Genomic DNA, 72,089 nt, shown 5'->3' with positions numbered 1-72,089 from the left:
TTTGATGTTAATGTATCTCACACATTTTATAAGCACTGAAGAGAGTTCATGTCTTCTGCTATTATAGTCTCTAGTCACATACTTCAGAGCTGAGGAGGGAGATGTCTCAGTAATAGACCTATTGATGCACACTGCATTGAAATGTGGATGGAATATAGCAAAATCCAACAGAAAAGTCAGTTAATCTGTTTTTGTATAGCAGAATCCAGAAGATCATTGCAGAAAAGTCCATTAATCAATGACTTTATGTCCTCAGAGTTATGAACATCAATAAAAATGCTTTCACTTTAATGGGGCAACTTTCATCTGAACCTCTCAAAGTTCATTACAAATAATTAATTCCCACATAACACATTTTAGGTGGGAAACTATTTCATTACTGCTAAACAGATGGGGAAACTGATTTACAAGAGAAAGTTCTTACTTCCAGAGCAGTCCTCTGCTTTAACCACCAGACAGTGGCCCTGTTCTGAAGTGCAATTCAAAAGGCACAGCCTCTTCAGAAGTGTGGGGAAGGGGGCGCAAAAGTGACTTTAAGCCATCCAATTTACCCTCCAAATTCTGGGATCTGCCCAGTGCAACCTAGAATGGCCACTTATTGCTTGCTCCACCAGCCCAGAATAACCAGAGTGCAATGCACTGCAGCCATCTGCCCACCATCCCACCATGGTGCTTGCCATGGAAGGTTCTTCTGACCACCTATCAGTGGAGAATGCCCTTGTTATAGATGTCCTGGTTCTGTTTTATTTCCACATATGCCTGTATGAACTTTCTATAAATCTTCATAATAATTCTCAGTTGTATGTATATGATATAATAATAACAATCAACAGTACTGTAGGTTTGCATTAACACTCTGAACCTCCTTGTCAACTGTTTGAAATGGGCCACCCTGATTACCACTACAAAAGTGATTTTTCCTCCTGTTGATAATTTCCCTCTTCCACTTTAATTGAATTGTCTCATTAGAACTGACCCACGACTTGGTAAGGCAACTCCCATCTTTTCATATGCTGTATATTTATATCTGCCTGCTGTATTTTCCACTCCATGCATCTGCTGAAGTGGGTTTTAGCCCACGAAAGCTTATGCCCAAATAAATTTGTTAGTCTCTAAGGTGCCACAAGTATTCCTCTTCATTTTTGCTGATAACACGGCTACCACTCTGAAACTCTGAACCTTGTGATTATTTTGAAGGTGCTTGGTACCTTTGTAATTGATGATCATATGTACTATACTATATGTACTAAGCATGAAGTAATGTAAATTTCAAATGACAAAATCAAATTTCAAGATGTGCGACATCAAATTCAATAGTTATCAGGTCTCAGAGACTTGTGGATGTCAGTGCAGAAATCAACAGTATATTTTAAACTAATGTATGCCCACATTTGAAGGGCACAAAGAGGTCTAGTATCTCCACAAAGCAGATTATGTCAAGGCTGATGTTACTCTTTTTTGGCATTGATCCTTCAGACTCTTATGCACATGAGTATCTTGACTCACTTAGAAAATTTATGTGCATACTCATATTGAAATAATACATATTCACAGACAAAGACTCCTTTAGCAGTGTTTCTTACAGTGGCAATCTTTTCATTTTTTTTGTGCACATTCCTTTTCTGTGCAAATAACTAGTTTCAGTTTTATTGTTGTATCTAATTTTCAGTCACTGTACAGGAACTAAAAGTATAATTTTCCTTTGTACAGAACAGCTCTTGAATTTGGTTGGTTAGAACGATAAGGCATGAGAAAGCATTCAGCTAACAATGCATTTGTTTTTCCTACAGTGTAATAGTAACTGACTGCACGTGAACCAAAGTTAAAGTTTCTTTTTTCCCCATTATTTTTGCTTTGTGTATCAAAGACACTATTATTTAAAGCAAGACATTTGTATTGGTTTTTATGTTCATGAAAAAATGAAGAGCCCACTTCTCCTTTTAGTTTACTACAGGTTTACGCTGGTATAATGGCATGTCATCAGTGGAGGTACTCCTCCTGATTAACATCTGTGAGAGGAAGAAAAAAAAATCAGGTCCAAAATGTTTCTCGTTTCTGTCATACTCCTACAATATTAAAAAAAACATTAATATTGAGATAAGACAGATAGGTAGAGCTGAAAATGATAAATCCCACACTACTGGCTGGTCATGTTTATTTTGAATAATCAATAATATTTTTGCATGCTTCAGGCTGGTGCTCTTCTTTTGCAAACACAGTAACAAGATTTTATATTCAGACTCATTCTTCGGTGCCTGATGGCATTGTTTGAGGTTTTTTAAAGCCTAAGTTTTGGGCCTCACTGTCAGGTTACAGGGAGAAATTGCTTTAGTGTAGTGTATGGGTCTAACATAAATCTTGAAGAGGAAGGCATACATCATACCTTAATGTACCCTTGAGTTCAATCTACACTGAAGTTCTAATATACTGTGCTAGTGTTGTTTACTGAACATCTGTGCATATGATAAATATGATACCCTATGGCTACTGCAAGTTTATGCACAGGGTGAAAAAGACCTGATTGCAATATGGAAGACTTGTGGATCCTCTGAATTTTATATTCAGCTGTGTGCACTGAGGAGTGACTAGACTAAAAAATCACCTGTTATCATGCTTATTGGTTGATATAGGATTTTGCAATAGAGTAGACTGTCTTGTGCCCTGTTGTATTGCACAACCATGAGACTACAGCTAATATAAATGTTGTCAACTTAACTAGTTACCTGGGAATCTGAGGCAATGTAGCAAATTGTTTTTATTTGCAGCTCTGAGTGTGCACTGCTTTGTGAAAAAAGGGCTGTAAAAACAGGTGAAGACGACCATTATCATTATACCTATGCAACTGAGTGAGCAGAATCACTGGCGAAATGAAGTCCAGCAATATACTCCTCCACTTTCTTTGAAAATAATTCAATAGTCCCAGATAGTCGCTTGAGGGATGTGAGAATATGACATATGAGTGAGGAGGAAGGATAATCCAGTGTTTAGGGCACTAGACATGAGTTAAATTTCCTGCTCTGCCACAAACTTCCTGTTTGATTTGGGGCAAGTCATTTAATATCTCCATGCCCCATCTGTAAAATGGGGATAATAGCACTTCATCACCTCCCAAGGTGTTATGAGGGTAAATGCCATTGTGAGTTGAGTGAAACTTTGTTATGGATAGAGTTAAAACCTCTTTGAAGCTTATGTCCTTGTTCTAAGATGTAAGAGACAGGTCAGGGACCATATCTAAAACAAGGCTTTCATAGAGTCTGCCCAGAAATTAGCACCATGTGAGCAGAGATTTCAAGTGGGTATTGTGACCAGGAATATGTGAGAGACAGAAACTGAGAACAGACGAGAACAGAGAGGGGGGGGGGCAAGAAAGCCAAGAAGAAGCCTGTAAGCACAACATGACCCTGAAAAAAGCAAGAGCTTTTGGTTCTGGTGTTGGCTAAAGAGGCTTTGGGACTGCAGACTAAAAAACTGCTCCTTTTGTTCTTAGTTCCTTCTGCATTCAGATACACAGGACTTTGTACATTCCTTGGAAATAAACAAGATGGCATCAAAGAGAATACCAGACTCCATCCATTTCTACTTCCAAATGGAGCATCCCCAGGGCCCTAAACCTTGACTAGCAGTTCAGGTCAAAAAGGGGCAACATTACTTAAATATTGGGTAGTGGTTAGATACTATGGTAATGGGGGGAGGGGTGTATAAGTACCTAAGATAAATAGATAATGCGTGTGTTAGGTTGGACCCCTTTTTGGGATGCCCCCAGCTGTACTGGGGTCTCAATGAGCCCACCTGTCCCAACGGCCTGGGTTTCCCTTACTCTGTGTTGCTGTGACTGGCTCTCATGCCCCTTTCCAGCACACACACACAAAGGCAGGGACACACCCAGCTGTAGAATCACACAGAGCCTGCAATCAGCTCTCTGTGGGAGGATTCAGATAGGGGATTGCCCACCACTCACATGCTCACCTCCTTTGGGGTGTAAACCCAAAATAATATTGTCTTGTGCTGTATAGAGAGATCTGCACAGCACAAGCTCATAAAAATCTCCCCCTCCCTCAATGTCGAGGGAGATGTGCACAGCTTTTTGCCCCCACCCCCACCCCGATATGAACTGCACAAACTGGATTTTGAAATAAACAAGAAATAAGCTTATTAACTACAAAAGGTAAATTTTCAGTTATTATAAGGAATAGGAAACAGAACAAAGCAGATTACTGAGCAAATAAAACAAAACATGCAGCCTAAGCATAATTCACTAAAGAAACAGATTACAAACAGAAATTTCTCACCCTAAATGTTGTTTTAGGCAGGTTGCAAAGTTTCTGCAGCTCAGAGTTCCAGTTATTTCTCTTTACAGACTAGACCCCGGTCTCAGCCTGGACTCACCCTTGCCTTTCCGCAGCTTAGTTTCTTTGCTTCTTCAGGTGTTTTTAGCGGTCTTCCTTCTTGGGCAAGGAGGCTGTAGAGAAGAGCCCTGATTGACTCACTTCCCAGCCTTAAGTAGGATTTACGTATGGCGGGAATCCTTTGTTTCCAGTGGAAAAATACCAGCAGTGTCCAAAGTGGTGCTCTGTGCAGTGTTAAAGCAACATCCCAGGAAGCTCCTCAGAAAGGTGGGAGATTAGTATCTTAAAAGTTCTATTGTCCTTCTTAAATGACTCATTCAGGCTGATTGTCTACTGTCTGGTGGGCTTTCCCCCAAGCACACACATGGTTGTAATTGTTACATAGTCAATATTCCTAACTTCAGATACAGAAATGATACATGTATAAAAATTGGATAATCACATTCAACAAATGATAACCTTTCCAATGATACCTCACATGATCCATTTTGCATAAAATATATCTTAATCATGCCATATTCATATCATAATATTTCTGTGAAGCATATGGGGTATAGCGTCACAATGTGGTCCCATAATTAGTACTGCTCCTTAGTTATATTCCTGATATCCTTGCTGGTAGTGTAAATGTTGGAGGCCCAATAGTAAAAGTCTTCTATTTATTCACCTTGCAACTTTTGACACAAACCACCAATTCCCAGCACAAGGTGGAGAGGATACCAATTCTGTAGTCAAATATCTGTACAAACAACACATTCTCTGGTTGTCTGCAATGTGCCATAATGAGAGTAAAGGAAAAGTCTAGCCTTATCAAAATAATTGATGCTAGGTGGAAATGGAAAACGAAACACAACCTTTTCCTTTGTGCTTTCATTGGTTGTTTTCTCCTGTGTAATCTTATCAATGCTCCCCATCAACCAGAGCATCTCATTTGTTTAGAAAATCTAAGGATACAAGCAAGGACTTACTGACATAAGTTTCTCACACACAATTTAAAAATACCCTTGGAAAGTTTCATTGACATTTTCCTTTTTTTAAAGCAATCAGTTGTCTTCATTATACATTTTATCAAAATGATAAAATTATAAAAGTAACTGCAGAAAGTAAATAGTACATTTATATTGAGAGAGAGAGAGAATCTAATAGAAAAAAAACAGAGTAAATATACTATATAAAAGTCACTTGTTTGGGCCAGCATAGCTTTTCAGGAATTTGGCTGTCCCTGGTAAATAGCACAGTAGCTAGAAAAACTTTTTATTAGAATCTTCCGCTCAAGGCTCTGGAAAGTCTCATCTGTCTCCCACAAAGGACAGGTGTGAATTGTCATAAATACTATTATTATCCACTTTGTGGCAAATCCAGCTCACTTTTTGAAGTCAATGGGATTTCTCATGTGAATAAGGATCAGGTTTGTCCCTTTGGTATTATGTGCTATTTGTTAAGTGCTGCTGATGTGCTCAGCATTGTACAAGACACAAAAAAGAAAGTGCCTGACTTAAGGAACTTACAGTCTACAAAACAGACACAGGGGAGGCAAGAGACATTGGGAGGCTCCAAGTTATTGACTTAGAACCCTGAAAAGGCCTTAACTCCATGAACTCATTCTTAACCGTCTTCTTACCTTTTATGGCATTCCCCGTGTACTTGTACAGTGAATGCTCAGCACCAAAACTGTTTGACCTAACGTAATATAGTCCTATTTTAATAAATTGTTTTATTATTTATACAGAAAACTGGAAGGCTGATCTGCTGGTATCTCAGATTATATTAGACATTAACAGTCATATGTTCAGACTTACAATACAGGAGAGTGGCTACTTCTCAAATAAGATATCAGCATAACCAACAGCAGAGGAAAAAACTTGTATCCAACAGAGCCCCACATCGAGATCCCTGTGGATAAAAGAAACTTACATTTCTTCAGGCAGAGCCTTTCTTGGGGAGCTGATACACATCTTCTGCTCAGTTTACCAGTATTAATCCACCAACAAAGGGTTATTAAACTAAACTAACTCAGGGCTGCTCTGTGCAAAATCCATCTCTGAGTTCATCTGAACTGTATTGCTTGTCTATTTTGACTGTAAACTCCTTGGAGCAGAAATCATATCTCCCTTCCTCTGTGCTGTGAGTATTCAATAAATAAGTAATAAAACGTATAAAATAACTGTAACTAGAACAAAAGCAGGTGTGGAGTAAGATTATATTTCTCATTATATTTACAATTTAAGGTCCTGTAATTGCTCCCACTGAAGGCCATGGAAGTTTTCTATCGACTTTTATTTGGGGCTAGCTCCTGCTCCTGTAATAGACAGATATCTTTACCCTTAGAGTGTGGGCACTTATCAAAATGAGATGGTACCAGACATACAGCTGTAGATAGTTCACTGCTTCAACAATCATTGTACCAGTTTCTGCAGTACATAAAACAAATAAAAAAGAAAGAGTTCTAGTGGACATTAAAATCTGGTTACTCTTCATTGTCATTTAGCAAGTGTCAAGGTTCCTCCCCCACTCTGAACTCTAGGGTACAGATGTGGGGACCTGCATGAAAAACCTCCTAAGCTTATCTTTACCAGCTTAGGTCAAAACTTCCCCAAGGTACAAAATATTCCACCCGTTGTCCTTGGACTGGCTGCTACCACCACCAAACTAATACTAGTTACTGGGGAAGAGCTGTTTGTCCTTCCCCCCAAAATACTTCCCAAAACCTTGCACCCCACTTCCTGGACAAGGTTTGGTAAAAAGCCTCACCAATTTGCCTAGGTGACTACAGACCCAGACCCTTGGATCTTAAGAACAATGAACAATCCTCCCAACACTTGCACCCCCCCTTTCCTGGGAAATGTTGGATAAAAAGCCTCACCAATTTGCATAGGTGACCACAGACCCAAACCCTTGGATGTGAGAACAATGAAAAAGCATTCAGTTTTCTTACAAGAAGACTGTTAATAGAAATAGGAGTAAATAGAAGTAAAGAAATCCCCTCTGTAAAATCAGGATAGTAGATACCTTACAGGGTAATTAGATTCAAAACATAGAGAATCCCTCTAGGCAAAAACTTAAGTTACAAAAAAAGATACACAGACAGAAATAGTTGTTCTATTCAACACAATTCTTTTCTCAGCCATTTAAAGAAATCATAATCTAACACATACCTAGCTAGATTACTTACTAAAAGTTCTAAGACTCCATTCCTGGTCTATCCCCGGCAGAAACAGCATAAAGACAGACAGAGACCCTTTGTTTCTCTCCCTCCTCCCAGCTTTTGAAAGTATCTTGTCTCCTCATTGGTCATTTTGGTCAGGTGCCAGCGAGGTTACCTTTAGCTTCTTGACCCTTTACAGGTGAGAGGAGTTTTCCCCTGGCCAGGAGGAATTTCAAAGGGGTTTACCCTTCCCTTTATATTTATGACAGCAAGTTTTGCATTTCTTACATTTCTAAATCAAATGGTCATTTGGGGATGGGGGGGCACTGAAGAAATTGCTTGTTATCTGTCCACTTCTTACTGGAAAGCTGTGTACATCGCAAAAATCATCATTATTATTTGCCCACTTCTTGCCAATCAGCACTGAAGGGAGGGAGTAACTGGGTGTGAGGAATGATCTCTCCTCTCACACTAAGCTGTAGTCCCTCAGGAACAGGTTTGTGGGGTAGTGCTGAGAAGTTTACATGATCTCTGCCTGTGTACTTGTTTTGCTGGATAGAGAAAATCAGTCTCCAAGGCTGTCAAGTCACCATCTTTCATCGGCACAAAATTCACTTTAGAAAAAGAAAAAAAGTTTGTCAGATCTTTCCTTCGCTGGCCACAGTATCTCTGATGTGAAGGAAGGTCAGTAACCCTTAATTTCTCGAAGATGTTTACAAATCAAAAGTTTGTGTATTTCTGAGTGAGAAAAAGTGTGCATGAGCCAAGCTGCCAGTTTCTGGGAAATCAGAAATGAAACTCAAGACTTTACCTGAGTTTTTGGACACTGCAGAATCTGTCGTAGCAAAGACAGCAACTTTCATTTTGAACTGAACAGCATTTTTAAAGATATAATCAAGCAAATATAATAAATAAGCAGTTGTTGATGTGATTGCAAATGAGACTGGTAAGCGCAAGAGACTCATCTTATAACCAAAAACTATATTCATGGTACCACCACAGAAATAAATGAAAGAAAGAAATCAGTCTAACCCCACTCTCATTGAAGTCAATGACAAAACTCCAACTGATTTCAGTGGAAACAGCACTAAAAATGTAATTAAAGACATTGTTTGCTGAGGAGTGCTAGAGTCCTAAAATTATGGAATCCATTCTCACTTCTTTATTGATTTAACATCTTGGACACAACATAAAATTTAAAGCTTATATTCAATAATAATTTATTTGCAGCTTTTACAACTGCAAAAATATCATGGTCCCAGTCCAAGGAAGCATCCCAACTTAGGACAGCATGCACTCTTATCCCAATGAAGTCAATAGACCATTAGGAGGAGTCATACACAGGAAAGGCTCTGATCATAAACATGAACCAAAGAACCAATTACAGTAGACAAATTGTGGAGCAGAAATGTTGTCACCAACCCACATGGCTATATTAGTACATAAAATTATCACAGTCACTATCATTTGCCCTTCCCCATCCTTTATTGTTTTTTACTCTCATATGTCTTGTCTTCAACTACATAGTAAGTCTTTGGGGCAGGGAACATGTTTTGTTTTATGCTTATACAGTGCCTCTCACTTGGGTGCCCTAGATTTTAGAGTGGTATTATATTATTAACAACAAACCACACCTTCCCCCAAGGCTTTCAGAAAGGCTGCTTTGCAAGCCATCTATAAAGGAGCTGCAGAGAGATATATAGCCTTAGAGTCAGAGAGCATGGACTACATCTTCTGTGCATACACCAGCTAGCCCAGCAACACCTCCTATATGGGCTTGATTATGTGTCCATTTGAAGCCAATGGTAAAGCTCTCACTGAATTCATGGATCAAGCATTGGAATGAACTACCACAGGAATTAAGGACTGTCACAAACCTCACCACCTTCTGCTCTAAGTGCAAGACACATTTCCTTGACCTTCCCTTCTTTAACATAAAACACATTGCAAATACATATATATATAATTCCAAAACAAACAAAAAAACATTCCACGGCATGCACATCTCTGTCATGGGAGAGCAAACACAGGATAAATGTTAGTCACGTTGCCTAAAGATGCTCAGCTATCATGGTGATGAGCATGGTTGTAAGAACCTTTATAGAACTGAATGGAAATGAAGTACTATACGTGCTTAAACACATACATTTCTTGTAGATTTTCCATGTACATAGTAGCAATGAATGCATGGAGGGAGCAGCTGCAAACAGGGCTGCTGGTGACAGGATATGAATGTGTATTAATGCTGCTTTTGCAAAATATATTTTTGCCCACTTTTAGGGCATTTATTTATGTATTTGCATTGTTACGACACTCAGCACCAAAGCAGCTGAGCAACCATAATAGTTCTGTGATGAGCCTGAATTTTGGTCCATCAAAGCTAGTGGAAAATACAAACAATCCTTTGTTTTGGTTTCATGCAACTAACTGATAAATCAAGATTTAGAACTGAACATTTGAGTTAGAAGGGAAAGGGAAACTGAACAAGGTGTAATGGTGTTGGTATGATTTCAACAATTTTTTCCTCAAGACACAAACTTAGTTATAAAATACTATCAGATCTTAAGGTATCAAACCAACTAACAGAAAATAAATTTAAATTAAATAATCTTCAGTAGCTTTTGCAAAGTGCAGTTCATTTATAACCGGGACAGAATTTCTTGGGGTTTTTCCTTGGGGTCATTTAAGTGGAACTGAACAAAAGTTAGGTTCTTCGTAACACATTCTGGAGCTTATTTTAAAATACCAAAATGGAACAGAGAAATTATGAGAAATTTGATCAGATTCTAATCAAGATCACAGGCATACTAATGTGTATGCTAAATAATGAGTTTCATGGGGGAATAAATGTTAGTTAATAGCTTTGTAGAGAGTTTGTTATAAAAGACACTAAACTGGGAGGAGAGGTAGATACGCTGGAGGGTAGGGATAGGATACAGAGGGCCCTAGACAAATTGGAGGATTGGGCCAAAAGAAATCTGATGAGGTTCAACAAGGACAAGTGCAGAGTCCTGCACTTAGGATGGAAGAATCCAATGCACCGTTACAGACTAGGGACCAAATGGCTCGGCAGCAGTTCTGCAGAAAAGGACCTAGGGGTTACAGTGAACGAGAACCTGGATATGAGTCAACAGTGTGCTCTTATTGCCAAGAAGGCCAATGGCATTTTGGGATGTATAAGTAGGGGCATTGCCAGCAGATCGAGAGACGTGATCGTTCCCTTCTATTCGACACTGGTGAGGCCTCATCTGGAGTACTGTGTCCAGTTTTGGGCCCCACACTACAAGAAGGATGTGGAAAAATTGGAAAGAGTCCAGCGGAGGGCAACAAAAATGATTAGGGGACTGGAACACATCAGTTATGAGGAGAGGCTGAGGGAACTGGGGATGTTTAGTCTACAGAAGAGAAGAATGAGGGGGGATTTGATAACTGCTTTCAACTACCTGAAAGGGGGTTCCAAAGAGGATGGCTCTAGACTGTTCTCAGTGGTAACAGATGACAGAACAAGGAGTAATGGTCTCAAGTTGCAGTGTGGAAGATTTAGGTTGGATATTAGGAAAAACTTTTTCACTAGGAGGGTGGTAAAATATTGGAATGCGTTACCTAGGGAGGTGGTGGAATCTCCTTCCTTAGATGTTTTTAAGGTCAGGCTTGACAAAGCCCTGGCTGGGATGATTTAACTGGGGATCGGTCTTGCTTTGAGCAGGGGGTTGGACTAGATGACCTCCTGAGGTCCTTCCAACCCTGATATTCTATGATTCTATGAACGCAGACAATTGTTTCACACCTTTTTTCCTGGGTTACCTGTGCAGATGCCATACCATGGGGAGCATGGAGCCCACTCAGCTCACCACTGCTGTTGTGAGCATTGTAAACACCTCACACATTATCCTGGAGTATGTGCAGAACTGGGCTAAGAGACACCAGCATGAGGACGATTGTGATGAGGACATGGACACAGACGTTCCTGAAAGCATGGGCTGTGGCAATTGGGACATCATGGCAGCAGTGGGGCTGGCTGATACAGTGGAATGCCGATTCTGGGCCCGGCAAACAAGCACAGACCGGTGGGACCGCATAGTGTTGCGGGTATGGGATAATTCACAGTGGCTGCAAAACTTTCGCATGCATAAGGTCACTTTCCTTGAACTTTGTGAGTTGCTTTCCCCTGCCCTGAAGCACAGGAATACCAAGATGAGAGCTGCCTTGACAGTTGAGAAGTGAGTGGTGATAGCCTTGTGGAAGCTTCCAAGGCATGACTGCTACCAGTCAGTCAAGAATCAATTTGAAGTGGGGAAGTCTACTGCGGGGATGGTTGTGATCCAAGTAGCCAATGCAATCACTGATGTTCTGCTATCAAGGATAGTGACTCTGGGAAATGTGCAGGTCATACTGGATGGCTTTGCTGCAATGGGGTTCCCTAACTGTGGTGGGGTGATAGACGGAACACATATCCCTATCTTGGCACTGGACCACCTTGCCAACCAGTATATAAACCACAAGGGGTACTTCTCAATGGTGGATCACAAGGGACATTTCACTGACGTCAATATAGGATGGTCGGGAAAGGTGCATGATGCTCGCATCTTTAGGAACTCAGGACTGTTCAAGCAGTTGCAAGAAGGGACTTACTTTCCAGACTATAAAATTACCATTGGGGATGTTGAAATGCCAATACTTATCCTTGGGGACCCAGCCTACCTCTTGCTCCCATGGCTCATGAAGCCGTACACAGGCAGACTGGACAGTAGTAAGAAGCAGTTCAACTACAGGTTGAGCAAATGCAGAATGGTGGTAGAATGTGCTTTTGGACATTTAAAAGCTCGCTGGCACTGTTTGCTTACTAGGTTAGACCTCAGCACAACCAACATTCCCACAGTTATTGCTGCTTGCTGTGTGCTCCATAATATCTGTGAGAGTAAGGGGGAAATGTTTATGGCAGAGTGGGAGGTTGAGGCAAATCAGCTGGCGGCCGATTTTGAGTAGCCAGACACCAGGGCGATTAGAAGAGCACAGCTAGGTGCGCTGCACATCAGAGAGGCTTTGAAAACCAGTTTCATGACTCGCTAGGCTACAGTGTGACAGCTGTGTGTCTTTCTCCTTGCTGCAAACCCTTGATTTTAATTCCCTGTAAGCCAACCACCCTCCCCACTTCGATCACAGCTAGCAAAGGAAATAAAGTAACTATTGTTTTGAAATCATGCATTCTTTCTTTATTAATTAAAAAAAAGTAAGATAACTGACAAGGTAGCCTGGGTTGCGGGAGGAGGGAAGGACAAGGCCACATTGCTTATTGTAGCCACACTAGAAGTCAAAACTGTTTCAGTGACAGCCTTCTGTTGCTTGGGCCATCCTCTGGAGTGGAGTGGATGGGTGCTCGGAGACTCCCCCTGCTCATTCTTGGGCATCTGGGTGAGGAGGATATGGAACTTGGGGAGGAAGGTAGGCAGTTATACAATGGATGTAGTCTGTGCTCTTGTTGGCTATCCTGCAGCTCCAACAGATGGTTCATCATGTCCGTTTGCTCCCCCATTAGCCTCAGCATCGCCTCCTGCCTCTGCTCTTTGTGCTCACTTAATGCTTTCCTGGCCTCTGCCACTGAATGCCTCCATGCATTAAGCTTTGCCCTATCAGTGCGGGAGGACTGCATGAGCTCAGAAAACATGTCATCACGAGTGCGTTTTTTTTGCCTTCTAATCTGTGATAACCTCAGGGACAGAGACGATAGGGGGAGCATAGAAACATTTGCATTTGGGGGGAGATAAAAAGGGAGAGTAAAATTTAAGATGATACATTTCTGAGAACAAAAGGGAGACTCTTTCACAGTGAATCAAGCAATTCATATCAAACAGCACATGTGCTTTAGGTACAAGGTCGCATTTTGCCTTTTATATTGAGCGCCTGCTGGTATGGTGACACATCACACACGGCTGGACAACAGAATCAGGCAGCCAGGGTAAGCCTTTTGGTACATGGGGTTGACTTCTTCCGCCTTCATAACATGTAGAAAAGGTTTCAGACTGCAGCGCCATCCTTTCCCATAGCAAGCAATGACAATTGGGTTTCACATTTAAAAGGAGGGGCTGCAGTTTTCGGGTGGATGTGCAACACACACTTCCCCCCCACCCCACCGCATGGCTATTCTCTGGGACAATCCTTTCACCCCTCCCCCAACCACATGGCTATTTGCTGGGATTATCCCTTCACCCCTCCCCCGCTCATGCAGATGTCCCTGGAGGATTCCCACTCCATCCCCAGACATGTTAACAGACTTTTCCAGTAGCTGTACTGGCCGCAAATGCATCCCAATTCTTCAGGGCAAATCAAACATTAAACACTATTGCTTTTAAACCTTGTACTGTAGTTACAAATGTGCACTCATCAGAGCTGCCTTCTCCAGCTTCAGGTTCGGGGATCCGGCCTTGGGAGGGTATTGGCTCCAGGGTGATGAAAAGGTCCTGGCTGCCAGAGACAACGGATTCTCCGCTTGCCGGCTGCGCATTCTCCTCCTCCTCCTCCTCTTCCTCATCCACAAAATCCTCCTCCCTGTTGCATGAGACTCCCCCCTTGCAGGTGTCCACGGAGAGTGGTGGGGTAGTCATAGAGTCATAGGGTCCCCCCCCCAGAATGCCATGCAGCTTTTCATAGAAGCGGCATGTATGGGGCTCTGGCCCAGAGCAACCGTTTGCCTCTTTCATCTTTTGGTAGGCTTGCCCAAGCTCCTTAACTTTCACGCAGCACTGCTGTGTGTCCCTGTTGTAGCCTCTCTCCACCATGCCCTGTGCGATTTTGGCATGTATATTAGCATTTCTTCTTTTTGATCGAAGTTCGGCCTGCACGGATTCTTCTCCCCATACAGCAATCAGATCCAATGTCTCCCTTTCGGTCCATGCTTGAGCTCGTTTATGATTCTTGGGGGACTGCACGGTCACCTGTGCTGCTAAGCTCACCAGGCTGACCAAACAGGAAATGAAATTCAAAATTTCCCGGGGGTTTTACTGTGCACCTGGCTAGTGCATTGGAGTTCAAAGTGCTGTCCAGAGCGGTCACATTGGAGCACTCTGGGATAGCTCCCAGAGGCCAATACCGTTGAATTGCGTCTGCACTACCCCAAATTTGACCTTGCTGGGGAGGAGTACAGAAGTTGATTTTAAAGAGCCCTTTAAGTTGACGGAACGGGGTTGGTTGTGTAGACGCATTCATTTTAAAATCGATCTAACATGGCTAAATTTGACCTAACCCCGTAGTGTAGACCAGGGCTAAGTGTTTTGGCCTTTCAAATACTAACATACTTTAATTCTTTTTTTCTTTCCAATTAAGAACATAAGAACGGCCATACTGGGTCAGACCCAAGGTCCATCCAGCCCAGCATCCTGTCTACTGACAGTGGCCAATACCAGGTGCCCTCGAGGGAGTGAACTTACCAGGTAATGATCTAGTGATCTCTCTCCTGCCATCCATCTCCACGCTCTGACAAACGGAGGCTAGGGACACCATTCCTTACCCATCCTGGCTAATAGTCATTAATGGACTTAACCTCGATGAATGTATCCAGTTTTCTTTTAAACCCTGCTATAGTCCTAGCCTTCACAACCTCCTCAGGCAAGGAGTTCCACAGGTTGACTGTGTGCTGAGTGAAGAAGAACTTCCTTTTATTTGTTTTAAACCTGCTACCCATTAATTTCATTTGGTGGCCCCTAGTTCTTATATTATGGGAACAAGTAAATAACTTTTCCTTATTCACTTTCTCCACACCACTCATGATTTTATATACCTCTATCATATCTCCCCTTCGTCTCCTCTTTTCCAAGCTGAAAAGTCCTAGCCTCTTTAACCTCTCCTCATATGGGACCCATTCCAAACCCCTAATCATTTTAGTTGCCCTTTTCTGAACCTTTTCTAATACCAGTATATCTTTTTCGAGATGAGGGGACCACATCTGTACGCAGCATTCAAGATGTGGGAATACCATGGATTTATATAAGGGCAATAAGATATTCTCAGTCTTATTCTCTACCCCTTTTTTAATGATTCCTAACATCCCGTTTGCTTTTTTGACTGGCGCTGCACACTGCATGGACGTCTTCAGAGAACTATCCACGATGACTCCAAGATCTTTCTCCTGATTAGTTGTAGCTAAATTAGTCCCCATCATATTGTATGTATAGTTGGGGTTATTTTTTCCAATGTGCATTACTTTACATTTATTCACATTACATTTCATTTGCCATTTTCTTGCCCAATTATGTGATTTATTTTAAACACTCAAATACTGTATCCCTTCTGATATTTGTCATTAAGTGCAATTATGAAAGTAAACAGAATTCAAAAATTCATAACACCACAGGGTTTACAAATCCCTTGAAGATTTTAGCAGACACAGTTCTGTGAGAACAGTCTTTAATTTAAAAAAAAAATCAGCTAGCCATAATGTAAAACAAAAAGGGACATCACACAAATTGTTGAGTTCATTATTAATACAAGTATTACTATGAATCAACTCTACAGACAATAATCTCCATTCCCCTGCACAGACCTGTTACCTGGGGTTTTCAGAACCCGCAACAGGGGCAACTTAACTATTTCACTCCTGACGATGTTAGGAATAAATCAATAGGAACACAGCAATTTTGTCTGATCAAGGATTAAATGCAAGTCAACATACTCTTGTCTAACACTGCAGTTTATTAGATTTAAGCCCACACAGTCATAAGCAATAGGTTTAGAACATCCCAGATATTTATCTATATTCTGAGATGGTATTGAATAATCAATGACAGGTTAGCGCTGGTCAAACTCCTCCCTGCCGGAAAGTAAAGATATCAGGATAGCTCCACAGGCCTGATCCAAAGTACATTCTATTATCCAAACTTTTTATGACTAACTCTACAAAACACATAGGTCATAATGACCCCTACAAAATCATCAGTTTTCCTAACTTTCAATAAACTTTTCATAGCAGAGGTGTCTAGAGTCAAGGCTGTCCATCCATGTATCTTCTTTCATTCTCAGTTATTTACTTTTTCCTCCCCTCCTCCCTTTCTGATTAGCAAAACTACCAGTAGTTCTGATCTTGCTTCTGAAACCTGTCTCCAAATTAACTCTTAACAATGTGGTGTTCTGTTTCATTAATTCAAAGTGGCTGAATGCATTTATTATGATTACAATTAGTTTGATCACATTCTGGGGCCTATACAACCCTCAAATCCAGGGCAACAAGACCCACCATGTACATTACTTCTGAGGTGTATAAGCATATGCAGAGTTTCAGTCATAGTCTCCTCTGATTTCCCCATGTTGAGAAAGTGCATTTTTCCACTTCATTTGCATAAAAGACCTCTGCATTCGATTTATGTTAGATAATATTATAGAGTTAAATATGCAGAAATGGTGGTATATTGTAGTGTTTGCTTGTCTACTTAACACCTATTTTAGAGAAAAATAATGAAAAACAGAAGTCAGAAGAGAGCAGAGGAGAAGAAAATCTAAAATCCTGTCAGGCACAGAAAGACTAAGAGGTAATCTCAAAGACAAAGACTACCTGAGAGGATTATCTGCTTGCACAGCTTCCATGACCCGGCTATGTGATCGGCAGAACTCTCAGCCTTTTAATATTCTTACTGACCTCTCACCTTCCTTGCTGGGTTTAAGAATACCTGCAAGGGTTCTTTAAAAAGTGCATAGCATGGCTATTCTCATTATTATTTATGCAATACTTTCTCAGTTTCCATCCTGTTCTTTCACATGATGTTTAACATGCTGTTCGTTCCATGTTAACATTGCAGTTATTATTAAACATTTTTCTATATTTTATCAACAGAAGCTTTTCCCTTGTACTTTTTACTTATCTGTCTGCAGTGATCACTGATTGGTGATTTTTAATAATATGTGTAGAGACAAACAGTTAGATTTTTTTCAGGAGTTTGTGAATTCATGCTGTAGGTTAACATAGATTTTACAGTATTAATACAGGTTTTTGTTTTGTTTGCTAATACACTTCTATCTCTGTGTTGTCAGTAAGGAAGATACCTGGTGGAAAATTAGTTGTAGTGGAAGATTATATAAGTCTTTTATAATTTCTGAAACTACATATTGCTGTGTATGCAGAGGATTATTAGACCAAATGTGTTCTGCTAAATAAATCTGAACTATATCAATTGACCAAGAGATACTGATAGCCCCACCCCAATCTGCTTTTATGACTCAGAAGTGGTTCTCCAAGTTTTACATTATGCCTTCTGGTCTGCATGGCGCTCTAGAAAATTACCAGTGACTCATAGATTCATCATTGACAAGTCATAATCAGTAATGGAGCTGCCTATTTCAATTATGCAATTGCTTTTAATCATAAGAAGACTATCTCCATCCTTTAGGAGGAGGCAGCAACTGAAACCAGATCTCTTAACTTTGTTTTAGGGAATGGTCAGATGCAGCCAGAGCAGACATAGAGCTGCTGATGGAGAAATTCCCCAGCTATCCAAGAAAGAAGTGAGATCATGTATAGGGCTAAAGAGATGCACTTTCATGCTACAAATTATTAATAATTAATAACTACACCCAATATTCCAATCCAATAAAGTTATTATGGTTCACTGTACAGAATTTGTGTATAGAGAGGCCTTTTCCATATACAGTTAATCACAAACTTGCTGTGTTCAGTGCATGCTTGGCACTGCCCTAAACTGATCAGTCCTTTATTGTGCAAAATGATGCCTGCAAATACCACATTCAACTGACACTTAAGAGACATGGAATATTCTAGCCCATATTGGAACTGAAATTTATTCCCTCAAGAACAAAAATGTTTGGTTACAGTGTTGCACCATACAAAAAGTAAGAACATAAGAACTGTAACATAATGAGATGCCATTTTGTAGACATTGGTTTGGATCAAATACCTCAAAAAAAACTGGTTGATCCAGGTCTGAATTTTGCAGATTTCACTGTAACAGGCTGTCAGGAACCAGGGTCTGCAGCGGACCTAGTGTCCAGGCAGCCTTGTCAGTACAACTGACCTTCAGCAAGCTGCCTGATTAGCCATATCACCTGATTAATTGCCAGCTCATTGGCATCTCAGCCACTGTAACTTCTTCTGTGCTATCTTGTTCGTGTTGCTTCTGTCTTTCACCCAGCCTGGCCTCTGGCCTGCTCCTGCCTTGAACCCCTCATAGCCTAATGCCAGGCTCGCTCCAATTCCTGCTCTCCAGTTTGTCGCTTGGCTCTGCCTCTGGTTATGGAGTCTGGCTTGACCCTTGACTCTGCCTCTGGTTATGGAGTCTGGCTTGACCCTTGACTCTGGCATCCAGTTCCTGCCCTCCTGTTTGACCCTGAGCTTTGACTCCTGGCTCCTGACTCCAGCACTGACCCTAACCCTTGGGCATGACGCTCAGTCTGACCACGAGGCCTGATGCCCGCTCTAACCGCTAGGCTACACTGCCCTCCTCCCAGGTGGCTGACATAGGCTGACCCAAACCTCAATATATGTGAGGGCTCTGTGTGTGTGTGTGTGTGTGTCTGAAATTTTCTGCTGCGATCCCAACATCTAGTATTTAGGTTTACATGCATGATTATTCAGAATGAAGCATGGAATTGAAAACCATGATAAAAATAAGGATCTAGGAAAGGTTTACTAAAAAAAAAAAAAAAAAAATTGAAATCCTTCTGAACTAGCCAAAGTGGAGCTAGCCAAGGTAACAGACCTGATCCCTGAATGTTCAAGCCCTGCAGCACAGGGAGTGAAATTGATTGGCAGTCCCAAAGCATGCACAACTCAGGAGAGAATGTGGGACTGTATTTCAGTTGTGGCTGTGGAAGAAGCCATAGAACTCATTTTAATGCAAGTTAGCTCTGAGGAAAGGAGAAAAGATGAATATCTAGGTTATTTAAAGAGCATGATTCCTGTGAAACACAGAAAGCAAATTATAGATGGGCCTGAGATACAACATTTGCATCTGAATTTCCCCAAGGTTCAGTGATGTTTGGATCTGAAGTTCTAGTTCTAGTTTTTATCTAAAATGGTAAAAACATTGAAAAGTGTCTGACAAGGAGACATAACTGAGACAGGAAGAAAATTGTGTTATATTTGTCTTCTGAAAAAACAGAAAAAGTTATGAGGACATAACATTGAACAGACATTATATAGTACAGAGTGTCACTGTTGATTTTGGAGATAAGTATTGTGTCATATGCAAAATAAAATCACAAGATATCATTAACTTGTTTCCACACAGATTAGCATGAGGGTATATATGTTGGGTTCCCTAGGACCTCAATGACTTGCACAACACAACATCTTGTGCAAGTGCAGTCTTATAAAGTGCAATGACTTGAAGTGAGAAAATGTGAGCTACTAAGGGGTTGATGAGTTTGTAATTGTCTAGTCCCGGATGAAGAGGTTTCTCCAGTAAAACTTCTGCTGAAGCAGCACTCTATGAATGTTATTCTTTGAATTCAGGCTCTCTCTACCACAAGATAATCTATAGTGTTGGTTAGAATGCTCAGTTCATCTGTTTTTCAATCTTTGCTGTGTAAATCATGCTCTTATCAGTTCCACACTTCGGCAAACATGGGAGTATACTACTCATCACTCATGCTGTTGACTTTGCTACTTTTAAGCATACTAATGCCTCCTGAAGGCTTCCTATGTGACTCATGCTCCTAACCACTTAGTATTCTCTTATTGCCTATTAACTCAGTTCCCTTGTTTTCCTTAAATCCATAACTTTTTTCTTTACCCTTAGTTTTATTTTATGACTGTTTCCCATTTCCCCTCCCAAAAGGAACCATTTAAATAAAAATCATATTGCCATCTTTCTATCTACTCTTTTTTTCTACATGATCCTCCTGTATCCATGAATAGTTACTACAGGGCACCAGGAGAGTGATTTTGCCATCACTGGTTGATTTTAGGACTTATTATGGCATAAGGTACGACAATGCATTGTCCCTTGTTCCTGGCAAGCCATGATTCAACTTTTAGATTGTAAGCTCCTTGTGGCAGGGACCATATGTTTATTATATGTCTGTACAGCACCTCGCACAATGGGGCTCTGATCCTTGATTTTGACTTCCAGGTGTTACTCACTACACATTGTTAATTATTATTAATACATAATAAACAACAATAATAATAATTAATGAGAAGTTAAGTACTGTGTTCAAAGACATACAGTGACTCACTGAGAGAGCTGGAATTAGAACCCAGGAGTCCTGGTTCCCAGTCTCATGCTAATGTTTCTTCTCAAGAACTGTTAAACTTCTTGTTGAAAATCAAAGGCTTTAAATAAGAAGTGGCATTCATCTGCAGACCTTTTAGTTTTTATACAGGAAATTGGATTTTTTTAATATAGTTTAGCAATGCTTGGCTAGCCCCTTGGAGAATTATTAAATTAAAAGTACGGAAACCAATTATACTATGCTGACAGCAAAGTTGTAATTAAATTTCAAGTGTGTAGAAAAAACCCTCTAGAAAAACCCATGCAAGCATTGTCAGTTCTTCCTGCACAATACCACTAGCAGTAGATTAATTAATATTTTACATGAATTAATTATTATGGACACTACACGGAGGTACAAGCTGTTTCAGTGGCGATTGTTTTTAGTCACTGTGAAATTCTGTGTACCGCCTGGGATCCGCTGAGATTTACAATAAAGAAGGGGATGCAGTGTACAGAAGAGAATGACCTGCCTGGATTTGAACTGCTGATCTTGTGGTGAAAATTTCTGTTTTAATCAAATTTTTATAGTCAAAACTATGATTATTACAAATTCATCTTTGAATGATCTATGAATGATGGCTTTTTCAAAAACATTACCATAAATGACCTCTGCTTCAGCAATGGATTTATTTAATTTATTTAGTTACAAACAAGAGGATGTAAAAAATCAAATCATCTCACTTCAAAATTAGCATGTTAATCGAGTGTTAGGTTGTAATATTATATCTGAGCAATAAAGTGAGAAGCCTAAAGTAAAGTCAGTATTTCCCCTGATTAGTTTTCTTTACTCTCCAATATAAAATTGGGAAAACCAGGACAAACCTTGAAAAAATACCTAATTATATTTGACATGAATAACGAGCAAGTTAAATAAACACTGTATGACCCTAAAGAGAGGCATTTGCCTGGTAAAGATAAAAAGTATAAGGATTGTCTATAAAAGACTGGAGAAAATAATTTAGGTTGTGCTATTAAAATAATTTGATGCACCAGAGGATATCATAGGATCATAGAACAGGTCAAGTCAGACAAAGCTTCAACATGACTACAGGGTAGATGGACAAGAGGACATGCAATGGAGGTTTGGTCCTCTGAAAGGACATTAAGGATCCTTTAGCGCTTTTCATGAGAGTTACTGTACTGTGTTTGACCAAAAATTTTCCTCCTCTCATTTCCATTTGGTTCAGTGCACTTAGGGTACGGCTTCGCTACAATTAAAAACCTGCAGCTGGCCCAAGTCAGCTGACTCAAGCTCACGCGGTTTGAGCTGTGATCTGTTTCATTGCAGTGTAGACTTCTGGGAACCCTCCCACCTCACAGGGTCCTAGAGTCTGGGCTCTAGTCCGAGCCCAGAGGTCTACATTGCAATTAAGCAGCCCCTTAGCATAAGTCCTGTGAGCCTTAGTCAGCTGGCACAGTACAGCTGCAGGTGTCTAATGCAGTGCAGGCATACCTGTTTGGATGCTGTTTTCCACCATAGATGGCTGCATTTTGCTGATGTGACACATACATACTTACAAACTGCGGACTGTGAACCATATTGGAATCTTTCACCATGAAAGGTGTTATATATTGGTAAAATGGTATTATTAATAGATAGGACGTAGTCATTTTGTAATAGTAGTAGTTTTGTTGTTGACCACAAAATGTAGTGTCCTGGAAAACTGCTATCACTCTCGGGCTCAATTTCACCATCAGTTACTCTGGTATAAACCTGCCCTAAATCCATTTGATTTCAGTGGACTTACTGGGGAATAACACAAGATTTCCCCATTGGAGTTCAATCCTGGGCTGTGCCAAAGGGAAATGCTGCATTGTAAGGAATTTAAAACTGTACATAAAATGGGATTGTCTAGATCTTAGGTACTTAGTTTATCTTAATGACATATTAACACTGAAAACTTTCAGTAATAGCTAGAAGCCAGATTCACCACCATGTTTCATGCAAGTGTAACGCCATGAAAGTCAAACTGGACTGAAGTAAATTCACACTAGTGAATCGGGCCCCTAGAGTTATAATCATTTACATTAATTTAATGTCTTCTTATTTTACAATCTTCTCTTTGAAGCTATTCATTGTATTATGGTTGATAACAATATTGCTGATTTTTATGTCAAACCTGGTTTGCTCAGGACATGTAGCTGAATGAAAGACCAACAACAGAATGTATGGGCCATGCTGGGGTCACATGCTACTTTGAACTAGAATAAATGGTAGATTCTCTGTAACCTGAAGTCTTTACATCATGATTTGAGGACTTCAGTAACTTATCTAGAGGTTATGGGCCTATTAAAGGAATGGGTGGGTGAAGTTCTGTGGCCTAATATATTTTAAGCAGCAGACCTCAACTTTATTAACTTGACTTTGGGTCAGCATACACGCACCCATCTTACATGCCAGTCATTTAACTGGATCCAGTGCAGGGTCACAGATCTCCCACTATATAACCACTAACCCAGGGTAGATCACCCAGCCTACCCCTAGCACTCAACTCACTTCTGAGTTTTCTATCCTTCTGCACTACCACCACTACGAGGGTGGTAGAGAGTACCAAAGGGGAACCTTGGTCTGCAAAGACTTCAGGCCTCCCCTTCTCCTTACAGGCAAAAATTCCATCCATGAACATCCCAGGTCTCTAGGAGCTGGCTCCATTAGCCTTTATCTGCACTGAACACCGGCCACAAATTGCAACAAACTACACATTTCTTATATTATCTCTTAATAATAGCCTTCCAAATTACCCCAACTGAGCCTCCATAATGCTGTGAGGAAGGCAAAAAACCCATCAAACCTCTGCCAGTTTGGCCTAATGGGAAAAAATTCCTTCCTGATTCCCAAAACAGGCAATTGGTCAGACCCACAGCATCCTGAAAGCATGCAAGAGGCTCTAGCAGCAAAAGGAGAAGTCTACATTTTGTGGATGGGGCAGGGAAGAGCATGAGAACCAAACAGCTACCACTCTGCCCTGGCTGGCCACTGGGATGCAGTGACATCCCCCCCATCAGACTCTGAGTCAGGGTGTGCCTTTTTCAGGCACTGGCTCCCCAACCTCCACTTCCATTGCGATGCATTCTCCCTGCAGTCTGACCAAATCCCCCACCCCCTGCTGAGATAGGGGTAGTGGGGGAATTCAGGCTGATGCACGTCTATTACATTCATCAAAGTCTCTCCTGAATTACACCAGTCTTAGTGAGAGGAGAACTAAATCCTTTATATTTGTTACATGACTCTCTTGTTTAGTCATCTCTTGATGACTCTCTTGTTTAGTTTTCCCTATGGTAGGTCTCCTTTTCCCGCACTCCTATACGGACGGGTACATTGTATTTTTTTTTAAATAAACATTACATAAAAAGAAAAATGCGTGTTTTTCTAAAAAAACAAAACATCTGAATATTCATGATACAGAACATCTCTCAGATGGCCAGGTGAGTGCTGCAGCCCAAGGATATATTCTGTATGCACCTCAGGAAGCTGAAAAAGAAAACGATGACAGGATAAAACCGGCAGAAATATTAGTAAGTTGTGTAGGTTAAAATGATATAAATGAGTGAAATGAAAGGTGACATTAACACTGTTACTGTCAGTGGGATGGGAGAATTGATTATGAGGGAAATGAGCGAGGAGACTAAGCTGCGGAATAGGCAAAGAAAATGATGCAGGGAGAAGGCAATGATGAGACAGTGCAGACTTTCACTGAAACAGAGGCAGTGTTAGGGGCTCAGCTGAATTAGAAAGAGAGAAGAGGAGAGAAGAACAAATCAATAGAACAGACTTTACAGCCAGATAGCAAACTGCGCAGGAAAAGACTGGGGAGCATATGCCTCTGTCAAGGTTCCTTCCCCACTCTGAACTCTAGGGTACAGATGTGGGGACCTGCATGAAAAACCCCCTACACTTATTTTTACCAGCTTAGGTTAAAACTTCCCCAAGGTACAAACTATTTTACCTTTTGTCCCTGGACTTTATTGCTGCCACCACCAAGCGTCTAACAAATATAACAGGGAAAGAGGCCGCTTGGAAACGTCTTTCCCTCCAAAATCCCCCCCAAGCCCTACACCCCCTTTTCTGGGGAAGGCTTGATAAAAATCCTCACCAATTTGCATAGGTGAACACAGACTCAAACCCTTGGATCTTAAGAACAAGGAAAAAACAATCAGGTTCTTAAAAGAAGAATTTTAATTAAGGAAAAAGTAAAAGAATCACCTCTGTAAAATCAGGATGGTAAATACCTTACAGGGTAATCAGATTCAAAACACAGAGAATCCCTCTAGGCAAAACCTTAAGTTACAAAAAGACATAAAAACAGGAATATACATTCCATTCAGCACAACTTATTTTATCAGCCATTTAAACAAAACAGAATCTAACACATATTTAACTAGATTGCTTATTAACTCTTTACAGGAGTTGTGACCTGCATTCCTGCTCTGTTCCCGGCAAAAGCAACACAGACAGAGAGAACCCTTTGTTCCCCACACCCCAGCTTTGAAAGTATCTTGTATCCTCATTCGTCGTTTTGGTCAGGTGCCAGCAAGGTTATCTTAGCTTCTTAACTCTTTACAGGTAAAAGGGTTTTTCCTCTAGCCAGGATGGATTTAAAGGTGTTTACCCTTCCCTTTATATTTATGACAGCCTCATTGAGCGCTTGTTTCAGAGCAGCTAACTGTTCTCCTAAAAGAGAACTGTATCCTGAAGATTTTTCAGATCTTGCATAGAAAGCATCAGTTTTGTACCTGTAGATATCATACAAAACTACAGGAATGGCCCTTCCCATTCATTGACTGTTTAAAAACCTTCTGTATCAGTCTGAACTGAAATAAAGATGATTAATTAAATTCCTTTGAGCAAATCAGGGTAGAATTGGCATTGGAATTGCCTTACCAAACCGAATACCCATTTAATCCAGCATCTTGTCTCCCACAGTGGTCAATATGAGAAGCCTCAGATGGAGGTATAAAACTGCTACAGAAGGGACATCCGTGTATTAACACTTACATGAGGGAAGTTTCTTTCTAACTCGGGGCAAGTAGTTGTTGGCTTATGCCCTGGATTTATGTTCTGAAGCATTAAACCCTGTATAAATGTTTAGCTGACATAGTTTATTTTACTTTCTATTGACTTTACTAGGACTAGACTTTCCATTTCTTGACATCTACCTGTTTAGCTGTTTGTACCTTGCAATGAACCACACTGATTGTTTCTTGCCTTCCTGCTTCCTTCCGTATTTAGGATGCTTCTGTGTCTCCACTGTGACATGCTTAAGCAGCCTCCAAGCTGATTCTAAGAATTTTTAATTTGTTAAAATTTGTCTTAAAAGTGCTTTAAAAAACCGTAGAGAGTACTTAAGTTTATCACAGCACCCCTAACTTGGAATTAGGTTTGGAATATAAACAATGCCAATTTTTTAAAGATGTGCAGCTAAAATGTCAGGGCCGTATTTTTACACACACAATTTATGATTCCACCCATCCTCCCTCATGCATATTCAGTGTGTACTATAGGGCTCCCACCCCTACCTGTTCTCGTGGGTACTCAGGGCATAAGGGACCCAACTTTACCTCTCTGTGAGCTCAAGGCTCTATGTCTCCATGGGCAGGGTTCTAGCCTTCTATGAGCTCAGGGCAAACACCCATTCCCGGTGGACTCAGAGCAAACACCCATCCCCAGTGGACTCAGAGCTCTACAGGTCTGTGAAGCCTTTTCCCAGTGAAAGAGTTGTCACATAGTTAATATCCTTAAACATGTACAAATATTTATTAACAATTAGCAACAAATCAACAGAGTACACACGCCAAGCATCTGATGCTCACCACTCCCAATAAAACGGACATCTCCCAATGGCCAGTCAGGGTCATGTCATCTGGGCTCTAGCTTCAGCACAGTCTAGCAGCTTTGGTCTTGAGCTGTATCCCACAGCTAAGTTCTAACAAGCTTCTTTTCTGACCCTCATTCTCTAGTTAAAATGAGGCTCTCTCTTATCCATGCCTTAACCAATTATTTTACTAAAAACATAGCTTTGCAAAAAGCACTAACCAATTACTTTCACTATGCAGGGGTTCATGTGCCTAAGACCGCCTACTCATTAGTTTTTGTATTATTCAAAGTTAGTAAAAAGTTCTCAAGGTCTTATCTTTAGGCTTCTTTAGTGGGATACACTTGCAACAGCAAAACCTCATCCTTGTTATTATCAGAAAGAAACTGCAGAAACTCAAGGTTAGCTTGTCCGTTCTCTCCTATTCTCATGACTTTGTGAATGCATCTCTCTCACTATTAGTAATGTTGCAGCTGCAGCTGCAGCCGATACTTTTCGGTCTGTCTGCCTGCATCAAGACTGACTTCTCCTGACTCTGTAGTTTTTGTTTCCAACTTACGGTGGCTGAGCATACAAGATGGCTTTGGGTTATGCTAAGTCCATACACAAGAATGATGTGGGTCATGTCAAGTCCACGCCTCTCATTACAGTATCTTGTTTTGGACTCCAGGCTTCTGGCTGCAATTTTATTTGTATACAGAATTATATAAAACCTTAACTCAGATGAACCAAGAGGGTTATTCCATTGACCTCAGACCTGGCAGGCTGCAATCCCAGTAAGCCTTGAAGGCCTGAAGACACCCTCAGTTCACAACCACCTGGGTAGACAGTTCCCCATTAAGCTACAAGCTCCCATCTAGCCCTCCTCACAAGTAGAGATTTGGGTTCACCTATGCGGGTATCTTATGAGTCCCACTCTCCATATTCAAACCTTTTCTTATCCTTAAACTAGTCTTCTCCCAAACATTGCCACATAATTTGGAACAATTGGCTAAGAAGCCTGTAATCATCCAGCAAGGACACCAGCCCAAAGAAGCAGCAAACAAGTTCTTCTGAAACTGCCTATATAGACTCCCATGGATGTGCTTCCTTGTTCCTCAGCTACTGATCTGTTTCTGGGAGCTGGCTGTTGTCCTCCCAAACTGTGAACTGTGATCAGAAAGAGCTGAAACCCACAGTGACTCAGCCAGTCCAACTCCACGGGAAAATTCCCCGTAAAAGGTGCTCAGACTGACCCTAAACAGAGTATCCCTGAGAGGATTACCAGGCATTCTCCACTCTTATATTCCAGAACACTTCACAAAGCTGAATTCAGCTCTTGTTATGGCAAATACAAAATCTTAACAAACACAAAACCTGCCAGAGACAAGATATATTACAATGTCTTGGTATATGTAGGGAATGCTTTCACAGCCCACCGGAGCCTAGAATGTGGCCAAAAACAAGGATAGAAAAGGAACCAGTTGATACAGGAAAACGAGACAAAAAGCTGATTGGTGGGTGAAGTCTCAAGTGACATGTAAAATATTCTCTAACATGTAAACAACCATACTATATATACAGCTAGCTTTGAATGAATATTTTCAGGGCAAAATTGAACGCTGTGAGACTCTGCTCTCCAGACTGCATTGTTAAACTCTTTCCTTCCTGTATTGTACTGCTTAGTCTTTGACTAATAAAACTTGGTTAAGCTTAGTTATTGGGTCTCTTCAATAATTTCAATATCAAACCAAAACTGTAATCGAACAATTGGCTATGTTTTAGTCACAATGAGGGTAAACCAGAATTGCCTTACTTCAAAATTGCTTCTGCCAGGACTGAATTTGGACCTTTGTGTGTTTTGTCATAACAAATATTCAGTGCAGTTTTTCCTTTTAAAAAAAAGCATGTATGATCATTCCTACCCATTAGCCAGTCAGCATGAACTTGTGATTAGGAACTGGGGAGGGGGGATATTTGATAATGAAACAGATTTCATTTGAAGCTTCCATGAAAATATTGTCAGTGGGTTTTGTTGATGGAAGTGGTTTGATTTTTTTTCAATCTATTTTCCAATCAGAGAAAATAATTTCCACACAGTAGGGCCCGTATACAATATTTCATACAAAAAGTCAACATTTAAAGAATGTTATTTAGGGGTAGCCGTTGTGCATCCATCCTGTGTACTGAATGAAGCAGAGGTCCTGTGGAAAAATAGTATGTGACCACGTAACTAAAAAGACTCGCATAACGCAGAGGCAACCAAAAGCAGAATTAAAGTTACACAAACGACTGCAAACCAGCATTTCCAAACTTCCAATTGCTTGACTTCACAACCTAAAGAATATTATTGTGATGTTGTTTTGTTTTCTAAGTAATTTCCTAGGTTTATTTTTTTCAAGAAAAAACAAATTCTTTCATGTACAACTGTAACAACCTTCTATCATGCTTCATCCGTGGGATATAAACCCTGAAACTCCAGTATTACAACAGATATATACCACTCAAGCAATATGACTCCCTACATCAGATGGCAGCAGGAATAGACTGTAATCTCAAAATGGGGATGGGATGGTGGGATCGTGTATGAAGTCAGGGTCATGTGTGATCAGAGGAGAGAGTCCAACCAAGCCCGATTCTCCCCCACTCTCTGCTGCCACTGCAGCAGCGCCCATGTGTTCCCAGTACAGTGTGAGCTTGCGGTTGCTGCCTTTTTAGAATGTTCATGTTCAGTTATTATTTTGACACTTTAACTCGAGTCAGAGTAGGGGATCAGTGATTTTTAACAGTTTCCATCTCAGCCAAAGGATATCATAAGACAAGAGAAAGGCATCTCTCTCACCTCAGGAGGTTGTCCCTGTCAAATTTCATAGGCCTTCTGCCTATGAAGGCATTTGAGAGGCTCAGAAAAATGTATGAAGAGTCTTTTATAAAGGAAAGTGTTAGGTCACCTAAATACAGATGTCATTACCATCACAGCTCCTCCCATAATGTACCAAATACCCATGGTTTTGAAAACAATAATGAAGTAAGTTACTATGGACTATAATACTTTATTGCAGATTATCAGCTGTATGTGCAGTAGATTTGCATTTGCACAAGCAAAGCAAGCACTCACATGTGAAAACAGATAGTTATATAGTTATCCAATTTTCACATGCAAATACCAGGGTTTGCTATTGTAGTGTGTTTGCCTCCATATATGAAGTTGCTTTTCTTGTGCCGGACTTCAAAACTTTGGCTCTGCATGTATTCTTCATCTGTTTTAACATTTCCTTTGGGCTTCATCTCTTCAATAGTTATTTAGAGTCTCTTACTTATGAATGACTAACCCGTTCTGCTGCTGTTGTTTTTAAATCACAGACAAACATAATATTTTGTGAAATGGTTATTTGCAAATTTGTAACACTGCATCAACTCAGATTATTCCATTTTGCTTAAATCCTAGGGCATTTGCTATGGAGTTATTGACTGTGGAGGCCTTCAGCATTATTTTACATTTCATAAATCATACTAATACAATTAGGGGAAGTTAAAGTTTCTAAAGGGTTTCAGAATGCTGAGGAAATAGAAAAGGACAAACCCAGTGCAAACAGATGCCTTCCTAAATACCTTCCACCAGGAATGTGCTTGCCATGGTTGCAAGGAGGAGATCCACTTGCTATGATCCAGTTTGCCTGAGGTTTTACAATTGACTGGGAGTGCAAACAACCAAGGGCATATACTGGGGCCCACAGATAAAGGGAAAAAGTCTTTCTTATCAGCCACTGTACCCTGAATGTTTTTAGTCACCAGTTTTTACCACCACCTTTCCACAAGGAAGCTCCACCGATCGTGCACTACCCAGTACATTGGGGGTTGGGGGCAAGAAATAATGGAAAAGGAAGGAGAGGAAGGTGGTATTGCATGCAGTGTTTTCAGGAACGCTTTGTTCCAAATTATGAGGGTGTCTTACCATTTCGTCTGTTAGACCTTTCCCCAGACCTTACCATTAGAACATTGCATAGACTCATAGACTCACAGAGTTTTAAGGTCAGAAGGGGCCATCATGATCATCTAGACTGACCTCCTGCACATTGCAGGCTAGAGAACTTCTCCCACTCACTCCTGTAATAGACCCTTAATCTCTGGCTGAGTTACTGAAGTCCTCATCTCATGGTTTAACAACTTAAAATTACAGAGAAGCCCCCATTTACACTAGTTTAAACCTATAAGTAACCCATGCCCCACATTGCAGAGGAAGGCAAAAAAATCCCAGAGGCTCTGCCAATCTGAACCAGGAGAAAATTCTGTCCTGACCCCAAATATGGCAATCAGTTAGACCCTGAGCATGTGGGCAAGACCCACCAGCCAGCCCTCTGGGAAAGAATTCTCTGTCGTCAATTAACCCCTCCCCCCATCCAGTGCCCTATCATTTCCCTTGATTTTCCAGCTAATTTTTGCTTTATTTCTACAAATATTTCAAACTAATGGCGTTCTCCTATACTCTCTGAACTCTAAAAATGAGACAGGGCAATTTGCTTCTCAAATGGCTTACCAAAAATATAGCAGTGATGGAATAGATAATAGCTGGAGGAGAGCAGAACCATTTTCCTCCCTCACTACACTTTCTCTTTCAGGAAGGGTAGCTTCTGTGTCCACATCTTCAGTTATATCTGATTTCAACGTAGTGGCATCAGTACTTCCATTTGCATCAGACACCACTCATATGCATTCTCCCACCCCCAGCTTTTTGTACTATCAAATGAGAATTGTTCTTTGGGTTACTTATCTTCCTCTAAATATTCAAAACTTCTTAGGGGTAGCAGGTCAAATAAACAGAGAAGATCAGGGTAAAATACTGTGTTATTACCCTCACATCCCAAGGGCAATGATCTATTTTTAAAACAAATTAAAATTGGAAACGAAAATTGGAATGTAAACCAAGATCCACCATGAGCGGTTATCAAAATACAGTCCAAACACTCAGGTTTGATATCCCTTTCCTCATAGCCAGTTTTATAATAAACAGAAGAAGAAAGAGGGCTTAAAGTAACACTGGTAACAGAGGCCTGACTTGCTTTCCACAAGCTAGGAAGAAAGAGGTCATATTCTGCCACCTACATAGCTTTTTAACTATCTCTTGGGCCTTCTTCCGGGTCCCATGGAGGGAATTCCCTCAGGGCTTTTCCTCAATCCTCATCTTCCTAAAACCAAAGCTCAGAGCATTCCTTCCTATACTCTCCAGCCAGCAATCACATGATTCTTGGTCAGCAGATCCCTCCCTTATGTCTGGAGATTTACAATTCCTATTAAGCTTCTGATCTTAAAAGGCCCAGGGCCCTGTTACCTAGACTGGCATGATTAAATCAGAATTTTGGACATACTTTATACCACAAAGAATGCTAATTGTTAATTCTTGTTGATTTTCAAAATACTAGAGTTTATATAAGGCCACTAATGTGAATTTGCATATGATTTGTTTATATTTAGTTCCAGATGTTTTTCTTAACCAAATACATAACTTTCAGTTTGAACCTATGATAATACATGAATACAGAAGGACACTAAATTAACTATGATTTTTACTGCCAAGGTTGTTTGAAATAAGTGGGCAAAATAGGAAAAAATATCAGCAGGCAGAATGCTGGCTTTATTGCTGAAATATTGCAGTCCTCACTGGAAATGATAGCCATCTTTCTCAGATATTAATCACATTTTTGTTCCTTAAAAAACATTACTGGTGCTCAACCCCATAAAAAAAATTAGTTGAAGAACTGTAGTGTTTTTAAAAGAGTCAAAATTGATATTAAATAGACTCACTTGAATATTTGCATATTCTCCTCTTTTAATTTTCATGTCAAAAGAGGAAATAGAAATAGATTTTTAAATATGAAGAATGAAAAATGCTGTTTCTTGTGTAGAGGTAGAAGAATTTAAACTAAATCATTAGTTTGAATAAATGTGCCATTCATAACTAGAGATGGGATTGAAAAAGAACCATATGTCAAAACTCCCTTCCTTCCCTGAATTCTAGAGAGCTGAGGGCAGGTTTGGATACCTAGATCCAGAACTACATACACAGCTTTGCTTTGGGGTTCAAATCAAAATTGAAAGGTGCCTATTTTCATACATCCAATTTGATGTGGCTCAAGATGGAGTGTTTATTTCAAGTAAAAATGTGTCATACTGCTATAAATAAAAAATATACCTAAAAGACACATCATAAATAGACATCTCTACTAAGCAGAAAAGCTCCTCGGGAATCTCTCTATATATAAATCCCTTGCAAGGGAAAAGGTTTCTGGGGAATACCTCTCTGGACAAAAAGCCTGCAAAATAAAAAAAACTATTGCAGGAAATGTTTCTGGAAGAAGCCTCTCTATGGTAAAAACACATTATTGAATCTCCCTGAGCAAACTGAAGCTTTTATCATTTCAACTTGCTTGAAACTCCTCATCGGTTAATTAGCTTTTTTATTACTCATTCTCCAATCAGGTCAGAGAGGATTACTTATAAAACTGGAACCAGCTGCTCTCACTCTTACTAAATTCAAACAGTTATCTGTGATAGAGATTGTTAATGCAGGATGTGAGGCACATTGAAGCTAGAGGTTTGTGAAATATTTGTAATAAAAAGGCAAAGCTACAATGAGTTTTTGTATTTGTTATTGACACAAGATGGCCCTTTTAAACATAAGACATTACATTTTATAGTGATAGTTATTTTTGAATGAGGATACATTTTAAAGCTAAATTTGAATTGTCATATGTTTTGAAGCACAAATAGCTTGTTTCATTGAAATGTGCAGAACAACAACAATAAACTGTGTTTTTGTCTGTATAGCTTGAAAACTTGTCTCTCCCACCAACAGAAGTTGGTCCAATAAAAGATATTACCTCACCACCTTGTGTCTTTACATGCAGATACTCAGAAAAGTTAAGATGAATTAACTGAAGTTAATGTGAAGTTAAACTACAGTAATTAAAGTGCATTAAATTCCTGTGTGGATGTTTACTCAGAAGTAAAGTGGTCTTAATATGTTTCAAAGGTGATTAAGCTACAGCAAGCCAAGGTCACTTTACTTCTCAATGAGAGCATCCATACAGGGTTTTAACTTGTATTAACTAAATTGCTTTAGCTTTACACTTTTAGTTCATTCATTTCAGTGTTCCCTCTAAAGACAAGCCATGAGGTTTGCAAAATTGACTGAAATTAAATGGCAAACATGTTTGTCGAAAAGGTTCTACAACTGCATCTATTGCTGATTCTTGAACAATGTACTCTTAAGACCCAGAACTTCCCCCAGTCATTTCAGTGGGAGCAGGATTGGGCTCCCAAAAGTAACAATAGGTATGTACATTGGATTGCTGTCATTGAATATCTGAATCATCTAGCCCAGGGAAAGGAAAATTGAGTAAATATGTTTATGGATTTCTGATATTACCTTTTTCTTGGAATTTCCCAAGCACTTTGAATCCATTATGAACCTTCTCAAAACCTCACTCCTTTCTATTTAGTCAGTGAAAAATAGATTCGTACAGCTAGGCAAGTGTGCTGCAAAAGATCTTCTTGTAATTTATGGGCAGGTGAGGGGAAATGAAGAGACCGTAACAAAAATCAATAATTCCCCAGTGCCACAAAGTCTAGTATTAGGAACAAATCAATGTTATTTTTGAGTGGAATCGGAAACAAAGTGGTTACAATTAAAAAGTCAGCATTTTCCCAAGTGTTCTAAACAATCTGGTAACTGCTATAGTATGCTTATTTCCTTATGTAAATAAAGAAAATGGTGTTAAAACTCAGTTACAATGAGGATGAGTTGCTTATTGTGCTGTAGGAATAGGTCTCCTTTCTAGACCATCCAGTTACATGAGGCCACTAAAATAAATTAATGCTATAAGCCTACAATTATTAAAATACTAAAAAGCTATGGGCTGTAATAAGAGAATTATATGACCACATAGGTAGTAAGTCAGTGCCATAAAAGTCAAATAGTTTAGTCCAATTTATTATAGATGGATCTGGATGAGCTACTTATTGTAGTTTCCCAGCACTTCCCATTGTATGGCCCGGTTTTGTTGCTTATAATTTTGCCACACTTTCAACCATTTGAGCTGAAATTTTCCATGCCATGGATCTCTCTTAGGCTGAATGTTTTGGGAAAGTTTCTTCAAAAATGCTTAAGCCATTTCTGACAATGGGATTAAGGGATAACTTATTGATTTGCCCATGTTAAAAAAAAAAATCTTGTAGTCATGTCATTGAGGCACTCAAGTCTAGCCCCTCCATGCTCTGTGGCAAGAGCTTAAAATTGGTCAGTTATAAGACTTTGCAAAGTGAGATTTTTCACATGTTCAGAAGTGAATTCTTAGAGTTTGGCAGCTAAATTCTCTGAAGAGTGCATCTGTGCTTAGTGTTCTCCTACTCCTCACAGCTCCTACATGCTGAGCACCAGCCTGCATATGGGCTATTCCCACAGAGCAACCAAGCATGTTTCTGCTCAGGGGTGCAGGGGCTGAGCAGGACTTCTGCAGTTGTTCCATCTGTTTGCGAGGGGCCACTGTGCACCAATCAGACACCTCTTCCTTCCGTTGCTCCGTTGGTTTTATGAGCCATTAGTCATTTTCAGTCAAGCCAGAATCCACCAGATGTGACCTATAAAGTTAATTGTCCCTCTCTGTGCCACCTTAACCCTTCAAGGCCGGTGTTGTGTGAATACCCCATCACAGGCTTTAAGTACAATAAAATACAAGTGAATTTTTTGTATGGGTACATACAACCCCTAGCTCTCAGGGATCTCAGAAAATTCACCTGTGTAGCCATCATTAATTACAGCATTGCGATCCAGATTTTCAAGCAAGCATTACAGTTTAAATTGACAATTGTGGCTGAGGACAATGTAACAATAAATCTGGATCTCTTAACCACCTTCACAATTCCATCCTCTTTTTCAGGTATTTAGGGGAATTATTCCAAAATACACAGGGATGCTTCAAGGGTTTATTTCTTTGGTCTGTAAATAAGTATGAAACATATTCGATTTTATTATATACACAAAGTTATTAGTAGTTCACTCATCATGAACTTGGTATACAAGATAAGTTTATGACCACATTACTGTAGTACCTGACACTGAGTGCCTCACACTCAGCTAAATGTGCACTGATTTTTTTTTTATTTTAACACCAGTAATTGCTTTACAATACATTGAGGTGAAAATGTAATACTAAAACACAAAATGAAAAGATGACTTTCTAACCTTTCTGCCATTGTGAAATAGAAGATTTTTCCTGGGATTGATTTGGAAATCTGTGCAACAATAAGTTTGTCTGTTTATATTTGTTTGTTTATATTTAATCCACTATTACCCTAAAAGTTGTCAAGCTGGCAAAATGAGTTACACCAGCCCTTCCAAGATACTGTTTTACCTTATACTGTACATATACGGCTACATAGTATATTACAAAGCCTGTTTATGAAGGACTGAATCTTCTATCTCTGAGCTTCTGTGGGCCATGAGCTTTTCCTTGCTGGTATATTTTAAGTGTAATGCAAAGTGTCATTTTAGCAACATGGTAATTTAAACTGCAAAATGTAGTGTAATTTGTCAACCTAATTGCTGTCTGAAGGCTATGTAGACTGTAATTTTTCCTCAATAGCCCTGATTAGAGCTCATGGCTGGGCTGTGTGATCTTGATGAACCCCAAGTAATTTGAAATCTTGCAATCATTTATGGTTTAAGCATTTCATAACCTCTCTAGGTCTCATTCTAATGGACAAAATGATATATTTTAGGAATGTTTTCAAATGGTACTAGCCACAGTTACTGAAGCACTACTATAGGGAAGCATTATACTTAGGGTAAATTGTGTCTTCGGTTATGCACATCCAATTACTATTAATTTCAGTGATAGTTGAGCATGATAAAGATCACAGTCCTGCAAAGTGCTGAGACCTCTAGATTGAACCCAGCAAATCAAATAACCATGTGCTTCAGTATGAGAGTAGTCAGAATTCTGGCAAATCTAGGCCTCCAACGGATGATGCCTTACATCAATAACTTCCTTGCCCATTTAGTCAGACTACTCACAAATTAAACACATACTTACATGAATTGCTGGATTAGTGCTAGAGTGCTCATCACCTTGGAGTATCAAACTTTAAGGCCTCGACCCTGAAAAGACTTATGCCCATGCTTAACTTTGCTACCATGAATGGTGCCATTGCAACCAATGGAGCTACTCATGGTAATGAAATTAAGCACATGCATAAGTATAGTTTTGGCACTGGATCCTAAATGAAGAGAGATCACCAGAATCAGATAGAATTACACTCAACTGCACTGATTATTGTCTTAGTTAAAGTTTTGGTGACAAAAACTAGGCACAAATTATCTAAAAGTACTATGCATTTTAATAGAGTATATGCGGATTATAGTAGTACTGTTGTATTCATTTTTATCTAATTTAAGAGCAAAGAATATGGTAGATTGTGTGTAAGTGGAAACAAAGGTTTAAAATAATTGCTCACTTGTAGAAACTGGAGACTACTCACTCCTAATGAGTAAGTCTGTTTATCTTCAAGTAGCTACCTAATATTTCAGTGGCAGTACATAAGAGAGCTTTGGGGGTTGGTCTGGGTTTTCTAGATGACTTCACTGAGATGGAAATAGGGAAAATGCAAATCTCCTAGCTGCTGCCAGAGACTCCTGAGCAGATAGAACTGATTTATTTTTCTATATAGCATTAAGTTTTGCCTGGTATTTGATCACTGATTTACAAGATGAAAAGTGTCAGTCGAACAAACAAACAAGGTGGTAACTCACTTGTACATGTTGATTTACTCATCTGGATCTGTACCTTTCAGCTAAAGAAATAATTTACATTGAAATTATGTATGGAATTTTGTTTTAAAACCTTGCCTTCTTTTTTTGCCTACACTTTAATAACTTGTTCACTATTTATACAGGTACAGTGGTCACTTTCTTAAAGTATCTTCTGTTTGGAGAATTATTAACAGTTCCAGCAATAATACTCCATGTTTTACTACAGGGATGTTGTAGCAACCAGGAAAGGTACTAACAAACTTCAACAGAACTTTATTTTTAAAGTTGAATCTGCTTTACCAAGCTGCTGCTGCGCCCTTGGTAGCTCTCACTCCGCCTCCTCAACTTCCCTCTCTTCCTGTTTCCTGTCCTTTCAGACTCCCAACACCCAGTTCTAATAATTACAAGCAGCATCTAAACACCACAAGGGAATATTTCCCAAACCTGCAGAATCTTGTAAAGTGACTAATGTATGCCCATAACCTAACCCACACAAGAGCAACTCCTGCTCCCCACCTCCACAAGTGAAGGCTTGTCAAACACATTAGAACAACAGTGGTTCCACTGCATAGCAGAGATGAGGATGTGTAAGATATTAGCAGCCAGGGCAGGGTGTCCAAAACCTCCTGCACAACATGGACCACAGCTCTACAGGGGTTCCAGCTGGCTGATATAGGATGGGTTGCGACAGAGAGGGGATTTATGGGAAAAATGGGGTAAGGCTAGTGGGTCTGCCACTATGTATTCTTTCCACTGAACACTTTGTCTATGGAGCAATGGTGCAGGAACTTCACACTGCAGCAACAGGCATGGAGCATCTCTACTACCACTCTTCAGCCTGGAAGGAAGGACTCCTTTCCCATCTCCAACTGTGGAAGCCTTTATTGCCCATCCTAGCTAATTGTCTGTTTGTATGGAAAAATTTGCCTTTTCAATAAGTATTCAAAAAGTAGCTTTTTGTCTGGTGCTGCACTTGTAGAATGGGTCATGCTAAAGATTTGTGTTCATAAACTTTCTTGCTGACAATCGACTTTATATCAACATTCAGATAGATATCACAGCTTACGGATATATCCATTTTCTTCACACACCTTTTCTTAAAAGTAGGAGGTGTGAGAATTCTCTGCAGAAGAGCTATGAATCTGAACCTAAACCCTGTGAGTCATTAATTTTCTTCAAGAAATTAGATATCATGGGCCAAATCTAAGGACTTATAGCTTTCTTCACAAAACAGGCTCAAAAGTAACATTAATTGTGTTCCCACAGTCTAAATGTCAACTCAGTCTGCACAGTAGAAGGGTACATGGAATCATGGCATGTCAGGGCTTGTGTCCTTTACAATGCATGAATCATATCTGCAGCTCTCTAGAGCCTTACTCTAACATATCATTCCACTCATGGAGCAGAATAGGAATGGCACTCGTGAAAGTTTTGGGGAAACCACAATCAAAGTTCTTACATTGTCCCCCCTTCAAGCTTTAGCTTTTCTGGTGCACAAGGAGCCACAAACACCAGCCAGAATTCAGTTCTAGGGGCTTGTTGTACAGGACAGGACTCCAAACTATAGAATAAATGTATCTATTAGAGTGGCTGCCGGGAACCTTTACACTGAAGTGATAGTTAATTCAAACTGATTCTTCCATCCTTGAAAAGTGCATGTGGTTATATCCTCAGATCAGCTGAATTTGTGATGACAGGTTTCAGAGTAACAACCGTGTTAGTCTGTATTCGCAAAAAGAAAAGGAGTACTTGTGGCACCATAGAGACTAACCAATTTATTTGAGCATAAGCTTTCGTGAGCTACAGCTCACTTCATTGGATGCATGCTGTGGAAAATACAGAAGATGTTTTTATACACACAGACCATGAAAGAATGGGTGTTTATCACTACAAAAGGTTTTCTCTCCCCACACCCCACTCTCCTGTTGGTAATAGCTTATCTAAAGTGATCACTCTCCTTACAATGTGTATGATAATCAAGGTGGGCCATTTCCAGCACAAATCCAGGGTTTAACAAGAACGTCTGAGGAACGCTGACGGGGGGTGGAAGGAATAAATAAGGGGAAATAGGCTTGAATAGAGACTGGGAATGGTTGATTCATTATAAAAAGTAACCTAAGTTAATTGTATCCAATTTGCAAATTAATTTCAATTCAGCAGTCTCTCGTTGTCTGTGTTCTCGAGTCTGTTTTCGAAGTTTTTTTGTTGAAGGATAGTCACTTTGAGATCAGAAATCGAGTGACCAGAGAGACTGAAGTGTTCTCTGACTGGTTTATGAATGTTATAATTCTTGACATCTGATTTGTGTCCATTTATTCTTTTACATAGAGACTATCCAGTCTGCCCAATGTACATGGCAGAGGGACATTGCTGGCACATGATGGCATATATCACACTGGTAGATGTGCAGGTGAACGAGCCTCTGATAGTGTGGCTGATGTTATTAGGCCCTGTGATGGTGTCTCCTGAATAGATATGTGGGCACAGTTGGCAACAGGCTTTGTTGCAAGGATAGGTTCCTGGGTTAGTGGTTCTGTTGTGTGGTATGTGGTTGCTGGTGAGTATTTGCTTCAGATTGGGGGGCTGTCTGTAGGCAAGGACTGGCCTGTCTCCCAAGATTTGAGAGAGTGTTGGGTCGTCCTTTAGGATAGGTTGTAGAACCTTGATAATGCGTTGGAGGGGTTTTAGTTGGGGGCTGAAGGTGACGGCTAGTGGCGTTCTGTTCTTTTCTTTGTTAGGCCTGTCCTGTAGTAGGTGACTTCTGGGAACTCTTCTGGCTCTATCAATCTGTTTCTTCACTTCCGCAGGTGGGTATTGTAGTTGTAAGAATGCTTGATAGAGATCTTGTAGCTGTTTGTCTGTCTGAGGGGTTGGAGCAAATGCGGTTGTATCACAGATCTTGACTGTAGACAATGGATCGTGTAGTGTAGTCAGGGTGAAAGCTGGAGGCATGTAGGTAGGAATAGCAGTCAGTAGGTTTCCAGTATAGGGTGGTGTTTATGTGACCATCGTATATTAGCACCATAGTGTCCAGGAAGTGGATCTCTTGTGTGGACTGGACCAGGCTGAGGTTGATGGTGGGATGGAAATTGTTGAAATCATGGTGGAATTCCTCAAGGGCTTCTTTTCCATGGGTCCAGATGATGAAGGTATCATCAATATAGCGCAAGTAGAGTAGGGGCGTTAGGGGATGAGAGCTGAGGAGAAGCTGTTCTAAGTCAGCCATAAAAATGTTGGCATACTGTGGGGCCATGCGGGAACCCATAGCAGTGCCGCTGATTTGAAGGTATACATTGTCCCCAAATGTAAAATAGTTATGGGTAAGGACAAAGTCAAAGTTCAGCCACCAGGTTAGCCGTGACATTATCGGAGATAGTGTTTTTGATGGCTTGTAGTCCATCTTTGTGTGGAATGTTGGTTTAGAGGGCTTCTACATCCATAGTGGCCAGGATGGTGTTATCAGGAAGATCACCGATGGATTGTAGTTTCCTCAGGAAGTCAGTGGTGTCTCGAAGGTAGCTGGGAGTGCTGTTAGCGTAGGGCCTGAGGAGGGAGTCTACATAGCCAGACAATCCTGCTGTCAGGGTGCCAATGCCTGAGATGATGGGGTGCCCAGGATTTCCAGGTTTATGGATCTTGGGTAGTAGATAGAATATCCCAGGTCGGGGTTCCAGGGATGTGTCTGTGCAGATTTGATCTTGTGCTTTTTCGGGGAGTTTCTTGAGCAAATGCTGTAACTCTCAGTGGGATCAGAGGGTAATGGCTTGTAGAAAGTGGTGTTGGAGAGCTGCCAAATTGGTGATGGCATATCACCAGAATCAGACAGATTTACCCCCAAAAGTTAGGCCAAATTCAGATCAGATGTGAGTGCAGGTTTTTCCACTACAGTCAATGGGACTACTTAGAATTGGGCAAAGAATGGTGATTCTGTTTCATTGAGTATTGAGATTGCAACATTTTTGTTTCAATTTGGAATAAAAACAAAAAAATTGAAATTCTTTGCACTACAGAAATCTGAAAAAAAAAAATTTAAAAAAAATCAAAACTTTTCAGTGCCAGAAGTCACGAGGGCTGATTCTGTGGCAGTCTGCCTGGAGGGCTACACAGACCAGGTGTGGAAAGTGGTTCCTGTACAGTGCATATGTACCAGAATGCATATGCAGAGGAATTTCTGGTTCACAATGGACAAGCTTGAGTGACTTTTCTTGTGATGTTGGGTGCCTTGGTCAATATCCATCTGCGCAGGCTCTGTTTGTTAGTCCTGGGACCAACCAGACATTGATGGTTTTGCCCAAGAGTTCCTACTTCTATTGGGAGACATGATGCTTATTGTCAGTTCCTCCCTCCCAACCCCAGCAGATTGCTTTTGGGCATTTCCCAATATATTGTCAGGTGCAATCTTCGGCTTGTGCATGCTCCATTGGGAAGAATGGAGAACAAGTGACACTCTGACCATTAAAATTAAAGGTACAATACTACTTAGGTTGTTTGTGTGCTGGGAAAATGGAAACTTAGGTTGCTTCATTTAGACAAGAGTCTCAGGTGCTGTTATTGATTGTCACGTTCCTTGTGGTTTGATGATGACCGTATTAGCTTCTGCAGAATTTGAGCTTCAATTTAAAAGAAAAAAATTTTCCAACTCTTCTACTGGCAAAGATAATCTCCTGAATTTTATCCTTTCTGAGCTGTCAAACAAGCATCTTGAAAAATCACCATGCAGGCTAGTTGTGAAATGGCTTTAGTCTCTCCAAAAACATCAAGGCTTTTCATCAATGGGAATTTAATAAAAACCAATGCAAACTTGTTACCAGATAGAGTTGGACAAAACTTTTTGGCTGAAGTGTTTTTTCCACTGAAAAATGCAGATTTGGGTTGACAAGCATTTGTCAAATTTGTGTTGAATATGTGAAGTTGTTTTAGTCAAAACAAAAATATAAAAGGTTTATTCTAAAAATTTCATTGTTTTCAAAACTTAACATTTTTAATTTTTGATTCAAAACAATATTCAAATGTCAAGTTTTTATAAGATAAAAGAATCTCAAAAGTAAAAAATGTTTGGGGCTGAACAAAACATTGTGTTCACCTCAAAATGATTTGCTTTTAACATTATTGGTTCACCAGAAAATTGTTGGAGTTGATTTTTCCGTTTTATCATATTTAAATTTTTCAGTTCTGCCAGTGAATCAATATGCACAGCTCTATTGCCAGACAAAATTGTGTAGTGAATCAACTCAGAAATCTGTGAATTTCATACTAAGCTGAATGACTCTCACGAAAGGTATCAGATTCAATGGATGCCCTTGCAAACTTGCATATAACACGATACACTGAAACAGTTACTGCAGTGTTTGTGATAATTCCCCATCACAAGTACAGTATAAGTAATTGGTAACAATTACAAACGCTAAATATTTAAGAACATCCACTATACATCAGATTACATCATATTACTGCTGAAGAATATATCAAAGAAACTCCTCCTTGACATTCAGAGCTACAGATGTATCCATCATTCAGATATTATTTTGTCTTTACTGAATAACAAAAAAACAAAACAAAATAAAAATCTTGCAGTGTATGAAGAGCTTTTGAGTCTAGCTTCAGTTCAATCCCAACCAAAGGGATTTGACCATTTCAAAAGCTGCAACACATGGAATGTCTGGATAGATTTGTCCAAACATGCTAGCATCAGACAAAAAGGTGCTTTTTAAATGGCGAAAGCGAATGATGGAATGGAGACATTTCTCATTGTCCATCATGATTGATCAAGAAGAATTGATTCAGATATGGTCAGGCCCCTCTCCTAAATCACTGGCAATTTAAAGCTTCCCTTTAGAAAAGCAAAGCTGATGTATGGTACTATGTGGAGGTCAAAAGAAGGAAGATTTTGGTAATATTTGTCTTTTTTAAACCAAAGCTTACATGTTCAGTCACTGATGAGGCCCACAGCACCTCCACAAGAAACATTTTGGCAGGATAGGGGCTGCTCACAATCAGCAGACATTCCTGTGGGTTTGGAAAGTTCTTGGCAGTACACGTTTATGGGAAGTGTACTACTTGGAGACTAGACAACTTTGGAATTATGTGTTGCTGACAGTGTTGCTTAGTGGCAATGGTGACAGTGACAGAAGGATTGAGGCCAGGGCCAGATGCTGCACTAGAAATAACTCCTTTCTTTCTCAGAACTAATCTGGCCTGCTCTAAGTAGAAGAGGTGTGATTGTCTGGCTCTTTCTCTAACAGGTTGCCTCACATTGAGCAATCAGCAATACAGAGCTAGTGGATAACAAATCTGATTTATTAACATTTTTGTGGATAAACATGTTGAATTTGATTCACTATGATTTGTGGGTCATTATCCCAGAGTATTTAAACAGCCACCCACTATTCACATGAGTGTTTGTGAATCCCTCAAGTTTCATGAATTTTATCATACAGTGTGCATCTAAATTCTCTCATAGACAGTCTTATTTATTGTTCAATATTTACTTGTTTACAAGGTTCCAGTTATCCAATCAGGAAGCAGAAAGAATATCATGTGACACACAACTCAGACCGCAAATAGGGAAAGTGAACAGAAGAGAACAGTTCACACATAACCCACTGGGCCAAATAAAGGCATTTAGCCATTGCTTGGAAAGCAATGCAGAGCTGCACCCCTTCATGGAGAGTGGGGAACTCATGCAGGTGAGCTGGTGCTCTGGGTATACATAGTGCACCATTCTCCAGGGTAATAAGCCTCCCCTTCCCTTTGCCTCCCAGTGTGATTGTCCAGCTTCATGAGTCAACATGGATGAGAGCATGTCTGTCTCCTCTTCCACCCTACTGCCTCCACCAATTCCCTCAGGAGCACCATGCACCCCAGAGATGCACTGAGGGAGCAGTTTGGGCAAAAGTCTAAACTAGAGTGTCATATACATCATAGATTTTGTAGGCTGAGCTCCTTACACACACACACACACACACACCCCCAGGGGTTCCTTGCATCCCTTCATTCCCACAAACTCCCTGTGAGTCACCCTCTGAATCCCCTCTATTTCAAGAGGTCTCTCCAACTCCTCTCACTCCCTCATGCCAGAGGTTTGGTTCTCCCCATCTCCCTCATTGACAGGGACTTGGTTCCTCCTCCCCTATCCCCACCACATGCCAGAGTCCTTCAATCTTTCCCCTGCTAGGGGTTCTCTCTGCCCCCATTCCCTCCTCCTCCCCCCATCCCAGGGTTCCCCATTACCACCATATCAGAGGCTGTGTTCATGTCCCCATACCAATGTTCCCCAATATCCTCTTTCTTCCCTCCATGCCCATTATTATTTTGCTTCCTTCCATTGGAGAGATGTGTCAGTCAGGGTGTCAGCATGTTAAGCTGTATTAGGAGGAAGGACAAAGATAAGATGGGGTGTTATATTGGACAGCACTAATGGGTGCCATCAAATGGTTCTTTGATCTACAGACAATTGCAGAGGTGCTTGAAGCTGTGGATCTGCTGAACAAATGACCAAAGCACCACACGTTCCCCCATTTCCCCTCTTTTGGTTTACCAATTTTCCCTAAAATCATGCCTTGGGCTGCATGTGGAAGATGGATGAAACCTGGTAAGTTAGAGTTATTAAGTAATTTATTCAGAACAAGAGCATTACAGAGAACATACAATACTTTCCTTTATGAAGGCTGACTGGTCACGGATAAACCCTCTCAAGTCATTGCCCCGGAGCAAACAGCACAGCAGGTGCTGAGCTAAGGTCTGATCTGCTGGGATAGCCAGTGAATTGCCAAAGCAACTGCTACCTAAATCTCTTGTCTAGAGAAAGAGAATTGGGGGATCCTGCCCAAAGAAAGGTGATGGTTAGAGGCCTGACCCTTAAGTAGAGGGCCCTCAAGAAGGCCAGGATGGGGCAGAGGTACAGTTACCTCAGGAACTGTGATAAATTGATGGTTAGTTTGGGAGTTACCCAATCAGGAAAACAATAAAATATGACTTAGAGGACCAGTAACACTGGTATGATAAGAACAGCAAATTCTTCAAGCAAGAGTAAAGACATATTCTCATTGTATAATATATTCACAAACTATTAATGAAATGATTTCAAATATTTAACACAGAATGTGTTAAAATAATGGGTTTGTGCTTAGTGTTTGATCAGAACCAGGGATTATATTGATTGAATAAACTGCAAATAGTTCTCTTAGCTGCAGTAAGGACCAATGGACAAGGCCTGTTAGTCTCAGTATCACTCTGCTCAGTTTCAGGGTTGGATTAACTAGTCACTGGCCCCTCGGCAAGCACACACTTCTGGGCCCCTACTTTCTCAGGCCAAGAAAGAACAGCCATACAATACACTCACCACAGCCAGTGGATCCACAATGCTGTGGATCTGCCAGTGCCGGTTGTTCATCCTGCTGCTGCTTGGGTTACTACTTCCATGACGGAAGGGCAGGAAGGACAAATTTGAGTGAATATGGTTGCGACCTGGCACACATGGCTGATCCACAGCTCAGCCAACTGCAGTCAGTTTACCGTATGATTCTTTGTTGCCTCTCTCCAGGAATTTGCTTATGCATTAGTTTGGCCCTGTTCATCAGTGAAATGCAGCCATGTCTGTGATGGAACAAATCTGCTGTGTAAAGAACAATTTAGGACAGCAGATGAAATTGCAAATTTTCACCATTAAAAAAAATTGCTCCCATTTAAAAAGTCAATACTAGATGACAGTTACCAGAACGTGGTACTGGAGATACAGCAATTATTCCCTATTCTCAATAACTGTTATTTTAGATAACATTCTGAGATAACGCTGCAGGAAAATACTTATTTTTTTAAACCACTGCAATTAGGGAGATGCTTCTCTTTTAGTAAAAGTCTGGCAAGTAGGATAATTTTTGAAAATCAGTGGTCATTTCATTGGACTGACATTATCTCTCCTCAGTTAGCTCTTTCAAGTACTTTTTTATAATTAAAAAAAATGCAGAATACATTGCTAATTCTCAAATGTGCACCATCATTGAAATGTTTCTATTATCAAACAAGTGCCCAATATGTCAAATCACTTTTGTAGTGCATCTACAGTTCACTTGTCTGACAGCAAAGTGCAACATTTGAATAATTCATATAGTTAATGATGAATACTAATAGAGTTGTTAGTGGTATAGTATACTTGACTGAACAAAAGGTCCTATAAACATCCTGTGAGAAAACGTGTGTTACCAAGCACAGGGCACTTTTCTGGCCTTTTGGGGCTGCAGGTTTTTTTAAAAATAATTATGTTGAAATGCTACCTTTGATTATTATTAAAAATGGTATCTAGTTTCTAGAAGCAAACTGTGTTACAGGCAATAGCTGATAGCAACTGATGCTACATCCTATTCCCTGTCTCACTGAGCCATCACATACAGTACTTGCCAAAAAAAAAAAAATTCACAGGACTAAAAGTTTTCCAGTGACCAACTGATGAAGTCATTTGTTCTTATATCTCAAATTCTTTCAGACAGAGAGTGAACAGGATGTTGTGAAAGATGGCAATCATTAGCAGGTGGTGTCCCACATTGCCTTATGTGTAAATGAACCACTGCTCTCTGGCAGCTAGACCTGTTCCAGTGATTATGTTGCTCCCCTGTTGTCTGGCCAGAACATTACAACATTCAAATGAAGATTTTTACTTAAAGTAATATGCACTGTTTGGGGGAGAACAGGTCCTAAGTTCTAGCCTCACAAATAATTGCAAAGCTGACATGACCATGTAATGGTCCTCACTTGGGGCCTGGTTGGGGAGCGTGGTTTCATGGTCACGGCTGCAACCCCTGACTGCCAAGGGGGTTGTGGGGAAGGGAGCCCAGGCTCTCCCACTCCACTGGGCTCTGATCCAGGGCCCTTTGGGCTACTAGTAATCTGGCAACCAAGGTAGTGTTGCCAACTTTCTAATTCCACAAAACTGAACACCCCTGCACTGCCCCCTGTACTGCCCCATCTCTGAGGCCCCACCCCTGCTCGCTCCATCCCCCCTCCCTCCATCGCTTGCTCTCCCCCACCCTCACTCACTTTGATTGGGCTGGTGCAGTGGGATGGGATGTGGGGGGATGAGGGCTCTGGCTGGGGGTGTAGACTCTGGTGTGGGGACAGGGATGAGGGGTTTCGGGTGAAGGAGGGGGCTCTGGGCTGGGGCTGGGGGTAGGAGTGTGGAGGGTGAGGGCTCTAGCTGGGGGTGTGCGCTATGGGGTGGGGCTGGGGATAAAGGGTTTGGGGTGCAGAAGGGGGCTGGGGCAGGGTGTTGGGGGGGTGTGGGCACTGGGAGGGAGTTTGGGTGCAGGAGGGGACTCCGGGCTGGGGCAGGGAGTTGGGATGCAGGGCGGGAGGGGTGCAGGTTCCCAGTGGCAGTTACTGCAGCTCCCAGGAAGTGGAGGTCCCTGCAGCCCCTAGATACTTGGGCAGCCAGGAAGGCTCCATGTGCTGCCCTCATGCCCATAGATGCCACCCCCACAGTTCCCATTGTTTGCAGTTCCTGACCAATGGGAGCTGTGAAGCTGGCCCTTGGGATGGGGGCAGCGCACGGAGCATCTAGGGACTGCAGGGACCTGGCGGCCACTTCCAGGAGCCGTGCAGAGCTAGGGAAGACTTGTCTTAGCCCCAGGACCCCGCTGCACTGCCAACCTGGACTTTTAACTGCCCGGTCGGCAGTACTGACTGGAGCCACCAGGGTCCCTTTTTGACTGGGAGTTCCCATCGAAAACCGGATGCCTGGCAACCCTGCTTCAGGGCCACCCCTCCCAGGGCTCTGTGGAGGTCCAGCTCCTGGCAGCTTCCCAGCCTCAGTCAGCTCTGCTCCCTTCCTGAGCAGAGGCCACAGGGTTGTTTCCCTGAGCTCCTGGTCCCTTGCTCCACGGACTCACCACAGGAGCTAGCTCCACTCCAGTGTGGCTTTCCCTCCCCACGGTTCAGTCTGTCTCAATCCTTCATCCCCAGCTGACAACTAGCAGCCTTTTATAGTCCCAGGTGTAGCCCAGCCCTCTTTAATTGGCTGAACGGGTCTCACTTGCTCCAGTCCAGGGGAGCTGGGTTAGTGTCTGCATGGGGACCAGCTACCCTGTGACAATAACATTTAGCATGGCTTTCAACCTTCATCCTGAAGATAAGGCTACTTAGTAGTGAACTGCAATTAATGCATGTATTAGATTTGGACTCTGCCAAAAATAAATTTTAAACAGGATTTTTTTTATCATCTTGTTCTGCATCGCAAACATAGGAATAATATCTTAATATTTCTCTTATTATTAATATTTCATACACTTAACCAGCAGTTTTTTTAAAAGGAAGATAGTGGGAACCTATAAGTAGTAGTAAAGATTGAGTCCTGCTGGAGCAGGGAGATATGGACTACACTTCCCTATGCTGTTGTTTATCTTAGGGAGAGGTACCCTGAGAGAACATAGCAAAGCTGATGCCACCTACCTTCTCTCATGGTTTCTACTGGAGGAAAGAGATGCTGAATGAGAGAATCACCCTAGTCATGCTCATCCATGGCCAATGGTAGCCACTCCGGAACAATTTTTGCCCTCTGTTGGATCCTTTGAACCACTACAGCCTTCTTGGGTGGGTTTCTCACCACCAACTGCTACATTAGTTTCTGCTGACCTAGACACTAGGCTAAATGTAGCCCAGTGAAAACAGAACACACCCTTAGTAAGGACGTTAAGATGGATAACTATGTAGGCAATTTAGGCAACATTTTAAATTTGTTTCCTGCATAAGCAATTATCTGTATCTTGGCTATTAACCAGATAGAACTCTGCCCAAACTGTAACTTACCTAGAACCTGAAGAAATGAATTGCAGTGCTTTGATCAAACCCTGATTTGGGCAGAAGATTTCTATGCAGACAGGCCATATTACTTGAAACGTAATAGTAAATCTGTCCAAAGATAGTGTGTGCACTAGAGTTTACACTCCTCTGGTACAGAGTTATATACCATGCAGAAAGGTCCTTTTTTGATCTCTTGAAATTACTTACTTTCAAAACAAATAGTTTTTTCAACTGGAACGATCACAAATTATTGTATCTACATAAAGGTAAGGAAGACAAGATGAAATAAGTGGTAATGATTGGTTTCTTCACTTGCAACCTCTTGAGAATCCTGCCTACCAACTGACAAACCCATTAATGTCTTACTCCCTGACCAAACAAAACTAAACAGTGGTCACAATTTAAAATAAATTATTCAGATTTATATAAAATAATTAAATGAGGATAAACAATACTTTTCAAATGTATATATGTGTAAGCGTTTTTGGCCCTTTAAGAGAATACTGGGAGATATAGCTCCCAGATAGATTCTTGTAGCAGTACATGCTGGGGAAGGAGGAAGGGCATTAAAAGCACTTCCTGATCCATAATATGAAAAAGATTAAGAAGGAAGTAGGATATGCAGGGGATCTTCCTCTAAGGCCCAGGACAAGGGACAGGTTATGGTAGAGTATAGGAAAGAACATGGGAAGGAAGAGGGTGGATGGAAGGATTCCCAGATTAGTTAGGGTGCTGGCCAGAGTCTGGGTTGACCACTGTTCAATTGCTTGCTCTGCAACAGACTACCTTTCTGACCTTGGGCAAATTTCTTAATCTTCTGTGCCTTTTCTGAATTTCAAAGGAATCAAGTTTTTACTCTGCCAACTTCCTTACTTCACTAGAAGATGTGTCCAAGGAAGCAGATCCTCATAATCTGGATATAAAGAGAACCATAGTTCATTATGGAGGCAGAACCCATGCTTCAGAAAGTCAGTCCATCATAGTGTTTCGAGAGATGTTCAAGAATGAAGGGATCTCAAGCCAAAGATTGTCTAAACCAGTGGCTCTCAACCTTTCCAGACTACTGTTCCCCTTTTAGGAGTCAAAAGTGGGTTAGATGTTTCCCAACACAAACAAGAAATGTTATAGTTGCCCTGACACGGTAATGGATTTCTGGGTCATACTATGCATGTTTAGACACTGCTGCTTCCTTTCTAGGAAACTACTGGATTTCTAGTTTAAAAAACATTTAAAAATATATGGTGACTACTCTCAGTAGAAAACCTTACATTCCTATTTACTTACGCTTGGAACATTTATGTGTAGATACTATATTATTTTGGTGATGGTTTTGCAAGCAATATTAGCCTGAAAGGTTTTAAGGCTAATATGTACAGTTTTCATACTTTTCTGATGCCTAAGTCATATTATAAATATTAAAAAGAGCATACCTTCTAAAAGCTACATCAAAATTGGCTAATTTAAAAAAAGTAAGTTTAATTCCATATAAAATGATATAGTTATAGACCATTAGCCACTCATCTCTCAACTTTGAGAGTTGTTTAGTTCTCCTCTTTTCTGTTGAGCAGACATAAAAATTCTCATTCAGTTACACTGAAGAGGACTTTTTTCCCCAAAGACGGAAATTTGCAGAAGGCCCTTCAGAATGTTCCTGTTGCCATAGCAGACTGCATTTCTGCCTCTGATGTAGAAAGGTAATTTGCTGCAGGTTCAATTGTGCAGGGTACAACAGGGGGTGGGGGGGGAGAAAGGATGCAAGCATTGGCACAGTGGTAATTCTTGCATTCCCTTGAGTACAAGAACTATTGGCATATCAGTGATGCTACTTGTGCTAGCCTTCTTAGAGAGGGTAGGGAAAGGAAATTGAGTTAGCTTCAGTCCACAGACTAGTGAAGATGACAAAGTAGCACATACTGTACTTCTTAAGGGTGACATACACACCACATTTCCTTAATGCTCCTGATGGCAATTATATCAGACTGTGCAATGAAGAGGAATTCCTCCTTGGGCAGCATGCTTCCACACCACCTCTTGCCCTCTGTTGAAGATTAATGTCATCATAGAGACCTTCTGTGATGTGCTCTGTCACTCGAGGACAGGATAATTAAACATTTTTCAGATGTAGCACATTTTGTTCTCATGAGAAGTGACGGCCCTGGAAAGCTTAACACAGTGCAGTAGGAAGTTCCTCAGACTATTCTTACATTGCTTCTCCATTTTAGGGAATGGCCATTAGAAGAGGAGCAGTCAGCATTGCCACCAACCCCCCCAGTTTTAAGGCATTTATATTGTACTTTCACACAGCATTTTGAGGTGAAGCTTGGCATCCAGACAGCCTGAAAGCAAATGTTATTACTAAATTTGTCGAAGCGGAAGTAGCTGTTTTAACTAAATAATGAATGCAAAATGAATACAAAGTGAACCAATTTTAAGAGTCACAGAATCCACAAGAAAAGCCCAAGACAGATGTAATGCTTATTAAAAAGTGGTGCTTTAACAGCCTTGGAGACTCAAGTCCTATCTGTCAATGTAACAGGCACAGCCCAGACTGGAGTAGTGCAAGCTACCCCAAACACAGTGTTCTGCCAATTTTCCTTAAACTTGACCTGGAGGGCCAACACTTGTCTCATTCAGTCCTTGACACCTCTGATAAGCCTGCTAACATGAGTGGCATTGGCTGATATGGACTTTTTTTACTGGCACTTGTCAAACAGGAACTAGAGTGTAACCTCCTCCTCATTTTAGAAAGTTCCATTTCTATTACTTGTTCTCTGCTTGTATGCAGTGTGTTTGTAGCTGTGTTAATCCCAGGATATTAGAGAGACAATGTGGGTGAGGTAAATCTTGTCTCTTTCACCAAGTTGGTCTAATAAAAGATGTGTTACCTCACCCACCTTGTATCTCTGTTCTCTGCTGGTCATGTGTGTCTTATTGATATATTCAAGGCTTGATCTGGTAAAGTGATTAGCACCTTGCATGATTGGGTCATAGATGTATATTACGCAACTTATAAATAAGAATCTTCTTTGACAATCCACAGAGCCTACATTATCTGGTAGCATGTCACAGATGAGTTATTGCTAACTCAATGCACAAGCATCCTGAAAGGTCTTACTGCTTTTCCCTGATGATTAATAAATATACTTCATCAGAGTACTACACTATGACCCCAGTTCCTTTCTCAGCTGCCATTCAGAGTAATTATAAGGCAATCCTGGTAATAAGTCACCTGAGCTGTGCAAAAAAAAAAAAAAAAAAAGAAAGAATTAGATTATTTGTGTAGCAACACTGCAGTAGCTGAACTGTCAGACTAAACAGAGAGGTGTTGTAATTATCTCATGTGCAGTCAAGTCTCCTGTAAGTAATGTTAACTATACGACTTCCCTCTTCTAATCTAACATTCTAATCATGTTTTTAAATGAGCAGATACATATTTGGATCTATCCTAGCAAACATTTTTGTCTAAGAATTTGCTACTAGATTGTCTACAGTACCTTGGTATTTTTCCTGAGAAGGCTGCTGTGAGCCAATGGTTCTGAAAAAATAGATTGAGATCTGCATAGTGACAATAACTCTCAAAAATCAGGTCCTAGGTGGCTAAAGCTGGGCACAGAAAGTTACAGGCCTATATGAACATGCAGCCACTGGGTCTATTGTCTAGTTTGTCACAGCAGACTAATTCATTTTAACTGCTGATCCAATGTAATGTTGTGGAGTAGCATTTAATCAATAAATATAACCAACGTTAGTAAAAGAGGGTGACTAACATTCATCTAACATTGGGAAAATACACCCACCCATCATCATTCTAAATATGGATATCTCCCGTTCAAATGTCAGTGCTCATGAAAGCAACACAGACATAATGTCTGTGGTGGGCAGAAGAGTTCCAGAGAATTTGATTGACTTTAGACTTCCCTTGTAAAAGCCTATAATTATAGAATGGCAGTAAATGAGATTATGGAATTGACCACATACATGCAGGTTTATTATTCCAATTCTTCACTTTCATGACATAAAAAAACTCTTTTGCAGTATATGCAGAATGTTTAAAATTGAAGTATGAAATGTTGGTTTGCAATAGAGTAATAAAACCAGGGATTTTTCAGGGACGGTTTTGTATGGTTATTATACAATGAATTTCAGATTAACACATGATGAAAGGGTTTATTGCTTCTGAAGGAATCAGACTAGCAGGGTGGTTTTTTTTAATTACTGTGGTTCCCCGTCAAACAAACAGTTTAAAAACCTGCATATTGATATTTGAGAGCCTTGTGCTATAGATGAACATTATGCTAAAGTACTGCTATTGTTGAAATTATTGATCATTTGAAATACTTAAAATCTTACAGCTCAAAAGTCATGTTAAACTGCAGAAAATTTAAGATAGTATGGTTAGATAATAAAGTCAATATATTAAGGACCAGTTTAATTTAAATAAAAAAAAATTTCTTGCTAAGTTCAGTATTGGGAGCAACAATGATAAAAATGGTCATAATCAATCATACAGCATCACAATCAAATGTTTAGTGAAACACTTGAGAGATGATATGTTCAACTAGTTATGTTTGATAAGAATTTTAAGAAGTTGTCACATATAATAGCCCTTTCATTTAAATTTACCATAGAAAGGTCTGTTTGTAGGTTAGTGATTCAGTACTGCCTGATTTCTTTGGTTTCTAAGATTCTGTACTATACACACTTCTGTTGGTGAGAGAGACAAGCTTTTGAGCCACACACACACACACACATACATATTCTGGCTTATCTCTCTCACCAAATTGGAGAATTGGTCTGAAATCAACAAGATGAAATCAATAAAGACAAGTGCAGTGCTTTGCACTTAGAAAGGAAAAAAAATCAAATACAAAATGAGGAATAACTGGCTGTGTGTTAGTATTGCTGACAAGGATCTGGGGGTTACAGTGGATCACAAATTGAATACAAGTCAACAATGTGATGCAGTTGCAAAAATGGCTAATACTCTGGGGTGGATTAACAGCAACATTGTATGTAAGCCACAGGAGTAGTTGTTCTGCTCCACTCAGTGCTGGTGAGAGCCCAGCTGGAGTACTGTGTCCAGTTCTGGAAACCACATTTTAATAAAGATGTAGACAAATTGCAATCAGTCCAGAGGGGACCAACAAAAAGATCAACGCTTTGGAAAACCTGACCTCTGATAAGAAGTTAAAAAAACTGCATGTTTAGTCTTAAGACTGAGGGGGTATGCCTGACAACAGACTAATAAATTAGGGGCCATTATAAAGTGAACAGTGATCAGTTATTCTCCATGTCCACTGAAAGTAGAAGGTAGAATAAGAAGTAAAGGGATTAATCTGAAGATTTAGAATATATTAGGAAAAGATATTATGGATATTTAGGTTAGATATTAGGGAAATATTTCTAATCATAAGGGTAGTTAAGCACTGAAATAGGCTTCCAAGGAAGGCTGTGGAATCCCTATCACTGAAAGTTAGACAAACACCTGTGACGGATGGTCTAGAAGTACTTCATCCTGCCTCAGCACAGGGAGCTGGACTATAGGATCTCAGTGACCCTTCCAGCCCTACATTTCTGTTATTCTATGACTCTAGTGAGTGACTTTCAAGAAAAACTATCCTAGCTGAAAGCATTAAAAAAGCAAGTTTGTTCATCAAATTAGTTTTCTCTAAGCAGGTCAGAACTCTGTTAAAAAGCTGATGATATCTTATTAGGTGTTCTGTTTCGTTAAGGGTATTATTAGTGTTATGAATAATGGTATTATTACTGGTATAAACACCACTTCCACAAAACATATTAGTGTACTTTATAGGGAGGGGCTGTTGAAAGCTAATTTACAAAGAACGTAGGTCTGTTTAATTATGGTATCTTATTTCCTGTGGATGCCACACCTTTATTCAGTGAGAAGGACATAAGAAATGGCTAACCCTTGGGAAGAGCCATGCTTAATGATTTAATGAGCCTGGGTTTCTGCCACTCTGGTGTATATGGTTTCTTCATTAAATAAAGTAAAGGCATAAATGTGCATTTCACCTACAAGAGCAATGGCAGGGAGTTACCATAGCAACCATGAACAGCTTAGCATACTTATTTATTTGATCTTGACTCAGTAGCATTTAGAACTCTCATCACAGACATCTACAGGAGAAAGGTAAACTTTCAAATGGGATAGAGTTATTAGAGATGTGCAAACCATTTTGCAATGGCAGCAAAATTCATTAAATTTACCTCTCTTCTGTTCCAAGAGAGATCAGGTAAATATTCTTATTCAACTAGTGCAGTCTCTCAAGATTAGTAGTAAGATACAAAGCTGAAAAATGGCTTTTAACGTAGTTTAATTACTTTATAAATTGATTGTGTGGCACAGCAAGCAGATATATGATATGATGTGCAGTGTGGGTGTACATGTGCATGTATAGTTCATAGTTACATTTTGATCTTCCACCCAAGTCTGCTATCTGTGCTATTACCACTAAGTTTGATAGCTATTAAATACTGTGGTCCAGATTCCATTCCTCTGGAGCTATGCTCAGCACAGGAACAGAGGGGAGGCAAAGTCAGCTTTAAGTCACCTATCTACCTCCTATATTCTTGCTCCAGCCCCAGCATAAACTAGAGCAGCCATCGTGCTGCTGTAACTTACTCAGTAGTATCAGCCGTAGTGGCCATTCCATAGCTGAGACCAGCTACAGAACTGCTTTCCTTGGCACGCTTCATTCTTTCCCTCACACATCAGCTGACATTCTGCCAGTTCAGCACTGTGTGGGGAGCCCCCTGACTCATAAAGAAGCCAGAAAATGTGGCCTGTGACTTGGTTGTCTTCATCTGGCTCTTTACAATATGATCAATATCAATCATCATCCTAATTAAGGACAGAACAAAATTAACTAAAAATATATGAATCTATTAAAGCTGGATGAACATTGTCAGCTTTTTAAATTAAACATTATGTTGTACGCAGGGGACTTGTGGTTGGGAAGGGAACACAGGTTTCTATTTGTAGGTCCACAGTTTAAATCCAACCACGATTTAGCAATAAAAGTAGTTCCATCTGAAAGGAATATGGTGGTCAATTTGGACTGAGCTTGTGGTTTCAATATAAATTCATAGCAGACATATGTCCATGTACGTCATAAATACATCCCTTATAATTAGTATCCTTGTCAGTCACTGAAGAGAGGCCCAGGATAAAATAGACTCAGTCCCAGCGTCCACTTAAAAGTTTGATTGACATTGCTGTGTCAGTCAGCACTATGGCTGTCAAATGGTTTTTTAAAACACCAACACTGAATTCATGTAAGCATTTTAAGACGACAGATTGTACTTTGTATTACTAGACTCTGTTATTGAGATGAGTAATAATTTAACTGCAAACATGTGCCAGGGGATTTGAAAGATTCAAGATGGTCCAATAAAAATGAAGTGGACAATTTGCAAAGCTATAATCTCTAAAAGTAACATGGGCTCAAGGTATAATATAAACATCACAATTAGGAAAATAGTCTTGCCACAGTGAATCAGACTAGTGACCCATGTAGTACAGTATCCTGCCTTCAACAGTGCCAGATGCTTCAGAACAAGTGCAAGAAAAACAGCAGTAGACAAATACAGGATAATCTGCACACAGGGAAGTTCCTTCCCTCCCCCTGCTAGTCAGAGGTAGGCTTAAACCCTAGAGACATTAACTATGTACAAATCAAACACATGAAGTTATACTGCTAGATATCTCTTGAGTTCAAGTCGAATACCTCCTCTGTGATCTAGGGCAGACAAATGAGAGGCTTTCAAAAAAAAAAATCTTTCAATGACTTCTCACTCAGATTAGTGAATGCAGTTCGGAGAGTGACATTTCAGACTGTAGATCTAGAAAAGAGACAATATTCTAGCCCACAGAAATTGGAGACAAAATGACCTCTTAGATCATTTCATCTATTTTCCCTGTCAGTGCAGTATTATTCCCTGCAATCTACTTTCCAGTAGAGTCCCAACTGTAGGCAACCCTAAAAAAGAAACATTTACCATGATGCAGTTTGGGCTTCACCTTGCATCTAGGCAAATCTTCCTTTGGCTTCAGTGAGTAAAGGCAGGCCAAACTCTTCAAATTCCAGTATTTTCCTATACTGAGAATTATGGCATTATGATGAGGGCTTTGCATTGTGTCACAAGTAGGGTGATGATTCCTTATGTAGTTCTACTCTGAAAAAGGATTTTGTATAAATGGCATCCTGGGGTTCAACTTTTATTGTCTCTGTTTAGTAGCTAGCTCAAATGTGCTCAAAGTGCGCCGGCTGCAAACTTTTCAATGAAAAATGGTTTTGTCAAAAACAATTTTTTTAATGAAAACAAAACTGATTGATTTTTTTTCAAAAGTTTGAAAAGAATTTTTTTTTAAATCAAAAGGCTTCCATTTGAAATATAGTGGTATTTCTACTTCCCCTGAGTAGTTACTTTTTTAAAGAAAGAAATCCCTTTCCTCTCTTTTCTCCCCCAAAAGAAAAAGGAGGGTAAAATTAAAAAGAGAGAAAGTGAGAGAGGAGAAAAATTCTCATTTACTTTTCTCCCCATTGAAAAAATTTGGAAAAAGAGTATAGGAGAGTGTTTTTCAACCACTTACCCTCACTTTTAAAACTATTTTCCCTTGGAAAATATTTTAAAAATAAAAAGTCAGGGATAGTGTTACTTTTGCTCACTTTTGAACATATATTTTACTCCCCATCACCACCTTTTCCAATGGCAAAGAATTAATAAAACATTAAAGTAACATTGTCATTCTTTTTTATTCACATTTGCAACAGGGGGATTAGCATTTTTAAAAATTAGCATTTTTTCCCCATGAGAAAAGGGGAAAATCAAAAACTCAAAACAGTTTATAAATGAAAAGGGCTTTAAAAAAAAAGATGCTTTCACTGAAAAATATTTTAAAAAATGAAAAATTCAAAGAACAATTCAATTTCTCTTTCTTTTCAAAAGGTTACATTTTGATGCACTTTGGTGTTTATTTTATGAGTAGTAAGTATTTTCCCTCTGGTTACCAGCCCAGTAAACTCAATGTGGGATCTGAGAATCCAGCTGGGCTTTTTCTTTTACATAGATCATCAAGTAAAATAAGGTTCTGCAGGCCAGAATAGGCCCTTGGTTTCCCCTGTGTAATCCCATTTTTTCAAATTACGTCCTAAATGACACCAGTTAAACAGTAGAATTGCACAGATGCGACTAATTTGCATTTGATAAACATGTCTGTTAATGATGCTCAAAAAACAACAGAATCCATTTCACTCTCTCTTAGTTGCATTGATGCCAACATGCTAAAAGGAATGAAAAGCAGTGAACATTTTGATTTTTGTCACGAAAGTCTGCAGTTGTGACTCAGAACATATGCAGGAAGCAGATTTACTGAGCCAGCTGGTGCCAGTTTTACCTAATTGTTTTTCAGAGGAGAGTTCCACTTTAGGGAAATCCTATACACAGTACAGACCTGTTTACGTGCGGATGTCGGGAGTCAAGCCATCACGACTGCGTGTTAATGGACCACCGGTTAAGAGAGCCATGCTGAAAAAAGTGTCTATGATTCACTTAGAAAAAAACACCGTTATTTTCTGCTCTTTCTTATGAAGTTTGTCATTCACCGCAGATGGCCAATTCACGGCCAATTCATTGGCTGATCGGCTTTCTCCAGAAATCGATACCTGCACTATGCTATGACGCTTTAAGACAACTTATAAACCCCTTGCTGGCTTGGAATGATTCATCCCCTGAAAAATTTCCAAATTTTGTCACTTGTGCTTGAAGACTTGGCTCACGTAGCGACATTCCTTTCAGCCTTTCCTGAGCAAACCCCACGAGCATGGCTTTGTCTATTGTGGGTTTTGCTGAATAGCGTGCACATTTTCGCTTAAACCCCACGGCAGAATTGATATTTTGTACAAAGCCATTCAGGTTAGATTTGTTTTTTAGCCATCCTCAGAGAGTAGATTCGGCAATCCCAATATCTTCTGAAACTTTGGCCTGGGTTTCTCAGCTATTTACTCGATCTACTGCAGCTAGCTTTTCTTCTACAGTGTAGGAATGCTGACACTTGCCCTCTGCCATTATATTAGGCCTATGGTTAAAATTTTCTAATATAACTATTATATATCTCTCTAGCGTGACAATAACTAAGCGTGTGTGATATGTCTTTACCAATATCGGTAAAGACATACAAGACGTTTCCACTCTGCACTTCCTGTCGATTTCTATGTCAGTGAGCAAATCTGTAGCGCTACATAGCAAGTTCCTGTCCCGCATGTTAACAAGTCTCACGTGTTAAATAGGTAGCACTGGGAGGCATGGCGTTGCCACGTGTTAAGCGGATTCGCACGTAAATGGGCCATGCGTAAACAGGTCTGTACTGTACATCTTGGATACAAACAACAAAATGGATACAAATTAACCACAGGGATGTGAACTGTACCAGAACAACAACTTCATAAACTGTGTGCTGGATTAGTTATTAATTGGTTGACACATAGGTTATGTGTTTTAAATGTAAAACTGCCTGACATTTTATGACAGGCATAGCTTATCTATAAGAAATACTTTTAAAAACCCTTACTGTTTACTAGGTACCTTATTACCCTCAGAGCAATGAAGTTGAACTGTAAGGCAATGTAACAGAATATTCAATAACAGACAGTGACCTCCGATTATAAAAATATTTTTGCAATAGTTAAAATTTGGAAAATCAAGTTAAATGCACATTCTAGAAGTGACCACCTAGTATCATTGGGCCAGAGCAGCTCTATCTACACCTTTTGAAAGGTGTGCTTTAGAAATCACACTCCCATAATGTGCATTGCTGCTTGGTGTAGATAAGCCCTCACAATTGAACTGGTGGTAGGTCTAATGGGAATGTTTGTTCTTAAAATTCCCTAGTGTACAAAACACCCTGGAGAACAAGAACTATAATTGTGACTAGCCTCTCTGCATAAATTTATGATGGGAGGGGAAAGGTTTCTTGCATGCTGTCCTGCACACCCCAATTTGTAACCCTGCAGAACCCACTCAGGGGCTAATCACAAGCCCATTATTTAAATAATACACTTGGAGATAGAAATGTGGCAAAGATTTTCAAAGCAACCTTGTGGAGTTAGACACATTTCATTCAAATCAATAGAATGTGTGTTTAAATCCCTTATATTGCTTTACTGACATATTGCTAGCTGAGTAATAAAAAAATTATGAACTGAAAATCTCCATGTGTGAGCATTAAGTTAAATTCACCATCTATCATGGTGAATTGTGGGAAGAGGTAGGAGGGAAGGGATTTGAAAGTGTGAGCCAAATTCTACTCTGCCCTGGAAATGGATTAGTTATTCCAGAATAAAGTCATCTTTATTCCAGAACAGAATGTCAACAAAAGGGAGTCCTACGGAATAGCTATGGTAGAATATTTATTCTACTATAGCTATGTCAGTCAATTTCTTCATACAGTCCAGCCCTTTGTTTTAGGAGTACTATTCCAGTCAAATCAGTGGAGATGGTCACATGGAATTAAGGCCATTTGTCTGAATAAAATTTAGCTTTACTTTACTTCCTTTGGAGGAAATGAATTGCAGTAAGTATCATCTGAAATTCTCCTTTCTTAAGAATGCCTGTCACTGCTTCTGCCAATAAATTAAAAAGAAATAACGTGGGGCTATGAAATCAGAACTATTATTGGCTACACCTTTTGTGAAGAAAAAGATATTTTCCAATTGCACATAATTAATAAAATAATTAAAATAAAAATAATTGGTTGATTCAAGTAAAGAGGTGTCATTTGTTTGGCTGCTCTCATTGTAACTTGTTAGAGGATAAGAGCTTGTCAGAAAGAAGATTGTTCTGGCTGTGGGTCCAGATACTAAGTGGGGCTGCTGAGTGTCTTGTGATGGCTTTAGGAGACTCAGCAGCCTACAAGAAGGGGCCAGCACCTCACAAGCTCAGGCTCACTGTGGATAATGTGATATATTGTATGTGAACAGTGTTCACAAAAATATCACAAGAATTACAGAGTTGCTAAAAGAATAGTAACAGTGCCAATGTTTTCATCAGTGGCCTTCTGTGCCTGGAATATGTGTTTATTATTGAGGGCTGAGGTAAGAGTTGAACAGAGGTACACATCCCTTCTGCAAACCACCATTTTAGATTGTGGCCCGTGAAGTGGACAGCCCCACCCCTTTCACGGAATTAGAGTATGACAAAGAAGTCACTGAACCCAAATGTGCCAAAGCGAAAATTTTAGAACTTGGGCACCTGAAGTTAGCCACCTGAATCCATATTTAGCCTCTGTGTGTTGGAGAGTTTTCAAAAGGTGTAGAGTATCTATGGCTCCCACTGAATTAATTTGGCGCAATGGTTGCTCAGCACATCTGAAAAAAAAAAAATCAGTCCAGTTACCTAAGAGCCTGAATGTGGTACCAAGCATCACATAACCAGGTTTGACAATGATACCCAGTCCTAAATGTCATTGCTACTGCCATAATTGTACTGCTTCCTTTCTCTGGGCGATGGTATATTTGTCTTTCCTTTAATGTTTTCCTTAATCTAAAATGAAATTCTAGATCAAAGTACAAGGTATGCTCTTGTGTCTGAAAAACCAAACACTCTCTTCAAGAGACAGACTCTAGTAACTGGCACTGGTAGTATGGCTGGTAATGATGGACTACAGCAAAGTATTTTATATGCATTTTAAAACTAACATAAAAATTGTAATAGTGCCATGAATTTTAATTAACTGTTATTGCTTTAGTACATTTGGCAGAAGAGTGCTGGGTCAGAAATAAGTAGGAAGACACCCTGGATGGCCAAAACATTTGAGGAATGCAGAAGAGAGGGGCAGAGGGCATCATGAGAAGTGCAAGAGATTTTTAAAGGGAAGAAAACATTCTAACCCTGCTGATAAATCTCATATGTACATCTCTTCGCAGTAGGTACAGTTTATTATGTTTTGGAATTTTCCCTGAAGCATCTGTGTTTTAATTCTGAAGAGAGTAGACATATGGTTTCTCAGAATAGAATCATTGTAGCAGACTAGTGAAATAAACTTAATTTGCACAATTATATGTTCAATCGTGTACCTCTAAACTTACACAGTATTCAACATTTTATTGGCTTAACCTTGTTCAGCATCCAGCCTGTTGTGTTAATAAGCAAATATTTGGAAACTCCTATAATACCTAGATTTAACTGAGTATTTTGAAGACTGCTGACCAAATTCATTCCCAGTGTAGTTGTGTGTCAGCTTAAATTTGGATTACCTAGTATGTGGTTTACTGTAGATATTCTGATGCTTGTTTTGAATATAAGCATCTATATTTTGTGTACAGAATTTCACAGGGAGAAAATTGCATTTGCAAATGGTCAGCTAACTGGAAATCATCCTATGTGAAAGTGCTGTTTGCATATGCTGTGTGTACACAAATTTGAGTTGAACATTTGGAGCCTAACAGGGTAACAGTTAGTGCATGATAAAAACTGAACTTAAATATTTGATTCCAACATAGACTATGATTACATTTGCTAAAATTAAGCAAAAGTTTCCTCAAGGCATTCTTACTGATACAGAAACTAATATACCACTGATATTGATAATTTCTCTTATCTGTTTCAGTAATAAAAATGTGAGTAATAAAAATCTAGTGTAACCAAGTGAAGTATAAAGACTGAATAATATCCAGTATCACAGAAAGAGTTTAACAATTCTAGGTCTGATCCTGAAACCCTTTATTCACATGAGTAGCCTCACTGAAGCCAATAGAACTATTTGTACACTAAGGAAGATTACTCAGGAGAGTAATCGTTTATAGCACCAGGCTTCTTGGGGCTTCAACGAAACTGAAGAGTACCAGCTTGAGATTCTTCAAAAACGGTCTTTCATACTTCAGATGATACACACTTCCATATATGGCAAAGTCTCTGTGTCCACATCTTAACAATCTGCGCAACTGATCTCCTGAGTTAATGTGTAGAGCACTGAACTTTTATTTTTCAATAGTGAATTCCTGCACACTAGCTAGGAGACAAGATGCCATTTATACAACATCAGGCTTTCCAAAAATCATCTTCATCATCATATTTTCTGAACAGTTTTGCTCCAACAGGAAGACCACGTATTACATCAAATGAAAGGAAAGGCAGTGAGTAAAGCCAGCATGGAAGTGCGGGTTGGGAGGGGGAGAAAATGACAAAACCGAGCATATCCAGCTGGTGCACTATCCTACCATGAAGCAATTATTACTAAATGTGGTGACACTGAATTGAAGTAAACTGAGCCTTGGAAAAAGAAACAGATCATATCAAAGTCCAGAGCACAAGCACAAGCAATGTCATTCTCTTCTTTCACCTACTCCCAAAACTCACTTCTTTTGATTGGCTTTCTACTACCAACCTCCACTTGCTACAGATTACCACAATTACACCTCTTGGTCTCACTCTGACCATACGACCTTGGGAGTGGGAGGGGAGCACAGGACCCTACCAAGAGACATCCAGAACTGAACAGGTCTTTTGATATTACCCACTCTCACTCTCTAGTGCTATGTTATATATAATTTAGATGGACAGGGGGAAATGTTCAAAGGCACAAATAGGAGTTAGCTGCCCAACTCTTACTGACCTGCTGTGGGAGTGGGGGCTTAATGGTCCTTTGAAAATCATCCCATAAACTGCTTGAGACTGGGAACTTTCTTACTGTATGCCTATAATGAGTGTATATACATCTATGGTGCTTTATAAAGGATAGTAACACTGTATATTTACATTTCTCAGTTTCATCTATTTGTGAAAGCCCCATAAAAATTCTGTGTGGTACACAATGGAACAATTATATTAAAAGCTTTTTAGCAACTTGTTTTTACTTGTACAGTGTTTGTAGAGGTTTAGCCATAGTTGCTCTAGGAATAAAATCACAGAAACGTAGGACTGGAAGGGACCTTGATAGATCATCTAGTCCAGGCCCCTGCACCGAGGCAGGGCTAAGTATCATCTAGACCATCACTGATGGGTGTTTTTCTAACCTTTTCTTAAAAGCTTCCAATGACAGAGAGTCTATAAGCTCATTAGGTAATTTGTTCCAGTGTTTAACTACCCTTAAAGCTAGGAAGTTTTTCCTAATGTCTAACCTACAACTCTCTAGCTGCAATTTAAGCCCATTACCTCTTGTCCCATCCCAAATGATTAAGGAAAACCATTTATCACCCTCCTCTTTGTAGCAGTTTTTTATATACCTAAAGACGTAGGCTATCCCACCCCCTGGCTTTTGCTACCACACAGCAACAAATACAAAAATTGGGGGCAGGGGATTCTAAACATGAAATACTGCCACAAAGAAAGAGATTAAAATAGACTTTATGAAGTACCTGTAAAGCAAAACAAAATAAATGAATTTCTATGGGTTACAGGAAAGCTTATCAAGAAGAAATATTTTTTTCACATGTGATTTTGTTGACTTGGTACCCAATTCAGGGACATGAAAAAAGATGTGATTTCCAAAGTTACAGATCCTAATTTCTTATTTATGCGTCAGGCTGATTGTTTTGTTTTAATAGGCCTGGTTCCTAAAGGTTCTATTGATTACTATAAAGACATCTAGAGAGACAAGGTGGGTGACATTATGTCTTTATGCGGTGTTGAAGCCGTATGGTTCCCCAGATATTACCAAGACAATGTGGGTGAGGTAATATCTTTTGTTGACTAGGTTCAGTCTCTTGTATTTCTCACTAACAGAAGTTGGTCAATTAAAAGATATTATGTCACCCACCTTGTCTCGCTAATATCTGAGTAACCACACAGCTTCAACACCGCATAAAGACATAGGCAGTTATATAATTTTAGTAGCAACAAATGTAATGGTCAGAATAATTTGGTATATATTTTCCATGGAAACACTGTCAAACTTAAACGAGTATCAGCAATGATTATCTACAACATCTTTCTCTGTCTGTGTTTCATATTATACAGCCATTAAACTGTCTGTATTTACCTAGAAAACAAACCATGGTAGGCATGACTTACAAAAAAGTATTTTATCTGAAAGAAATCCATAATGTTTTGATACATTATAAAGTTCTGCTTTCTGGAATACTAAATCCGCTGTTTTATTGTTTACAGATTCAGAGTATTTTATAACAATATCAATAAACTGTGAATGATATTTACCTGTTTGTAAGCATTAGCCAATATTTCCAAGAAAATGAGGGGGAACCTTCCTTTTGAGCTTTTAGCAAGCCTTTCTTCTGGCCGTGATTCTGATCATACAATGGTCCCTCTTTAGTTTCTAAGCTTTTCTTTTATATATGTGAAGTCAGATCTTCAGCTGGTGTAAATCAGCATCATTCCATTAGCTTCAAAGGAGAGATTCTGATTTATACCTGCTGAAGAGCTGGCCAATCAAGATCAACTTTTTGAGCTTCTTTTTCATATAACATAATTTCACCTGGATTCTGGGCACCTCTACAGGATACAAATGAACAGTACAGCTAGCTGTTTGCACATGGCTCAAGGGAAAAGTGAAATATGGTCCTTGTTTATTTTTGGTAAGTGTGGTTTTATGAGTAAATTTCATTATATGTCCATGTTAAATGTTTAATAAAAAGTTTCAGGCTTCAGAAGATGATCATAAGCTGTGTCACAAAAATGTGATATTTTGTACTTCCCTTTTAATATCATTTCAATTTAGATTTGTTTCAGGCTTAGAAAATGAATGGCGTATAAATTAGCTTCAAACTTTATCATATTTTGACAGAGGATGCCAATATCGGGGGGGGGGGGGAAATGCAGTTATTAATTGTACCATTACAAGCTTTTTGACAGTGTTTACTCTCACTGGGATTGAAATGCACCTTTGCGGGGTGGGGGGAAATCTAGTGCTTCAAACCATTCATAACTATTAGGGAGCTGACGAGTTTGTTTTGAAATATATTATGATACAATGGCAGCTGCCCCGTAATAAAAGCCCTGATTCACAAATACATCCCTATTCAGGGGTGCTTAAGTGCTATCCTTAATCAGGGCCGACAGTTGCAGCAGAGTCCCAGATTCAGCAAAGCACTTAAGTACATGCTTAACAGTTGAGAATGTGAGTGATCCCATCCATGCCCAGAAAACACATCTCAGCATGTGCTTGTGTTTAAGCATATGAGTCATCCCATTTGAAGACAACGGGATGACTCATATGCTTAAAGTTAAGCACTGCTTAAGTGCATGACTGAACTGGATCTGAGTTTCCTTTATAAACCCAATTTTGGCCCTGTGACAGGTTTCAATTGGTCCTCCAAGCCCCTAGGGGGGCGATGGAGAGCTATGGTCCCACTGGCAGGCCTTAGTCACACCTCTCGGGCACTGGGGAATTAGCAGGAAAGGTGTGCTGGCTGGAGTCTGCGGCGCACCCCTCCGGCGGGGGGGAGGGGCGAGGGGGCGCACCGGCACGAGTCTGCAGCGCGCCCCTCCGGTTCTGCTGCCCAAGGCAGGTTGGCCGGGGTAGGGGAACGCAGGCCCACCCAACTCCACTGCGTTCCAGCCCAGGGACCTGACAGTGGCGGGAGCCGAAGGTCCCGCTGCTGGGTCAGCGGGGGGCCATCTGCGCCCGCTGACCAAACACACCCACCCCACGGTGCAGTTCTGCCCCTGAACTACTTCCTACCCGATCTCTCAAGCGGGCCTCTCCGGTCCCTCCAGCTCGTCCGGGTATTCAGCCACTGGGAGCTCCAGCTCCCCCTCTGTGTCGGGCTCACGCTGGCCCGGGCTAGAGCCGGGCCCCTCCAGGTCCTCAGCGGCTGGCAGTCCTGGTCGCCACAGACCTTCCTCCCGGTCAGGTTCTTCCTGACCCAGGGCCTCCTCTGGGTCGGCAGCAGGATTGTGAGGGAGTAGCCTGTGTCTGTCTCCCTCCCTGGTGCTCTCCTCACGGGGCAAAGGGCCCCGCTCTTTGTACTTCCTGTCCCACCCCTCCCCTTCCGGGGATTGGCGTAAGCTTGGTCTGGCCGTGCCCACTCAGGCTGAGAGGGTGGCTCTTTACCCTCTGGTTCGGAGGGAAGCCACCCTGGCTCCCTACCGGCCCCCTATTAATATCTACAGTAAAAATCACATTGGCCTCAAAATTGGAAAGCTAGACCTAGAGCTAAAATTGAGTTTTGTATTATGTGAATTAAATAAGGCCTTTCTGAATTATGAAACTACAAAAAGAGATGTTAAACATAGCTCCAAATTCTTTTAATTTTTTTTATCCCTGTGACCCTACTCTATTCATCAGTCTCTCTTGCAAGCCTCAGAAGGATTAATAGTGTCTCTACAATGGCAGAGCAGGTGCCTTGTATGAGAAGTGCAAACTTAGCATTTACTGTTTTTCTAATATTTAGCCATTTTTTTTAAAACTAACATTCATTACAGTTAATATGCTGTCAGACCACGGCTATATTCCTGCAGCCTTAAACTAACCTTGATGAAGTTTTTTGTGAGGATTCTAAATATGTCAAATCAAACAGCAAACTGTTTGGCTTTCTGCAGTGCGGGTGAGGGAAAACGCAACAATTTCATAACGAAAAAAAAACACAGGCTATCAATTTACATTACTGAACAGGCTGATGTGAAATAATCCCAGTCATCTGTTGCCAGTCTAAATTTCTCCTGTACTGTAACGTCTATGGAAATCTAATGTCCCCTCCTTTGCCTTCTTCAAAAGAAAGCTCTTTTAAACACTGACTTGCTTACATAATGCTTCAATTGCACTGTACTGCACAAGCCCTACCCCTCAACTTATTTTTATAAATTAAGACTTCATCAGTGATACCCAGGAAAATTTTAAAAAATAGAACTGCACTCCCCCCCATACATAATAGTCAGTATACAGTTCTAGATTATTGTTTCTGGGTTGGGGGGAGGCATGTCTTTTGTTGGATTTTCATGTTTTTAAAAGAACTGGATGGCTTAGCGGAAGTGAAAGGTTCTTTCACATAATGGCAACTTGCCCTCCCAAAGGGAGGCCATTAACAAACTTCATCAGTGCCTTCATTTCAGAGTTCACAAGCCACGATCTGTACAGTTGCCAGATAAAAGGCTAATAAGCACCTCACAGAGCAGAGTGAGCAATACTAACGAAAATTCAAGAAGAAGTGACTCAGTGTTCACTTCCTTCTTAGTGGCCCCTCAAAGAAAACTGCCCAAAACATCTGTTCTGCCACCATGGAAGATGATAGTCCAGGTCAAATCAGAGTGATTTTTATCTGTGAAGTAAATTGAAGATTCCCTAAACTGTAACTGCGTGAAGATGAGCCATATTCCCCAACTAGCAAAAGAATAGTTCAGACATGGTATCTATAAAAACAGCCATGTTTGAAAAGGATTCATCATTGAAATGTGGAAGTGAAATCACATGAGATTAGGGTTAACTTGGCCCTATTTAACTCTTATTGGTGATAACTCGGCAGTTAAAGGGATTGTATGACATGTTTTACTAAGCCAGGTTTCAGAATATTGGTTGAGATTCTTTGTTTTGTATGCCAGAGCAAACAGTTCAAAACAATTGTCAAGCAGCTGTAAGAGGCCTGGATCCAGCTGGGGAGAATTACACTGGTGCAGGAACTGCAGATGTTCTGAGGACCCTCCTGCAAACCCTGGCATAAGGGGGCATTCCACTGGCAGGGTTGGGAACGGGAGGGCTGGGGCAAAGCACGTCTGTCTCATACAGCACTGCAGACATCCAGTGCTGTTGACTATAGGCAGCCAGGTATAACGTGGCAGACATCCCCTGTTCCTTGGGCTAAATTATGCCAGGGACCGCTCCAGCCCCTGAAACAGCCCACAATCAGAATGGCATGATGGTGGCTTATAGCCAATTTAGAACCCCGCTTGCCTGGGCGTACAAGTTCTCTGCTGTATCTTTTAAAATCGCAGCACATAATCTTACCCATTAAATGAGTTCGTGTAATGTATTGTATCTTTGGACATGAGTCACTTCCAGAGTCATACTAAAATGGCATCTCTAACAATCAGGATCTGTGCAGCAGATTAGTCTACACACATCTGGATGTTTGCCTCTACTGCCCACCGCAGTAATAAATTATCTGAAGCAAATTAATGGGAGTGGGAGGAATCATGTTCACTTCACCAGATAGAATACATTAACATTATTGTTTGCCCATTGATTCATGAATCATTAACAGTACATTGATCAAAGCTAAAGACTACATTCAATTAATAACATTTACAAATGGGGACGTTTCTTTATTCTGCAGATCTTCTCCCACTTTGCTTGACAAGAAAGAGAAGAGCCTGATCCAGGAGACATGTCCATACTTGCTGACTCAAAGAAACTTGTTGTTGCTGTTTGTAGCAGTTCTTTGCCAGCTACAAGCACAGCATAACCTACGTCACAAATTGTACATGTCAGATATGGGTAGAACTCAGTGTAGCTTCAGAACTTAAAACCCAGATTCTAGCCAGTTGAGAAACTCCATAGGCCATGCAGGAAAGAGCACTTATAAACTTGAAAACTTGAACCTAAAATCCCACTGCAACATCCCTAAGTTCTGGGGATGCTTGCATTTTGGACCATGTCTACACTACAGAATTTTGTTGACAAAAGTCATGTCGACACTCAAAAAACACTATAATAAAAATGGTACTGCATGTTCACACTCACTCCCTCTGTCACACACTGCCCACAGTTGGGGCACTACCATCAACAGTGTGAGCAATGCACTGTGGGTACCTAGCCCACAGTACAGCTCAACACCTTCTGCCCCTAGGTGTTGTGGGAAGGCAGAGCAGACAGTGACACATCTTGGGACCGGCTCAATGTCCCATGATGCATTGCTTTCTGTCCCAAAATTCCATGGGCTTCCGGCTTTCTTCTATGCCATTTTTCAACGTTCCTTGTTTTCTGGGCACCCTGGCATCTTTGTGAGAGGGATGGATCCCACTCTGCTCTCCTATGCTCTGATAACGGTCATTAAGACATTGCAAATGACAATGCAGTTAATCACGAAATTCCTAACTGAAGAAGACTCCCAGTTGCCTGACATGGTGTGTGATATGGATAGGAGCAACTTTAGATTGCTTTTGGCTTTTGTGGAACAGCTGCAGCTGGTGGACCATCGCTTTTGGGCTTGGGAAACAAGCACTTAATGGTGGGCTCATATCATCATGCAGGTCTGGGATGACAAGCAGTGGCTACAGAACTTTCAGATGTGTAAAGCCACCTTCCTGGAACTGTGTGCAGATCTCATCCCAGCACTATGGCGCAAGGACACCAGACTGAGAGCTGCCCTGTCGGTAGAGAACCATGTGGCAATCGCTTTGTGAAAGCTGGTGACTCCAGACTGCTACCGGTCGGTTGCGAATCAGTTTGGAGTTGGGAAGTCTACCGTTGGGGCTCCATTAATGCAAGTGCTATGAAGGACCATGACTCTGGGAAATGTGTGTGAAATAGTGGATGGCTTTGCAGAAGGGGTTTCTCTAACTGTGCAGGTGCGATAGATGGCACACATATTCCAATTTTGGTACCAGACCACCTTGCAACAGAATATCTCAATAGGGAGGGGTACTTCTCTATGGTGTTGCAGGCATTTGTCGATCAGCGTGGGTGTTCCACTGACATCAAAGTGGGGTGGTCCAGGAAGGTGCATGATGCACTCATCTTCAGGAACACCAGCCTGTACAAAAAGCTACAAGCAGAGACTTTCTTTCCAGACCAGAAGATTACAGTCTGGGATGTTGAAATGCCCATAATGATCCTGGGAGACCTGGCATAACCCTTTCAGCCATGGCTCATTTAACCTTACACGGGACAACTGTAAGGAGCTGTTCAACAACAGGCTAAATAGATGACAGATGACAGTGGAATGTGCCTTTGACAGATTAAAGGTATGCTGGTGATGCCTTTATGGCAGGTAAGACCTCAATGAGGATTATATTCCTATGGTCATAGCTGGGTGTTGTACATTGCATAATCTTTGTGAAGCCAAGGGTGAAAGGTTTGCTCAGGAGTGGAGTGTTGAGGCAGACCACTTGGCTGCTGATTTTGAGCAGCCAGATACCAGGGCTATCAGAGAGGCCCAGAAGGGGGCAATTTGAATCAGGGAGGCTCTGAAGCAACACTTTGAGAATGAGAACTAGTAATGTATATCTCGGTGATTGGTGTTGCAATGTTACATTTCATGTAGTTTTGCTAGGAAGCAATGGTGAAATTTGGGGCCTTACATTCTCGTAAGCAAATGATTAAACTATCTGTGTATGTATTGATAGTGCCTGCTATTTGTAGGAAACAAATAAAGATGAGTTACCATTCAAAAACTGCTTTTATTGCACAAGAAACAACACACACACACACACAAGCTTGGTGAGAAAGGAGGTACCAGGGAAGGGCAGACTTTCAGAGCGGTCCATTTTGAAAGTTGTCCAAGGGGGTAGAGTGAAGTGGAAACCAAGAAGTCCCGGAAAGTGGAAAGGACTGTGCAGGCAGAGTTTGGGGGACACAGAAAAGAGTTCTGAATGTGCTGCAGGGGAGGGGTGGGCATGCATCTGCTCAGCCTGCAGCATTATTAAGGACTTCAGCATTTGCATGTGCTCCTCCATCACTTTAATCATCTGCTCAGTAGCACCCATAACAAATTCCTGATTTTCTCTTCTGTCCTACCTTTCAGCTTCCCTCCACTCCTTGCATTCCCTTTTCTCTTCATTGGAGAAGTGCAGTACCTCCCAGATCATGTCTTCTTAGCTCCATCTTGGGTGCTCTCTTATCCGGTGAAGATGCTCAGCCAGTGTGTGGGGGGGTGTTCCTCAAGGCCACATCTGTTGAAGCACAAGGAACAATGCACAGAAGCATGATTGTTAAGTTCATGCACAGTATTGAAACATTTCAGTAAAATACATCTCTGGTAACATGACAATCACTTTCTCACTGACCCTTGGCAAGCACACATCTCAGGAAAACACCCAAAGCATGGTGAGTGTTGGCTGGAGAGGGAGATGCAATCTATATGG

The sequence above is a fragment of the Lepidochelys kempii genome, chromosome 2 (assembly GCF_965140265.1).
Source record: "Lepidochelys kempii isolate rLepKem1 chromosome 2, rLepKem1.hap2, whole genome shotgun sequence".
Lineage (NCBI taxonomy): Eukaryota > Metazoa > Chordata > Testudines > Cheloniidae > Lepidochelys > Lepidochelys kempii.
This window is presented reverse-complemented; position numbering follows the sequence as displayed.